This window comes from Neoarius graeffei, chromosome 11 (genome assembly GCF_027579695.1).
Source record: "Neoarius graeffei isolate fNeoGra1 chromosome 11, fNeoGra1.pri, whole genome shotgun sequence".
Classification (NCBI taxonomy): Eukaryota; Metazoa; Chordata; class Actinopteri; order Siluriformes; family Ariidae; genus Neoarius; species Neoarius graeffei.
The window spans coordinates 79,293,527-79,365,615 of NC_083579.1; the positions used below are offsets into that span (position 1 = coordinate 79,293,527).

At 42.7% G+C, this 72,089-nt stretch overlaps 1 protein-coding gene across 1 annotated transcript; it reads right to left on the minus strand.

Moving 5' to 3' along the window:
• Nucleotides 1-17,539: 17,539 nt before the first annotated feature.
• vgll2b (vestigial-like family member 2b) lies at nucleotides 17,540-53,930 on the minus strand. The gene is made up of 5 exons (XM_060932837.1): nucleotides 53,892-53,930; nucleotides 30,206-30,604; nucleotides 29,577-29,877; nucleotides 26,805-27,221; nucleotides 17,540-19,582 (listed from the first exon to the last, which is right to left on the minus strand). The coding sequence occupies exons 1-5, from the start codon at nucleotides 53,928-53,930 to the stop codon at nucleotides 19,539-19,541; spliced, it is 1,200 nt and encodes a 399-aa protein (XP_060788820.1). The 3' UTR covers nucleotides 17,540-19,538.
• Nucleotides 53,931-72,089: the final 18,159 nt, after the last annotated feature.

The window sequence follows — 72,089 nt, forward strand, 5'->3', positions numbered from 1 at the left end:
CGGGCCTGGCTCCAGGGTGGGGCCCCGGCTGCGTCCTACCGGGCGACATCACGGTCCTGGATTTTTTCTCCATAGGGGGTTTTTGGTGAACTGCTCTTGGTCTGGCCTGTCACCTAGGACCTGTCTGCCTTGGGAAACCCTACCAGGGGCATAATGCCCCCGACAACATAGCTCCTAGGATCATTCAAGCACACAAACCCCTCCACCACAATAAGGTGGCAGTTCTAGGAGGGGATAGTATGAAGTATGCTTTTGTAAACTAAAGAGTGGACTACAAGTACAGAACTAGTAAACTATTAGTATATAAGTTTACTTGTGGTGTACTTGCAGTACAAAATAAAAATACTAATTGTATACTCATAGTTTACTTCTCTTAGACTTAAAGTATACTTTTTATAAACTAAAAGTGGGCCGATTTAGTCCCAAGAAGTATTAGATTAGTTTACTTACAAGTATACTGTAAGCACATTGATATCAGTATACTTGGTACACAAAAGTATACTTAACTAAATATACTTTAACTTTACTACTTAATAAAATGAACTTGAAGTATACTTCTTTTTGATAAGGGTGAAATGTCTTTTGGAGCTTTTCAGAAAATTTTAATTATTAATTTTATTTTAAAAAGGATATATTTTTTAAATTTGCGCATCAATTCAAGAAATAGTTCAATAGTGTGTAGATTTGTGAGGGGTTTTTTCATGACATTATAGTGGTGATCAAAGTTTTTCGTATATATTTAATTACTTTAGTGATAAGCAGAGGTGGTTGTTTTGTGAATTAAACTGGTGTGATCTAAAGGTCAGTTTTGACCTTGTGTAGCTGTTTTGGATTATCAGGGTGGAAAGTTAAATATGATGGTGCATATTTTCCTAATGTTCCACTGAAAAAGTGAAATAAATGGTTTGGGGTTCTTTGTTTGTTTGTTTTATTGAAATGGATTCCTGGCTGCTGACACTCATTTCAAAATTCTTAAATTTAACTACTAAAACATACCAAATCATTTACTGATGAGGGGGAAAAAGCATGCATGTGCATACATTGTCACATTGCTTGTTTTGATGGTTTCAGTGGGCTGTTTAAATTCAGTACCCATAAGACACCCATGTCTTTTCTTTCAGTTTCATGGAAATGTTTTTTTTTACCTCCCTCAAACATCCTGTTTGTTTCCCCATAAGTCACACTTACGCCTTTCTTTCTGTCTCTCTCTGAGAGTCAAAGGGACGATCTGTTTTACATGCAGAATATCTCTGCTATTCAGAGGTTGTAAAAGTATCCAAACTGTTACTGCTCTACAACTTCTAATTCTTCATTCAAGTTAAAGTCAGAACATTATAGACTCCTAAATTTACATGAAGTACGAAAGTAAAAGTATTAGAAAGGTTCACCAAAGGAAAAACATCTGCCTCAAAAAACACACAGGTTTTAGATACTGATAGTCATGTCACTTTCATCAACAAACCAATGAACATGAGAAAACCTTTGCTAAAGTTAACTATAAAAAGCCTCATTACTCAAAAAAAAAAATCTCAAATGTTATGGAGCAGGAAAATAACTCTGATGATACAAACTAATGACATGCTACTAACTAGCTAGCTAACATTTCAGAAATTAGGAATTTGCTAAGGTTCACAAACATCAGCTTTATTCTTAGTCTCATAAATGTTAGCTAGCCTGATAATAACTATGATGATATAAACTAATTGAATGCTAATAGCTAGCTAACATTTAAGAGATTGGAATTAATTAAGGCTTACAAACATCAGCTTTAATCTTAGTCTCATAAATATTAGCTTGCCTGATGATAACTATGATGATACAAACTAACCGAATGCTAATATGTCTTAATCTCTTAAATGTTAGCTAGCTAACATTTAAGAGATTAAGGCTAACTAACAACAGCAAATGTTTCACAAATTTTTAGCTAGCCTGATGCTAACTCTGATAATTCAAACAAACCGAATGCTAATAACTAGCTAACATTTGAGAGATTCGGAATTAATTACAGCTAACTAACAACAGCAAATGTCTCAGAAATGTTAGCTAGCCTGATAATAACTCCTAATGATACAATCTAACCAAACGCTAATAGCTAGCTAACATTTGAGAGATTGGGAAATAATTACAGCTAACTAACAACAGCAAATATCTCACAAATGTTAACTAGCCTGATAATAACTCTAATGATACAATCTATCCAAATGCTAATAGCTAGCTAATATTTAAGAGATTAAGGCTATCTAACAACAGCAAATGTCTCACAAATGTTAGCTAGCCTGATGCTAACTCTGACGATTCAAATGAACCGAATGTTAATAACTAGCTAACTTTTGAGGGATTAGGGAATAATTACAGCTACCTGACAACAGCAAATGTCTCATAAATGTTAGATAGCCTGATAATAACTCTGATGATACAAACTAACCGAATGCTAATAGCTAGCTAACATTTGAGAGATTAGGAATTAATTACAGCTCACAACAGCAAATGTCTCATAAATGTTAGCTAGCCTGATAATAACTCTAATAATGCAATCTAACCGAATGCTAATAGCTAGCTAACATTTAAGAGATTAAGGCTAACAAACAACAGCTTTATTCTTAATCTCACAAATGTTAGCTAGCATAATATCTCTTCAGAACTTTCATAAGAATTTCCATTTTTTAAGACACTAATGTTTAGGATAATGCTTGGACTTCACAAAAACATATCAAGTCTGAGAGCATGTGACTGAAACTAATCTGAGATTCTTCAAGGTGGGAGAGACCACCACAATATCTCACAGGAAAACCACATTTTCACATCTGGGTTCATCCTGTGACTGTAGCGCAATGAGGAACAGGAGTTGTGACCTCGAGTCTTACTCATACACATGATGGTTTTTATGGCAGTAAATAAAAAATGGACACTTTTTGGATTTCAACGTTTTACAGTCTGTGGTGTTCTGTTATATCAGGTGATGGAGAGCATGTGCTTTTTATTTGTTCAATTAAAGCCCAGAGAAATGCAGACAGATAGATTTCTTGCTGTCCTCTTGCTGTTTTTGTGTACTCTCACGCATGGCTGTGGGTGTGGGAAACACTGGGTCAGCAGTCATATGTATAGCAGAAGTTTATGGGAAATGAGCTGAATTATGGGGAAATAGTACAGTATGATTTGTAATATCTTGATTATTATACCAAACCCATGGTCTTTGGTTATTTTTAAACACATGACTGTTATTTCAGGCATTATGCTTGTGTTGCAATGTTTCTATTGGGATTACTGAAGTAAAGCTATCGCAAAACTATTACAAATAATAATAATAATAATAATAATATAGGTTTCGTGATATTTTAAAGACTTCTGAAATCAAGTGAAATAGTATGAAGAAATATGAGAAACTTTTGTTTCTTTAGTAGTAAATTGCTGTGAATAAGAATTAATACTTCCTGTATTAGTTACTTATTACTTAACAGTACTAATGCACATTTGGTCTTGTCAGTGTTCTGGTTTCATTCATTCATTCATTCATTCATTCATTTATCTACATTTATCTTATTTTTCCTGCTAACACTGAGCACCGGGGACATCACTGGACATTTATGATTGGGGGGGTTCAACCATTGCTGGGGGGGCGCTAAGGGCATGCTTTCCCCTTATGGACAAAAATTAACCTCAGAATCTCCCTTTGTCATTATTTTTAGAGTAAAGAGCATAAGCTCCAAAAGTAGACCTCATCATAAGTTCTACTGAACACAGATCTATTGATATACACTCACTGGCCACTTTATTAGGAACACCTATCGTTATCTAATCAGCCGATCCCTTGACAGCAGCGCAAGGCATCAAATCATGCAGATACAATTTTCACACACACTAGTCTCTAGAGTTTACATAGAAAGGTGTGAAAAACAAAAAACATCATCGAGTGAATGAGTGAGCGACAGTTCTGTGGGTGGAAACAAACGCCTTGTTGATAAGAGAGGTCAGAGATCAGAAAATGGCCAGATTGGTCTGAGCTTTTTTGCCAGGAAGGATACAGTAACTCATATAATCACTCTGTACAACTGTGGTGAGCAGAAAAGCATCTCAGCATGAAACAGCAGAAGAACACATTGGGTTCTACTCCTGCAACCAAGAACAGGGATCTTAGAATCAACAAGTTCCTATTAAAGTGGCTGGTGTGTATAAATGTGATCTATCAGCTCACAACAATCACCAAGCAAAGGTTTTGTGACTAAAAATATCTCGTTTCTTATGCAAATTACTGGTTATGAGAATGTTAATGTTAATGGTTCAATCTGAAAGCGCATAACTTAAAAGAGTAACAAAACTGACATTTTCAAGGTAACATGCGTAAGCACAAACCTGCAAAATCCTTTAAATTATTTATAAAATATTCATTAAATGACAAAAAAAAGTTTAAATTGAAAGCTAGAAACCATTTACATGCTGTTTTTTAACCACTAACCTCCGTCAAACCTGCTTGCTGGTATTAAAATAAAATAAGACCATCAGTGACAGCGTAGCTCACTCCAGCCCTGTCTAGTCCAGAAGGAACGATCTAAAGTGGGCCACCTTGCGCAGTTCTACAGTACTCTCAACCAGTCCAGCTCAAATATTTGCCAGAAAGAATCCAAAACGGTAAGGAATTAACCGAGAAGAAATGATTTCTCTTGAACTGCTCATTAAGGCTTAATTAGTCCATAACTTCATTAATAATTGTAATTTAGCAAATCTGGGTAGAAGTTCTATGCACCCTAGGTACCCCTACCTTCATGCCAGAAAGAATCAAAATCGGTGAAGAATTGAGGGAGAAGAAACGATTTGTGTAGAAACTGCTCATTAGGGATTGATTGATTGATTGATTGATTGATTGATTGATTGATTGATTGATTGATTGATTGATTGATTGATTGATTACTCCATATCTTCATTATTAATTGCAATTATGCAAATTTGGGTAGAAGCTACTGTATATGCACCCCAGGTAGACCTACCTTACTGCCAGAAAGAATAAAAATTGGTGAAAAACTGAGAGAGAAGAAGTGATTTTGAACACATGATGGGATAAACTCATAACCTGTCAGCTGGATGAGCTAATAATAATTCAACTCAAATAATCCAAAACTCCATGCATTAGTAACAAATGATGAGTTCTATATATTCCATTGAACTGGCAACATTTTCCTCACAAGACCAGAGCTGTTGGCGCTGAAGAATTTTCATATATACATGTAATAATCAAGAAAATCAAGGATTTGCAGCTTCATAAGAGAGGGAACTTGTGAAAACATCTGTTACCAAACAAGACTTATGTTAAAAACTTCTCTTGTTATCGAGCAAGGTAACTTTTCTTTAGAAGTAGGCTAATAAATAACCACAAATGGGAGTTGGTTTTCAATATTTGCCCTATTAAGCTTGATCTTGCCATAAAACAATATGGTAGGCATTTCAACTAAAGTATTTACTATTGCAGATTGTCCAGATCCCACATGAATAAAAAGTAAGCGTCCCGATTTTTACAGAGCGTGTGGCACAGAAATGAAAACGGTAGCCTTCCAATTCACTCAGTGCACTGAATGCCAAGTCTATGTGTTCACACTTCTGGTCACGAAGACAGAAAATCAATCTTTTGCAGGCTTAATGGAACAATTGAGATTTAATTTTTGAAAAACACATTATACCAAATATTTGAAAGTTTACACTAATGATGTACATTTGTTTGGGGGGCTAAAGCATGTTTTGGGTGGGCTAAGGCCACCACCCACAAAATATGCTTGGTGACGCCCATACTGGGCACAAAGGGAGTTGCAATGTAATCCACTTCACCAATTTGCTGTCCCTTATGATTGTAAATTAATTTGAATTCTTTTTTCTTTTTTTCAAACTTTGTGTTTATACTTTCAGCTTATATCTTAAATGAGCAAATAATTTTGAGGTCCTTAAAAACATGTTAACAGTTGTGCTAAACTTTCATAAGACTAAAAGACAGGATACTTTGTGATATGCTACTAAAACTAAAACTTGAACTGTCATATGTATAACCAAAAATAAAAGTTACTAATTTTAACTTATGGTGTAGGGGAAGTGGTTTGTCTTTGAATGGAAAGTGCAATCTTTTTTTTTTTTTCCCTTGTTGGATTATAGAACATGAGAGACACCAACGGGTCACTGTGGTAACACAGGCCGAGCTTTAAAATTGAGTTTAGGCGAATGCTTACACCTAGTTATAAAAATGGTTAAAATCACACCTCAACAACAGCGACTAGCTGACACCACCTAATAACATCTCCTGTACAGCTGAGAAATAAAAATACAAATCCACCAACTATAAAGAAACTCAGTCTGTGTAGGAGCTGGGTGATGCTGCTGTCTACAATGGGAAAGCAATAGATGTTATTACCAATAGGGGGCAGTGTCCTCTTATAAACTCTGTTCTGTGCAGCTTAAAAGAAAACATGATGAGGCTTTAAAAGCAAATTTCCTTTCTAATTGTTGTACCTTAGTGCTGTCAAGATAAATATCAGCGAAGTAAGTGTGTGTGTGTGTGTGTGTGTGAGAGAGAGAGAGAGAGAGAGAGAGCTCTCCAACCTGTTTCCCTCCCATGTTTACTTTTTGTCCCATGTTTCATTTTTGACAACACTCATCTCCAGTTCCCATTTTTCTTTTATATCCAGAGAATTCCCTGACATAGACAATTAGGCAGTTACTGTTAAGGTCAATTGAGATGTTTAATATTTTACATATATGCATTAAGATATTTATCTCTCGTGAGCAAGCCAGAGGTCACGATGGCAAGGAAAAACTCCCTGAGATGAAATGAGGAAGAAATCTTGATAGCAACCAGACTCAAAAGGGAACCCATCCTCATCTGGGTGACACCAGATACATGCACTCATCATGGACATGGATGACACGACAATGTTGGGCTTTCAATGATTTCTCTGAACTGTTCTTTTTGTGTGACAGAACGATTGTACAATATACCAAGAATTTGGTGCACAAGTTTTAATTTACTTTGGGTTTTCTGAAATCACTGAAAGCCCAATATTCCCATAACATCCATATCCATGATGAGCTTCATATCATGTATCTAAATTTCTGACTGCAAATGTATATATTTGTGACATGGTTTTTGTACCACTTTGTTCTTCCATAATCCTTATAAAATGATTCGAAGGGGGTGTCTGTGAGAGATGTTGGGTTTTTGTTCATTTGTTTTTCAATAATAATTGTGGCATGTCACCACAAAATCAGTTCAGCTGGTAAAAAAGAAAATTGTTTTATTAGATATTCTAAATCTACAGTTAATTATCTTTAAAATGAGGGATCATTTGTAAAATTTGGGGCAGCCAATCCAGAGAATTTAACTAAAATATTTAAAGTATCATCATCTTAACAGAAACTCAAGTTGGAACAAAATCAGCTGTAAACTTTAACCGTTGTTGGAACCTTCATTAATAAACAGTATAAATTGAAATTAATGCATAGCACAAATTTATCTGGCCTGGAAAGTTGCTTTGCAGTATAATAATTTAGTGACTGATACATTATAGATTAAGACATTTATCTAAAATTAGGCAAACGAAGTGTCATTTTGGGAGCACAGTGGTGTAGTGGTTAGCACTCTCGCCTCACAGCAAGACGATCCTGGGTTCAAACCCAGTAGCTGACGAGGGCCTTTCTGTATGGAGTTTGCATGTTCTCCCTGTGTCTGTGTGGGTTTCCTCCGGGTGCTCTGTTTTCCCCCAACAACATGAAGGCTAGGATAATTGGTGGCTCTAAATTGACCATAGGTGTGAATGGTTGTGTGTCTGTGTGTGTCAGTCCTGCGATGACCTGGCGACTTGTCCAGGGTGAACCCTGCCTCTCACCTATAGTCAGCTGGGATAGGATCCTGTGACCCTGTAGAACAGGATAAGCAGCTACAGATAATGGATGGATGGAAATGTCATTTTTGACGCACGCTCGTTTCAGAGTGTGTGTGTGTGAGATCAGGCTCTGGCATCTTCTGGTGGTTTTTCCACGGCCTCAGCTGCAGATCTTCCTGACAAAAGTCACACAATTAAAATTTGATATAATGTTTAGATTCCTTACTTAAGATGAACTGAGCTCATATCAGCAGTACTTTAGTTACATTACTGACATCAGGACATGATATTAATATTCATACCTGCTTTGCTGGCCTGGAACTGTTTGTAATTTATCTTTCTTCCTTTGCCTCATGTCCTTCTCCTCCTGGTCCTTTTCTTTTTCTCCCCTCCATTCCTGGTGTTTTCAACAGGCTTCTCTTCTTCAACTTCAGTCTCAGCCTCAATTTCAGCTTCAGCCTCAACATCCACCTCAGCATCAGTTTCCACCCCACCCTCCACTTCAGCCTCAACTTCAGCTTCAGTTTCTGCCTCTGTCTAAACTTCCACCTTAGCTTCAGCATCAAACTCAGCTTTCACCTCAGCCTCAACTTCATCCTCAGGTTCAGCATCAGTTTCTACCTCACCCTCAGCTTCAGCGTCATCTTCTGCATCAGCATCAGCCTCAACTTCAGGTTTCACCTCAGCCTCAACTTCCACCTCAGCTTCAGTCTTAACTTCTGCCTCAATTTCAGCTTCAACTTCAGCTTCAACTTTAACAGCAGCTTCAGCCTCAGCTTTGACAACAGTTTCAGCTGTTTCTGACAAAAGTCACACGATTCATAATTAGTGTGATATAATGTTTAGATTGTATTATTTGAGGCGGATAAAAAGGGTTTGATTTCAATTCCTTCAGTAATTTAATACAAGCAGTACTCCAGTTGCAGGACTGACATCAGGACATGATATTAATCTTCATACCTGTTTTGTTGGCCTGGAACTTTCTGTAATTGATCTTCCTTCCTTCCTTTGCCTCATGTCCTTCTCCTGTTCCTTGTCTTTTTCTCCTTTCCTTTGATGGTGTTTTCAACAGGCTTCTCTGGATTATTTATTTATTATAAGAAAATAATATATAATAATTTACTCTAAGAAAATAATGTATCATCTCATCTCATTCTCATCTCATTATCTCTAGCCGCTTTATCCTGTTCTACAGGGTCGCAGGCGAGCTGGATCCTATCCCAGCTGACTACGGGCGAAAGGCGGGGTACACCCTGGACAAGTCGCCAGGTCATCACAGGGCTGACACATAGACACAGACAACCATTCACACTCACATTCACACCTACGCTCAATTTAGAGTCACCAGTTAACCTAACCTGCATGTCTTTGGACTGTGGGGGAAACCGGAGCACCCGGAGGAAACCCACGCGGACACAGGGAGAACATGCAAACTCCACACAGAAAGGCCCTCGCCGGCCCCGGGGCTCGAACCCAGGACCTTCTTGCTGTGAGGCGACAGCGCTAACCACTACACCACCGTGCCGCCCATAATGTATCATGTCACAATAATATATAAATATGTTATTTACCAGCTGGGAGGTCCGTATGGTGAAATACCGTGACTTCGGTCTAATATATTAATTTTTTTCTTTACCAAATTCTAACAGAAAACGAGAGCGCCCGAAAGGGAAAACCGAGCCGAGCCGCCATTTTGAATCCTCATTCACGGCTGTAATGCAAATGGCTTCCTCCTCGGTATACAAGTGCACTTCCATGGCAGGAAATAAACTACATTTTGCCGCCTATGAAGTCCCCTATTTATACAAATAGGAGTCATTCAGCCATGTTTTTGCTCGGCATTAGCAAGTTACAGGTTTTTAGCTTTCTTCTGAAATGTTTTCTTTTATTTTGTCTTCCTCAGGATAGTAAAACTCGCTTTCACTGTGAACACTGTCGTTATCGCTATCCATGCTGTAAAATTAATGCTATTCTCCTGAGAAATGCGAAAATAAATGTTGACAAAAATTGCTACTATGTTTGTTGTTGTTGTGAATGAGCAAGTCGCCAGAGGTTCGTAACTGGGGTCCGTACCATAGGATACGGACCCACTCGCCAGCCAAGCAGAGCGCAGGATTTGATGGAAACCGGACTGCGAAAAAAATAAATAGTATTATTTTTGCCAGTTTCATTGAACTTACATTTTCATACAGTGGTGTTTGAAAGTTTGTGAACCCTTTAGAATTTTCTATATTTCTGCATAAATATGACCTAAAACATCATCAGATTTTCACACAAGTCCTAAAAGTAGATAAAGAGAACCCAGTTAAACAAATGAGACAAAAATATAATACTTGGTCATTTATTTATTGAGGAAAATGATCCAATATTACATATTTGTGAGTGGCAAAAGTATGTGAACCTTTGCTTTCAGTATCTGGTGTGACCCCCTTGTGCAGCAATAACTGCAACTAAACTTTTCCGGTAACTGTTGATCAGTCCTGCACACCAGCCTGGAGGAATTTTAGCCCATTCCTCCATACAGAACAGCTTCAACTCTGGGATGTTGGTGGGTTTCCTCACATGAACTGCTCGCTTCAGGTCCTTCCACAACATTTCGATTGGATTAAGGTCAGGACTTTGACTTGGCCATTCCAAAACATTAACTTTATTCTTCTTTAACCATTCTTTGGTAGAACGACTTGTATGCTTAGGGTCGTTGTCTTGCTGCATGACCCACCTTCTCTTGAGATTCAGTTCATGGACAGATGTCCTGACATTTTCCTTTAGAATTCGCTGCTATAATTCAGAATTCATTGTTCCATCAATGATGGCAAGCTGTCCTGGCCCAGATGCAGCAAAACAGGCCCAAGCCATGATACTACCACCACCATGTTTCACAGATGGGATAAGGTTCTTATGCTGGAATGCAGTGTTTTCCTTTCTCCAAACATAATGCTTCTCATTTAAACCAAAAAGTTCTATTTTGGTCTCATCCGTCCACAAAACATTTTTCCAATAGCCTTCTGGCTTGTCCATGTGATCTTTAGCAAACTGCAGATGAGCAGCAATGTTCTTTTTGGAGAGCAGTGGCTTTCTCCTTGCAACCCTGCCATACACACCATTGTTGTTCAGTGTTCTCCTAATGGTGGACTCATGAACATTAGCCAATGTGAGAGAGGCCTTCAGTTGCTTTGAAGTTACCCTGGAGTCCTTTGTGACCTCGCCGACTATTACACGCCTTGCTCTTGGAGTGATCTTTGTTGGTCAACCACTCCAGGGGAGGGTAACAATGGTCTTGAATTTCCTCCATTTGTACACAATCTGTTGGACTGTGGATTGGTGGAGTCCAAACTCTTTTGAGATGGTTTTGTAACCTTTTCCAGCCGGAAGAGCATCAACAATGCTTTTTCTGAGGTCCTCAGAAATCTCCGGTGCTCCTACGGCCGGTCTATGTGCAAAAAATGCAAGAAATGCATGGAGGGCACGCATGAAATGCACGGAGGGCGCGCGTGTGACATGCTGATTTTCAAGCCGTAGACTGGCCGCAGAGGTTCTTTGTCATGTCAAACAAACTCTATGGGCACTTACATTTTTTTCAGGTTGCAAGACAAACTTACGGCCAATGTGCATCTTTCTCCATGAACAAAAAAAACGCAGCGATTTGGGAAATGCCAAAAACCGCACGGCCAAAAAATCATATGTCCGGTTGTGACCTAGGCTTTAGTGATGCTCTGGGATGTCCCTGTCAAGAACCTTGCCAGCCTGTCATCTCCATATGAGAATCCACCTTGTGTCTTGGCCAAACTTTCGCGTGTTGACACAAAACTTGTCGTGTGGGCGTATGGTCGCCTCTCTTGCCGGGTCACCATGGCGGCGCACCTGAGCAAGCACACTTTCGCATTTTCTCCAGAAATGCATTCTAGTTATTATTATTACCTCTGCCAAGGAGGTTATGTTTTCGGTAGCGTTGGTTTGTTTGTTTGTTGGTTGGTTTGTCTGTTCGCAACATTACGGAAAAAGTAATGAACGGATTGCTCTGAAATTTTTTCCAGAGGTGTGACTGGGCACAAGTAACAATACATTAAATTTTGGCGGTGGTCCGGATCACCTTCTGGGTCCCAGATTTTTTTAAAGGATTCTTGGCGGAGGTCTGCGCTCTCCGAGTGCTTTTCTAGTTTGTCTCTGTGTCATGAAGGAAAATTCCTACACTGTAAAAGGTAACACCACTACTTTCTTCAATAACATTATAGCAATTATCAACAGTCCATAATTATTGACACCTTTTCAGATTTACCGATAAACAATTTTACAAAGCTTTCAATTACAACAGTTATTATTGGTTAGTTCATCAGCTGGAAGACCCAAACCCCACCCTTTGATCTTGTCGTCTGATGACAGCTCGTTACCTGAGATGGAATTTTTTTAGCATGATCAGCAATTTTTCTGAAAACCCGGACGTTATCATCGCAGGTAAACATGGTGGGAAGATCATGGACATGTTTTTACTGATCAAATTCACTGATATTTCGTGATCTCCTTGGCGAAACCTACTTTGTTTCTTATTCTTTCATTTGACAGTCGCCATTTTGTATCTAAACGCGCGTTTGAGAATCACATGAGGTGTCGATAATAGTGATCACTTTCACCGGTGTCCACCATTATCGACACCCTGTGGAATTAAGGGACATTTACAACTGTTATGGATCGATCTTTGTGTAACATTGTTGAAGTAGATGAAGTACTTTAAAAAAATAAAAGTGCTGTGATTTATAATCATTTTTTCTGATTCATAACAGAATGGAATGTTTATAGAGTATTTGGAATCTGATTGCAATAAATAAAATTAGACCAGAATTAAATTCCAAGCATATAAAAAATTACATGCATGAAATATTCAGATTTTTCTATTCCGTTCAGATTTTTTTTTTTTGCAGTTTGTTATAAATATCTACCACATATTACAATATCAGGAGACATTTTATATTTTTGTTCGAGGAATGACACGCAACTTTTGACCTGGATTTCCATGTGGTTACAAGGTCGATTCCCTGTAGACATTTATTGGTAAATGACAAAACTGGAAATTAATACAAACAACAATGAATGATTAACAAAATGTGATCTACGAAAATACTTAGAAAGTGGGTAGAAAGTGGAACAAAAAGATTTTCTGATGCAGGTTAAACATTATCAGTTCATTTTTTTACAAACATTAGAATTACTTCCTTATTTACGTAAAACACTGACGTCCATCCATCCATTATCTGTAGCTGCTTATCCTGTCCTACAGGGTCGCAGGCGAGCTGGAGCCTATCCCAGCTGACTACGGGCGAAAGGCGGGGTACACCCTGGACAAGTCGCCAGGTCATCACAGGGCTGACACATAGACACAGACAACCATTCACACTCACATTCACACCTACGCTCAATTTAGAGTCACCAGTTAACCCTAACCTGCATGTCTTTGGACTGTGGGGGAAACCGGAGCACCCGGAGGAAACCCACGCGGACACGGGGAGAACATGCAAACTCCACACAGAAAGGCCCTCGTCAGCCGCTGGGCTCGAACCCAGGACCTTCTTGCTGTGAGGCGACAGTGCAAACCACTACGCCACCGTGCCACCCCTAAAACACCGACATCCATATATTTATATAAAAGATATTTTGTACTAAATATAAGTCTATAGAAAACAAATTTTCAATAAAAACTATGTTTTGTTCACTTAATACCACATACTGATTTTTTTTTAAATAAATAATCATCTGGATGTCGATAATTGTGGAACGGTGTCGATAATTGTGGACAAAGGTGTCGATAATTGTGGAATGGTGGCACTTGATCTGATACGCTAAAGTAATCAGGAATCAACTCTTTTTTTCCCAGTGGAAGTTTGAGTAATTATTCATGCACAATTTACGTATTGAAAGTCTTTTCTACTTTTGCAATGGCCAAAAGATTGTTAAGGTGTCGATAATTGTAGCCGCCGCTCTGTATATTTATACAGATATAATTAATGTAACATACTACTAAATATTAAATAGATTCAATATTCTTCAGTTTATAGCCCACATTCCTTGTATTTAATGTTCTGTGTGTGTGTTGTTTTGTTCTGTGTATTCTTTGTCCTACAATCATCTCACACTGTTGTGTCGTCTTATGTACTGCTGCGCTGCTCCACAGTCCTGGAGAAACATTTTGCACCAACGTGTACAATCTATATTGAGGAATGCCAATAAAAATCCACTGAACATGGAAGGTTATTTATCAGTTTCTCAGCATCCGAGAAAATGGTGGCACTGGCAACCAATTTCAATATTAACCTCATTAATTCAGTTCAGTTCAGTTTTGTAGATAGAGTGCTTTTAACAATGGACATTGTCACAGAGCAGCTTTACAGAAATCCAGAAAAATATAAATTGGAATGTATCCCTACTAAACAAGTCTGAGATGACAGTGTAAAGGAAAAACTCCCCGTGGCAACAAGAGAAACAAACCTGGAATGGGACCAGACTCAAAAGGGAACCCATACTCTTCTGGGTGACACTGAATAGTGTGATTATAAAACCTTTCTCATCTATAAATGTATACCATATACTAAACATATAAATAATAGAAATAAAATGATAAGATTAAGGTGCTCTACATGTGACTCAATTAAATAAGTGCATGAAATGTACAAGAGAGCAGGGAGACTTTTGGAGATTGTGTGAAATTCTTTGCATCACATTCATATTGCATTAGAGAGTATTTACTACCACAACAGGCGGCACGGTGGTGTAGTGGTTAGCGCTGTCGCCTCACAGCAAGAAGGTCTGGGTTCGAGCCCCGTGGCCGGCGAGGGCCTTTCTGTGTGGAGTTTGCATGTTCTCCCCGTGTCCGCGTGGGTTTCCTCCGGGTGCTCCAGTTTCCCCCACAGTCCAAAGACATGCAGGTTAGGTTAACTGGTGACTCTAAATTGAGCGTAGGTGTGAATGTGAGTGTGAATGGTTGTCTGTGTCTATGTGTCAGCCCTGTGATGACCTGGCGACTTGTCCAGGGTGAACCCCGCCTTTCGCCCGTAGTCAGCTGGGATAGGATCCAGCTTGCCTGTGACCCTGTAGAAAGATAAAGCGGCTAGAGATAATGAGATGAGATGAGACTACCACAACATGAGTTTATCAGCTGGGCACATATACTGGCCTTCAGGATTCACTTTTTCTGTCATTATTTTTTGCAGGGAGACATGAAACACTGAGGGAGATATTATGGGATATTATGCTGGGAAACTTGGGACACAGTGGGGAGACATGGAACAAAAAATATTTTGGCCTACATGTTTAATTTTTATTTATCAAAACTTGTCCCATATGAACTGTATGAACACACAATGATGGTACAGTGAAAGAAAAATGTCAGTTTACCCAGAATCTGAAGAGACAAAACAGTTCCATTCTCAAAAAGGAATGAAATAAGATTAATCCTCATGCAGGGACACGCCCACATTTTTAACAAACATTTTTAAACAATTTTATATGTGTAATCTACAAGAAAAAACCTGTAACATGATGAACTGTCCCAATTCTCTCCATCTGGACATTTTAAAAAAATTAAAATTAAAATTAATTAAAAAAAAAAAACTTTTAAACCCCCCCATTTAAATTTAATAAATAATACTAAATCTGGTAACTCCAGGCTACATACTTTAATTCCTAACAAATCCCAAACTCTCCGGCGTACATTACACCAGGGGTTCTTAACCTTTTCTACTTCAAGCCCCACCTATTCATGCTTGTAACGAGTCGGGGCCCATTAAAAAAGATCCCCAATTATTTTGGCTCATCTATTCTATTAGAATCTAATAATCTATTGCAACGTGTACGAATGGGATGCGACATCACTCCCTGTTACAGATGGGAGCTCAGGAATTAAATAAACGCAGTAAAAACAAACTGTTTGTATTTAAAACTGTATGGATGTGCCAGAAGCCAAACCCGTGCATGCAGGTAATTCTCAGTCAAAAGGGATTAATGATCCAAAAGTGGAGTCTGGTCCATTAACACAAGAACTTATTGCCATGTTTGTGTTCAGCAAACAAGCAAGTTATTAACACCAAGAAGTTCACTCAAAAGAAGTGGATCTAGAAACCACTCAATGGGATTAGATCCTTACACTAACAAAGAAGGATGAAAGAAAAATGTACTCACTAAATTTGACATTAGTAGAATAAATTTTGATCCTATTGTAGCCAGAACTAAATACAAAGACAATAGTTATGCATAATATTAATTAACTTAATGTGAAGATAATTAACAGATAATCAACAGATTTAAGTTTTTTTTAAAGATTGTGTATATTTTTAGTCATTTGTATTTGTAATTATTTGTATCTGTACATGCACGACCCCACCAACTCTGCTGATCAACTTATCGTCTTTAAATAAAGTTATTCATTTATTCATTATGAGCTGGAAAATTATCCATCCGTTGAGTTCCCCAACATCTCAAACTCCCTGGTGCTGCAGACATCGTTCTACACGGACACACAGATGAAAACCTGGAAGAGCATGGAGGAGAACAACTTTTTATATGTGGCTGGGTTAAAGATCTGGGGATCAGGACACTACAAGATAAATCCTGGAGAGAGAGAGAGAGAGAGAGAGAGAGAGAGAGAGAGAGAGAGCGCAGCCCGGATAAGTAGGAGTTTCTGGGGTTTTTGGACGTGTCTTTGCAATGGTTGCTAGGACGCTACATGTTTTAATATCGGGTGTAAACAAACCACAGCTGCTCGATTCTCAATCCTCCCTGCTCTTCTCTTCCAACAGGCATCACAGATCTGTATAATTTACCCACAAACGTATTTATTTATTCAGCCCGCTGTGTTCTCTCTCTCGCCTGCACGCATGGGTTAAATGTGACAAAATAAAGGCTTGTTCTTCTTAATTTACCAACAAATGTATTTATTCCACTTGAAAAGTGTACGGCAAACCAGCTACCGGATTTGGGACGTTACAACATCTTGAACTATTTAGTATTTGGCTTCAGACTTGAAAAAATTTCACGGCCCACTAGATGTCACTTTGGCCCAGTGGTTGAGAAAGACTGCATTACACCGTAGAATGGAGGTGCAGATGAAGGAGAAAATACAAGTTTTGGTGACAAAAATATTGAGGTGCACAAACCTTACTGCAGCGTCCAGCTTCGTGGCTCCAAAAGAAGTCGGTTACTCTCAGGGGCAACATCTAACCTCTGATGTAATCTAAACCCTGATTGGTTGAAATTAATTTATGGGAATACAAACTGTCCCAAGTCTCCCTGTCCACAGTCTCCCCGCTGTCCCCTATAGCTTTCTGATCCTCCCTCATACAGGTCAACCCCATGGCATGTCCCTGTGGAGCCAATAAAAAACACACACACATACCATGTTGCTCAACAGCAGTAACAGCTTCTCACTACATGCCAGTGCTTCACTGGAATTCACACATTTTAAAATCTGGCAACCCAATGCATTCAGTTATGTCTGATTTACAGCATGTCAAAGCACGTGTTAAGTTAATTCCAGTTTATCTGAGAAAATGATAATTTATACTATTACAGCAGGCTGAAAAACACTTTATTTATGTGAATTTAATAAATAGAAGCAAAATACAACACAAATATTTGTCTTCCAACTTCAGCAAAGTTCAAAGAACAAAGATCATATTTTAATCATAGTAGCCCTAAAAACTTTTATGGATTCACATATTTTTTCACAACAAGTTAATTTTATTTGTTTTCTTGTGGTGTTAATTTATCTTCTCATATAACACATTCTTTCCTGAGATCACAGGACAATAAAATAGTGATTAATAACCCTTAATTTCCCCCTCTAATCTAATAATATAATTAACTTAATGGCTTGAAATATGATAAGAAGCATGTCAGCCTTAAACAAAGTTGTTGCTTGAAACAGGTCTATGTTGCATTCAGGATAAACTGAGAATAAAAATAATATAAAAAGGCATTACAAATATAGAAATTGGCTTGTGATCTGTATGTGAAGTGAGATACAGTATTAAGTATGATTAACTATCATTATTCTATCCACATTCACTGGATATGAGCAATCATGTGCTCTGATTGGCTACTCTACTACTAGGCTATCAGCTCATATACCATGAGTAAAGGAAAAACAAAATGGCGGAGCACATCAAGTCAGACATATCAATTTGTTGTAAAGAATTTAAAAGAAACCGAAATAGCTAAATAATATAGGGTTTTTTTCTTCAGTATCGCCTGTTCTACACTCCAGCCCAGTCAGTGGCAGTAATGCAACTTTAAGTTGGCTTGCCAACCGCCAGAAAACCCAAAAGGAAAAAAAGAAAATGGCGGAGCGTGTTGTTGAACCAACCGAGGACGAAATAAAAACTCTACTCGAAAACAAACCCCCCCCCAAAAAAATGGAATAAAAGTATTTGATGGAAAGAACATATCTTTTTTATTTTTCAAGAATTATTATTATCGTATTTTTCACAAATTGCTCCTGTCATTTTGCCGGTTTGTTTACATTCTAAGTGGAAATGATTTTGTCGGACATTTTGTATAAAGTTTTTATTTATCGAATTTGCAAAAAATAAAAATGCTCTGTTTCTCAAAATCCAGTGAATGTGGATAGAATAAAACAGTTATTCCACTCAATCCCATCATATATGGATTATAGACAACTCAGTGCTACGTGCCTCGTCACCCATCAGGTCATGTACGACTCGATTTCGTGGAATAACTGTTAAATATTCCTCTGCTCATATTTTTTTTTCCATTCATTTAATCATGTTATCTGGTAAAAACAAAATTTCATTATTCCAAGACTGAGAAAAAATGATAGTGTTTTTTTGTGACAAATTAAAAACAATAACTTGCTATCACATGAAAACAAATAGAATTAAATATGTGAATTCATGAACATGTTTTTTGTTGGTAATATACATGGAAAAATGCCACCTATAAACATACATGAATACATACAAATATTAATATACATAATTTCCCAACTGAAGCTACTTTAGTGTAGAAGGTTTCTGAATAGTACACTTCCACAAATCACTGGCCTTCAAATGTAATCAAATTCAGTCAGTACACTTTAATATTTAACACAAAATAGTACAGTTATTGAATAAGAAAAAAAAAAAAAACAACCATAAACATCCTTTGGGCATCTTGTATTTTCTCCATATCCCACATAATACAAATTTTGATAAATATGAAAATACCATCACAGAGCTGTAGGACATATCATGAATAACTTGCCATTACCTTTATTTGTTTCATGCTTGTTAATTCTTTGCCATTGTTTGTCATTTCTTTCTTTCCATCCTGGATCTCCATTATTTACCCAAGTCTCTCAAGTGACTGTCCTGGCAGCAGGATGGGCTTTTTGTTATACCACACACACAAAAAAAAAAAACAGGAGAGATTTGAAAGAGAGAGAGAGAGAGAGAGAGAGAGAGAGAGAGAGAGAGAGAGAGAGAGAGAGAGAATGGAAGGATTAGAGGGAAAGACAAATGCACAGAGCTGGACCCCGCTCATTTTTCTACTGTTCTCTCTCTCCATCCTCTTTTTATCTCCATGGTGCACAGATAAATCTGGCAAGGCCGAAGGGGTCTGATAGAGAGGAGCTTGGTTACAATGGGTCGGTCTCCAGCTCTCCAGAGCATTAATTGGACGAGTTGATGATCAAGATGGTCGTTAAAACCAGTAGAGCTCCTTTCCTTTCTTATGTGGCTGCAGCCCTGGAGTGCAAAGCAGACATGGGGACAAAAGACAAGACAATAAGGATACAGGAAGACACGGGTCTCCATGGATGCTCGACGACAAGAAGCACAAACGCTTCCTTGCAAACGATACACTGGTTTGTACCTGTTCTCTGTTATGTACTCTCTGCATGTCATGGTGGTTAAGAGCGAACAGAACGACATCTCTGTGTTTATAGCAGAGCAAAACACTGAGTCAGGCAATCAGAACAAACAGTCAGGTGTTACTGATAACTCTTACACCTCACATCAGGTGAAGTTATTTTTGTTCAAAGACTAATTTCTGAATTAATCATGGAAGAAATAAAAAACTTTGGGGGCATGTTGTGACAGGAAAATTATCAACAAGAGGGTGGTATGATGTGAAACAGAGTTACTTTTTACCACCATAAAGCTGAATGGTTTCCCATAAAAGCAGGTCTTGAAGTGTTTTATTCCCCTTTTAGCATGACAATTTTTCAACGCTAAGAATTTTTGAATTCATTAACCCTTTCACGTACATGCTAATTGGTTGAGAAGTCGGATTCCCTGGGATTTCCTATGATGTAATTTAGATCAGCACAACAATATTTTATGTTATTCTATCCACATTCACTGGATATGCGCAATCGCGTGCTCTGATTGGTTACTCTACTACTAGGATATCAGTTCATATACCGTGAGTAGAGAAAAACAAAGTGGCAGAATGTGTTGCTGAACCAACCGAGGACGAAATACAAACTCTACTCAAAAACAAAACCCCCCAAAATACAAAAAAAAAAAAGCAACAAAATATGGAATAAAAGTATTTGATGGTCAGTCTATCCCAGCTGACTACGGGCGAAAGGCGGGGTACACCCTGGACAAGTCACCAGGTCATCACAGTGCTGACACATAGACACAGACAACCATTCACACTCACATTCACACCTACGCTCAATTTAGAGTCACCAGTTAACCTAACCTGCATGTCTTTGGACTGTGGGGGAAACCGGAGCACCCGGAGGAAACCCACGCGGACACGGGGAGAACATGCAAACTCCGCACAGAAAGGCCCTCGCCGGCCACGGGGCTCAAACCCGGACCTTCTTGCTGTGAGGCGACAGCGCTAACCACTACACCACCGTGCCGCCCCTTTATTGAATCTGCAAAAATTAAAAATAACTAGACAGGGACACTCTAACGAGTGCAAACCCCGCCTTTTCCCTATTAAAATACATTGGGCGAAAATTTCGAAGTTCTGCCATGACCTTGACCTTTGACCTCCAAAATTTAATGGTTTCCTTCCTGGGTGATTGGCAACACATGTACAAAATTTGGTCCAAATCGATCCATTGGTTCTTGAGATATCTTGCAGACACACAGACAGACAAACAGACAGACAGATACACACACACACAAACTGACGCAGGTGAAAATAATAACCCCTCCGACTACTGTTGGCAGGGTTAAAAATGATCCGTTTTTCAAAATTCAGTGAATGTGGATAAAATAAAACAGTTATTCCACTCAATCTCATCGTATATGGATTATAGACAACTCGGTGCGATGCGCCTCATTGTCTATCAGCTCATGTACGACTTGATTTCATGGAATAACTTAATTCAGGTTATGCATCTTTCTTTCAGTAAATATTAGTGGACAAAACACAAATGTACCCGTGTTCAGTTTATTGTCATAAGTGTTACATATTCTCAAAGCAAAATTCTTCTAGTTTCCAACGATACCAAATATGTCACTATGGCACACACTAGTTCACTATACAGTATTTTCTTTTAAAATTGTGTACTGGTTTATACTGACTTTATCATAAAGTTACTTCATGTTAATGATATTTCTTATATAAAGTTATATGGTGTATCTACACTGTAAAACATTTCAGCCTTGTTTAGTTATGTCCACTTACTTTTTCTCTTTAACTCAATGGGCTCTGAAAAGTGTTTTAATTTGAACTAATCTGTGCAAGTTTTCAAAGGTTAGACTTGAATGATTTAGTTGTCTTGACTAACTGAGACTTTCTGAGTTGAAACAAAGCTAATCGTCAAATTGAGTTAACTTGCATTTTCAAGGCAGCAGGTGAACTTGCATTTCCAAGTTAAACCAATTTGAAATGTTTTACAGTGCAGCAGTCTCTATATGAAGTTCCACAGTGGTGAAAGGGTTAATTAATGACACATCATACTTTTGTCTGTTTATTGGTTCAGCGTAATGCTGTGGACTGTCCATGAAGCCAGTTAGTTCCTGTCCTATCGTTTACATAATCAACAGTCATTTCTCTCACCAGCCTCTATTTTCATCACTGAGTTTAATTTGTTAGAAAACAGACAACTTGTCATGTTACAAAGAAACCGTAAAGTGCAATGTCCTCTGTCCTGAAGATTTTACTGCTGCAGAAAATGTACAGAATGTTACAAAGTGCTGACACTCACAACTTATTACAGAAATGCTAAATAAATGTGTTCTGACAGAAACCTTTACTAGAGCAGAGGCTACAATTATCGACACCTTAACGATCTTTCATGATGTAAATTATGCATGAATAATTCCTTAAACTTCCACTGGAAAAAAAATTAGTTGATTCCCGATTACTTAGCGTATTAGATCACATGACACCGTTCCACAATTATCGACATCCAGATGATTATTTATTAAAAATAATAATAATCAGTATGTGGTATTAAGTTAACAAAACATAGTTTTTATTTAAAATGTGTCTTCCATAGACTTATATTTAGTCCAAAATATCTTCTATGGAAAACACATTTTAAATAAAATCTCAATATTTCAAGCATGTAATTTTTTATATGCTCGGAATTTAATTCTGGTCTAATTCTATTTATTGCAATCGGATTCCAAATACTCTATAAACATTCCATTCTGTTATAAAAAATTATTATAAATCACAGCACTTTTTTATTTTTTTAAAGTACTTCATCTCCTTCAACAATGTTACACAAAGATCGATCCATAACAGTTGTAAATGTCACTTAATTCCACAGGGTGTCGATAATGGTGGACACTGGTGAAAGTGATCACTATTATCGACACCTCACGTGATTCTCAAACGCGCGTTTAGATACAAAATGGCGACTGTCAAATGAAAGAGTCAGAAACAAAGTAGGTTTCGACGAGGAGATCATGAAATATCGGTGAATTTGATCAGTAAAAACATGTCCATGATCTTCCCATCATGCTCACCTGCGATGATAACGTCCGGGTTTTCTGAAAAATTGCTGATCATGCTGAAAAAATTCCATCTCAGGTAACGAGCTGTGTCATTAGATGACGAGATCAAAGGGGGGGGTCTTCCAGTTGATTAATTAACCAATAATAACTGCTGGAACTGAAACTCACCTTTGCAAAATTGTTTTTTATTGGTAAATCTGAAAAGGTGTCGATAATTGTAGAACTGTCGCTCTATATGAACTATTATACATTTTTCTTTGTTAAATAACAACACATTTGTAATGCATTTATTATTTAGATAAGTTTAGGAGTCCACCATCCCAGTCCCTGTAAATTAGTACTCCAGAACAAGCATATACTAGAACAATTACATTAATATAAACCTACAAACCTGCTGTTAGAAAATTAATGAAAACAGTATTAGCAGTTAAAGATTCTTATATTTTCTTGTTTCTGAGTTGCAGCTAAATGTTGCTGTCTGTCAATATGGTGGAGCCCATTAAAGCTCAGTTTGAAGCAACGGAAGTAATTAAAGTGTAATTTTAGTCTTTTCTTAGTAATTTATGAGCACATCTGAGGAAAATGTAGATATTCCTGACAGTTTTTTTTCTCATTTACACTGTCATTCTGCCTTTACATTATTTCCATAAAAAGAAAAAAACCCGTAAGGTCTCTGTTCTATTGATCACAATCATTAGCCTCAATCCTAAGTTATTGCTTCATACCGTAGTTGCTTAGTAACTATGTTATCATGACAGCAGCTCAACTTCATGAGCTCCATTTTAATGCCCTGTTAGATCTGAATTTGGAAATATTACTAGATCATTCCTACCTTTCTTTTTGAACAAGACCTCATGCTACATCCAAATGAGGCTGGAGTTCCCAGGGTTATGAAAAGATTCCCTGTGTACGACCCAATAGTGCTAACTACTTTAGTTGGTTTGTACAGAGGCTTTTCAGAGTAATAATCTTAGTAAAGATTTTGTCTTGCTTTCAAAGTCACTAATAGGGATGTAACTGAATAAGAAAACATTTACTCAAATTGAACAGATGCATTCTAAATGGATCTCAAATATATACGGCCCGGTCTATAATCGCGGGTACATTTCAAGTGTTGACTATCGCCACCGTCAACTCTGTTGTCGTTAAACTGGGCATTGGCAATAACAGAGTTGACATTTCCTACCATTTTGTGTCTTAATTATTCCACATGCTAACCTCAACTTAGCTACCACACGGCATGTGTAAAAACAGAATTTTATGGACTTTAATCATATTGTTTTTAAAAAATGAGTGAGACATTCACTCCAATATCACAGTAACAGATTTGATGAATAATTAATCTACTGTTGGTATATCCTCAACATTTTGTTCAAATTAATGAGAGAAGAAACATAACATACCTCACTGCCTTTCTGAAGTTTCCTACCAGAGGAAGTGATATCACTCGGTGCAGGTATCATGTGTATTATTAAAAGACTTTGTGGATTTTATGCGGTTTTATAACAGAGTTAACAGAGTTGACGAGAACATCTGGGGTGGATAAAAAATATATTTTCATAACTGAAATTTCACATAATACAGAAAGTAGACTTTCTGTGCAATTGATTTTATAACAGTTAATAGAATAAACCCCCCAAAAAACAGATTGTTCGACTGAATCACTTCCTGTTTATTGGAGTTGAATGGATGAATCAGGAGTCGAAGACAGCCAGTAATGTGGGGGGAGGGGTGGGAGTCATTTAGTTCATGTTTTATGGATAAATTGGGTCTAAAATGTACATGAAGCATCGCTACTGATCAAAATTTGTCATAATTTGCATTATTGTTCAAAACTGATTCAATAGAGATTTATTTTGTGGAAAATAACAAAAGGTTTATCTCAGAGACATGAAATGTACCCCGAATTCTAGAATGACCCAGATATGAATAGGATGCGCCCTATCCTTTTTTTTTTCACCAGGAAGATGGAACTAGGAACCTGATTGAGACTAGAGGTGTTCATGAAAACTGGACCTCTTGGGATGCAACACAAAAGTTTCACGAGCAGTCAGAGATTAAACTCACAGGACAAAGTAGGTCTCACTGTGCGATTACTGCAGCCTTAGTACCTGCCTGGTCACGGTCAGACTGATTTAAATTAAGATACTATCAGGCTACTTGTTCATTTGTATTTTGGAATCAAATAAATTCATTAGAAAATTTCACAGGCAAACACACTCACTGGACACTTTATTAGGAACACCCATACACCTCCTGTTTGATGCGGTTCTCTAATCAGCCGATCCCTCGACAGCAGCACGATGCACCAAATCACACAGATACAAATCAAAAGCTTCAGTTAATGTTCACAATGTTCAAACATCAGAAAAGGAAAAACTGTGATCTCACAGTGAAGTGTGACTTTCTTTCACTGTGGCATGGATGTTGGTTTGAGTATTTCAGAAACTGCCAGGCCTAGAAATTCATATATTTTTTCGCCAGCCAGCCGGACTAGTTCCCTTCCAAAGTAACTCACCAAACAGAAAATCAACTCACCAAAATCTGTTCATGTATGAATTTTACTTCTGTCAAAAATAACACAAAAGAGAGTAGTTACCATTGTTCATGACTAATGTGCATTTATTTCAAGACCCGAGTATTTTGATACTGTTGTTAAATACATAAATGAGAACAACACAGAGCACCATAATATAATATCAACAAATAATAATATATTGGAAAACTTGGCAACTTGGTGTATGAGTATTGAAAACAAATATACTTACTATCATGACTATAGCACCCAAAATATGTCCAACATGCTTTCTGTATTTAACCATTTGAGAGAGAAAGCATTAGGAGCTCCATATTGACTAGGAATCCACTTGAAAAAAATTAATTATTCCATAAAAATCGTATCGCAGCCAAGGCCTACCCTGCTCCCACGCTTGCTTATAAGTCCTTTGTCGTTCCTCCTTCTCATACGCTTTATCCGCGGCCTTTTTCTCCTCTTCAGACCGAGGTCGCTTTGTCCCCGTCTCTGGCGGTTTCTGTACACCTTTCAGAAAATTCCACATCGCAACGTAGCTTTGGCAGACGTAGATGTAAACAACAACAAAAACACGTGTTTAAATGGGCGATAATGTGGCCACATCTATTGAATTTGATAACGTGATTACCGCGATATTCAACGAGATGCGTTATATGCATGCGCAGTAGTGAAAAACCGACAGCCTGACTCGTACACAATATGATTCCGAATTCTTCTGTATTTTCCGTCCTGCCAATAAACACATCGATTAACACAGACACGGCACACGCTGAATATGTGGCGGCTTTAGTTGACGGTGTGTCTGAATCTTCGCTTCATATATATTTTTTATTTTCAACTAGCCAGCCGGGCTGCCTAGTGACAGGAATTACCCGCCAAATGACAAATTAAGTCGCCTCAGGCGACCGGACCACCGCGAATTTCGAGCTGTGACTGCTGATCTCCTGGGGTTTTCACACACAGTAGTCTCTAGAGTTTACACAGAACGGTGCGAAAAACAAAAAACACTGAGTGAGTGAGCGACAGTTCTGTGGGTGGAAACAAACGCCTTGTTGATAAGAGAGGATCAGAGGGGAATGGACAGATTGGTTTGAGCTGCCAGGAAGGATATAGTAACTCATATAATCACTCTTTACAACCGTGGTGAGCAGAAAAGCATCTCAGCATGCAACAGCAGAACAACACATTGGGTTCCACTCCTGCAGCCAAGAACAGGAACCTCAGAATCAAGAACAAGTTCCTATTAAAGTGGCTGGTGAGTGTAAAATAATAACTGCTTGACCAGGATTATAAAAAAGCAATCCCAAGCACGCCTCTATTTGAAGCTAGTTATAAACTTGAGTGATGTGATATAGCTGAGGTTGAGGAACTTTCAGAGCCAGAACTCACAGACCGTTCCAGAACTTAATCTTTAAAACATTCAACACCTTGGTGTTTTTGTACTTGGTGTTGGCTAAGTATTACTGATCTAGGATTTACAAGCTCACAGTGAATTGCTCATACCTGGGTCCATGTTTAGGGCGAGTGCCATGTCTCCTGGTGGAAGCAGTCCAGGCCATGTGGGTGTAGGTTCCAGTTTCGCTACATCGTAATGGCCTGGCAGGGTAGGGGGCAGGTGGGGTGGCCTGACAGCAGGCATGAGCAGGGGACTATAGTGCGCCTCCAGCCCCGGTGCAGAGTAGAGTTCATGAAGGGACCGTGGGGGACCATACACCTGACTTTGGGTGTAGCCCCAGGAGTCAGAGGGGTGAGCATGAGGATGGGCATGAGGTAAACCTGCATGTAGAGCTTGGGTGTAGGGGTCCACGGAGTAGGCTGGGGTCCCTGTTGGGTCACAATGAGGTCGACTGGGTGGTGACGGATAATGACTGTCCCAGAAGGATGGAGGGAAATTTCTCCGACTGTTTGGAGATGTTGGTTCTAGAGAGAGAGAGAGAAAGTTAGACTTCAAAAAGGAAAGGAAGAGACTTTGATATAAGCCAAACTATAAGCTGCTTCATTTTAATGCAGGTGCTTATTCATAGCAGGATTCAAATGACCAAAGACATTGGATTTTATCTAGTCGACTCTTTTCATGCTGGTGTAAGTGTAATTTGCTGTTACAAGTGTGAGTCAAATTTTTAAAAATGCATTGCTTATTGCAATTAAAGAGGTATAGAAAAGAATATTTTTACACAATCTCTATTTTGCTCAATGGAAGTGTTCCAATGTTTCACGAGTGTCCAAATTCTTTTAGAAATTCAACTTAATTCCAATTCATGTCACACTTGTCAGGTTTTTATTTGATTCACCATCATATACTGCCAGCATATTGATAATTTGCTTCGGTATAAAACAAAATTTCTAGTTTGCTCTTTGTGGTAGTGGGGGCGTGGCCAAGAGTCAGTTTGTGAATGGAAGGTGGGGCCGGGGAAGGTGAGTGGCAAAGTCAGTACACCTGTTGTCAATTAATAATGTGTGTGTTTGTTGCAGTGACAGTGGAGGATAGAAAATGAGAGGGAGAGCAAAGAGAAAAGAGCTCTCCCGACCAGAACACGTGTGTGTGTGAGCAGCGAGTGAGTGAATGAATCTGAAAAGCAACGAAATTAGTAAAAATAAAGTGTTTGCGAACATCAGCTCCCGCCTGCCGTGCTTCAGTATTCCACCCACATCAGGGGCGTACTACACTCTTAATTTCTGTTTTTGTGTTAAAATAAAATGCACCTGCACCGACCTGGGTGGTGTATGACAACAGGAGGTATAACATTTTAAATTGTTGGAACATTGCGACCTTTTTCCTGACTTAAATCAAAGCCTAAAAATGTCATTTCTCATTTCTTCGAGCCTCGTTTTGTGAATGTACTGACTTCTCTATCAACAAGACACTTCTCTCAACTCGCAACTAAATAAATCACTTGATCAGTATGGTATGGCATGCAAATATAGGATTTCATTAGGGAAACAACAGGCGGGGTCAGAAAGCAGCTGACTGTCAGTAGCAAAGTGTGTCCACATTAGGACCCCTGCTTGTCAGTGAAGTCATGCATGTCACATGATTGCACCTCATTTCTTTCAGGTTGGATCATATGGTGTTGCATGTAACCTCATATGTTCTTATAATAGGACACATAAATAAACAGACAGAGACGGCAGTGAGAGAGGGAACCTGACAACGACAGACGAATGACTTGATAAATAAGAGACAGAAGGGAGTACACAGAGTTAAGGACACAGAGGGGCTTGTCCTTTCTTTGCATAGAGCCTAAGCTGAAACTATATAAGGTAGCAGTTTCATGCTGCTTGCAACACAGCACAAGGACTTTGCCACTTTAAATCACCTCCTGTGATGACATCTCTCACTCTTAAGCTGAGAGTAGAACGTCCTACTCCCCTATTACCACACAGCACCTCTCCTCTTCTTCTGCTACCCTCCCCTATTCACGTCTCCCGCCTTCCCACCCCACCAGTTGTTTTCACTAGCCTCCTGTCAACCCTTGTAGAATGTCAGGGGGCATTTTATGTTTTTAGCCATTACATTTATATTTAGAATTCTTCCGAAAAAAGACACCGGTGATGTAGTTTGAATCAGAGGAGGGGGCGTCAGTCATAAATCTTGGTGTGGGATAGCAAGGCCGCCTGAGCTGTTTGAAGCCGATACAGCCTCGAGCCTTGGAGCTTACCACCATATTTAAACATAGTATCTGTTGGGAGGCAGGAAGCCACATTGAAAGAGTAGAATGTAGATGGCAAAAAGAGCAACATAATCAGAGAGGACAGTGGTACTGTCACTAAGGCCAATACCTTGGCTCTTAGGGGTCAAAACGATTAGTGATTGTCCTCCACCCATGAGCATGCAAATATATTTCAGTGATCCTCTCAGCTGCCGGTTACAGTTACTGAAATGACAAATAAACTCAAATGACAGATTGAATGTAAACTGCAGCACTGGTGAAAGCCTCCATAATTTATGGTTGTTGGTTTTTTTAAACATTTTTTAATACAAACCAAATGTACATACCTGAACTCACTTGCATTTAGCAAGGCACCTCGGTGTCTTAAAAAACAGGCTACATTTTAAGTTGCACCAGGTGTTTATTGACATAATGATTCAATCAAATCAAATGCCTAATACTAAAATTATTTAAGGCCGATTCAATGCTCTTAGAGCCTAATAAATACTATTTGATGTTTGTCGGAAATGTTTGGAAGACTTTGTTCATGTGTATAAATACGAGAGACTTTCTTAAGCAAATGCACTAAACTACGAGTGTGTGTGTGTGTCTACTCAGGGCTCACCTGCATTGACCTGACTGGCTCTCCTCTTGCCTTCCATCCCTGTGCAGGAGCTGAGAGCTCTGGAGAAGTGCTCATCCACCACACTACTGATGTCCCCTTGGTAATAGGTAAAAAGAACACATCGAGAACTCAGGTACTCAGCTTCTCCGACCTGCTTCTCCTTCTGTCCGCCCGAGGAGTACGCAGATGAGGACAGGCTCCCTGGCACTGGGTTCCCTCCTAAAGCTGGGACCTCCTCTGATCCAGAGGCGTCCATTAGGTTCCTGTTTCGAGACGATGGACTGCTGACACGAGTGGGAGTCTGGGAGAGGGTTGAATGGGAGAGAGCCTTTGCCAAACAATGTCGTAATAGCCAAATCCATCAATGTGCATGTCTGCATGACTGACAACTAAGCCGCGTTCAGAAGTGCTTTTAATATATAATGCTCTGCACAACAGAAAATATGTATGATCCACATATCAAAACAAATATATATATATATATTAGTAAATGCGTAAAGGTGCAAATAATGCGTCGTTTTGTTGGAGGTTTCTGTGGTGCGCACTTGGCCAAGCAAACCCGGGTTAAGACATTTTAAAAAACAAACTATACAGCAATCATTGGAGTAATAAAGTAAGGAAAAACTCACCGGAAAATTGCCGGCGAACGCGGCGTCTCCAGGCGCGTGAGGTGCGTAATGGCTGTAAAGCGGGCGCATCACGTCCGGGCAACTCATGATAAACGCCGCCGCGCGCTGCTCCCGCTGCGTCCAGAGCGAAAGCGCGCACTGCTCTCCAGTCCTCGCGCTTAAAGCTCCGGTTAAAGAGGAAAGCAGAACCAGCACAGGAAGCCGGGTAACCAGGTCCAGCGCCGGGTTCGGGTCTCTCTGTGCCGCGCTTTGGCGATACAGTTCGGCTTGGAGACGCAGATTCGGAACCAGTCTTCCTTCTTGAGGAACGTCGATCATTTGCTTCTGGCCAATCACAGCCACATAGGGGTGGGCTCGAAATCGAAAAAGAGCTGGGGATTCAAATACAGGTTCGTGCGCCTGGTGTTGGAAGTGAAAGGTGGAACATCAGGGGCATCACAACCAACCAGGCACCAACCTTTAATTCTAAACTAAACTGTCCAGAAGTGGACTTGTGGTAGCTGCAAGGTTGAAGGGTCACTAGATCATTACCCAGCTCCTAAACTAAAGCTGGAGGAACCCTCCCCCCCATCCCAGAGCAAAACTGTCCAAAAAGCCTAAATAAATTCACCATCATCTCAAGCCGCTTTATCCTGTTCTACAGGGTCACAGGCAAGCTGGAGCCTATCCCAGCTGACTACGGGCGAAGGGCAGGGTACACCCTGGACAAGTCGCCAGGTCATCACAGGGCTGATACATAGACACCCATAGTCAATTTAGAGTCACCAGTTAACCTAACGTGCATGTCTTTGGGGGAAACCAGAGCACCCGGAGGAAACCCACACGGAGAACATACAAACTCCACACAGAAAAGCCCTCGCCGGCCACAGGGCTCAAACCCGGACCTTCTTGCTGTGAGGCGACAGCGCTAACCACTACACCACCGTGCCACCCCTAATTCACCGTCATAACAAATTGTATTTTAAAACAAACTTTTTTTTGTAATAATTTAAAACATTCACTCTTTGAGTCAAACCTTTTACTGGATTTTGAATTTACATAACAAAGCATGCACCATAACATTAACTCATTTCAGTTATCCAGTGTTATGGTAGTTAATTATTTGGATTGTATTTCAGTTAAGCCAGTTGCAGGTGAAAGTTGCATGACACTCATCCCATAACCTCACCTGATTGCAGTTTTGGGTCTAGACTTAAATGTGGCCCTACTGTAGAACTTAACTGTAACCTACCCCCGATTAACACACACACAACCATTGCCACTACCAAATGTGTAACCTTCATCCTGAGATTTGAACTCCAGCCTTAAAATTCCAAACGCAGAGTTCTAAACACTAAGCCTCAACTGTCCCTGTGAGTGCTAAGTGGATATTAGAGGATATCTTTTTTTTTCTTCCAACAATCAAACTCAAAGAAATAATAAAGCAATGCCATCCATCCATCAGCTATCCCGTTTATCAATCAGGGTATTGGAGGAAGCTGGAGCCAATCCCAGCTGACATTGGATGAGAGGCAGGGTTCACGCTAAACAGGTCACCAAACTATCACAAAGCAAACACAGAGATGAAAAACCATTCATGCTCACTCCTATGGGTAATTTATAGCAGATGACCTAATCTGTATGTCTGTGGACTGTGAGAGGAAACCCATGCAGGCACAAGCAGGACACGCAAACTCTGCACGGAGAGGCCCAAGTCAGCCACAGGGTTCAAACCTAGAATCTTTTGCTGTGAGGTGATACTGCTAACCATTGCACCATCATGCCAGGGGGAAGTCATGGCCTAATGGTTAGAGGAAGCAGCTTTGGGACTAAAAGGTCACCGGTTTGAGTCCCTGGATCAGCATGAATGGCTGAAGTGCCCTTGAGCAAGGCACCTAACCACCAACTGCTCCCTGGGCTACTCTGGGTGTGTTATCTGCCTCTCTGGATAAGAGTGTCTGCTAAATACCTGTAATGTAATCATGCTGCTAAACAAATACTAGTGATTAAAGTATGAGTAATATTTTTGCAGTATACTGGCAGTGGAAGCAGAATGTCTCACAGTATTTAAAACCTGGAAGATAGCGTAAGAGCTTGGAATTATAATGATGTACATGATAATTTAATGATATTAAAGTTTTGGACCTCAGAAAGTGAATACAGCATTTTCTCTTGATAGTTATATATCATTTTATGTTCTGTAGATTCTGTGATATGTAAATAATACTGTATATGTACAGTGTCTTGCAAAAGTATTCATCCCCCTTGGTCTTTGTCCTGTTTTGTTGCATTACAAGCTGGAATTAAAATGGATTTTTGGAGGGTTAGCACCATCTGATTTACACAACATGCCGACCATTTTAAAGGTGAAAATTGTTGTTTTATTGTGACACAAACAATAACTGAAATGAAAAAACAGAAATCTGGAGTGTGCATAAGTATTCACCCCCTTTCGTATGAAACCCCTAAATAAAAGCTGGTCCAACCAATTCACTTCATTATCTCATTATCTCTAGCCGCTTTATCCTTCTACAGGGTCGCAGGCAAGCTGGAGCCTATCCCAGCTGACTACGGGCGAAAGGCGGGGTACACCCTGGACAAGTCGCCAGGTCATCGCAGGGCTGACACAGAGACACAGACAACCATTCACACTCACATTCACACCTACGGTCAATTTAGAGTCACCGGTTGACCTAACCTGCATGTCTTTGGGCTGTGGGGGAAACCGGAGCACCCGGAGGAAACCCACGCGGACACGGGGAGAACATGCAAACTCCACACAGAAAGGCCCTCGCCGGCCCCGGGGCTCGAACCCAGGACCTTCTTGCTGTGAGGCGACAGCGCTAACCACTACACCACCGTGCCGCCCCAATTCACTTCATAAGTTACATAATTAGTTGATAAAGATCCACCTGTGTGCAATCAAAGTGTCACATGATCTGTCACATGATGTCTGTAGAAATCAACCTGTTCTGGAAGGACCCTGACTCTGCTACACTACTAAGCAAGCAACATGAAAACCAAGGAGCCTCCAAACAGGTCAGAGACAAAGTTGTGGAGAAGTATGGATCAGGGTTGGGTTATAAAAAAATATCCCAAACTTTGAATATCCCACAGAGCTCCATTAATTCCATTCTAGCAAAATGGAAAGAAGACGGCACCACTACGAACCTGACAAGAGAAGGCCCTGCCCACCAAAACTCACAGACCAGGCAAGGAGGGCATTAATCAGAGATGCAACAAAGACACCAAAGATAACACTGAAGGAGCTGCAAAGATCCACAGTGGAGATGGGAGTATCTGTCCATAGGACCACTTTAAGCCGTACACTCCACAGAGTGGGGCTTTATGGAAGAGTGGCCAGAAAAAAGCCATTGCTTAAGAAAACATGTTTGGAGTTTTCCCAACAGCATGTGGCAGACTCCCCAAACACATGGAAGAAGATTCTCTGGTCAAATGAGACTAAAACTGAACTTTTTGGCCATCATGAGAAATGCCATGTGTGGCACAAACCCATCACCCTGAGAACACCATTCCTATAGTGAAGCATGGTGGTAGCAGCATCATGCTGTGGGGATGTTTTTCATCTGCAGGGACAGGAAAGCTGGTCAGGACTGAAGGAAAGATGGATGGCACTAAATACAGGGCAATTCTGGAGGAAAACCTGTTTGAGTTGGCCAGAAGTTTGAGACTGGGATGAAGGTTCATGTTCCAGCAGGACAATGACCCTAAACATATTGCTAAAGCTACACTGGAGTGGTTTAAAGGGAAACATTTAAATGTCTTGGAATGGCCTAATCAAAGCCCAGACCTCAATCCAATTGAGAATCTGTGGCATAACTTGAAGATTGCTGTACACCAACACAACCCATCTAACTTGAAGGAGTTGGAGCAGTTTTGCCTTGAGGACTGGGCAAAAATCCCAGTGGCTAGATGTGCTAAGCTAATAGAGACATACTCCAAGAGACTTGCAGCTGGAATTGCAGCAAAAGGTGGCTCTGCAAAGTATTGACATGGGGGGTGAATACCTATGCACACTCCAGATTTCTGTTTTTTTCCATCTTAAAACCTCCTAGGGCTTAGCGGTCACATGCGTGGACAGCACTTTATGGAAATTCGGAACAAGAATCCACATATGTGGACATACTTTTTCTCTAAAAGTACATCTTATCAAAAGATGATGCTTAGTTTTTATTCTAATCAGGTTCTAATAAGCCCAAATAGCAAAGAGAAATAAAAAATGCATGTAAAAAAACAGCTTGGGCCTTAGGAGGTTAATTATTGTTTGTGTCACAATAAAACAACAATTTTCACTTTTAAAGTGGTAGGCATGTTGTGTAAATCAAATGGTGCTAACCCTCCAAAAATCCATTTTAATTCCAGCTTATGTGACAAAACAGGACAAACATGAAGGAGGATGAATACTTTTGCTACTGTAGATACTGTATTGCATTTGCCCATTTCTATGGAAAAAAAAGTCAGAACTTTATCATTCCAAGGTCTTGAGTTGCGTCATTCTCAGAAAATCACGTGGGTGTGAAGAGAATGTCACCAACCCTGAACATACCAAGAGCAGAGCAAAGCAATCTCTGTATCCAAACTCACGAACTGCACTTTCACGAGCAAGAAGTCAGACATCAGTTTGAGGAAACTTGTGGTGATTTTTTACTTTAAGACTGTAATCTTGTTCACAGTATGACACCAGGATTATTTCGCATAAAATTATATCAGTACAATCAATAAGAGGTAATGATCTGATCTGAGGGCGGCACGGTGGTGTAGTGGTTAGCGCTGTCACCTCACAGCAAGAAGGTCCGGGTTCGAGCCCCGTGGTCCTTTCTGTGCGGAGTTTGCGTGTTCTCCCCGTGTCCGCGTGGGTTTCCTCCGGGTGCTCCGGTTTCCCCCACAGTCCAAAGACATGCAGGTTAGGTTAACTGGTGACTCTAAATTGACCGTGAGTGTGAATGGTTGTCTGTGTCAGGGGCGATTTCTCAGAGACAACAAGGGAAGCCGAGCTTCCCCTGAAATTCTCTCCCCAAACTGCGGCATCTATGACGGTGAATTCTCATTAAAACAATAACTTGCATAACATAATATATGCCCAAGATTGTATTTACGTTCATAACTATCCTGTAACTTATTTGAGTGATGTCTGACGAACTTGCAGTTCGCTACGAGAATCACCTTTGCTACCAGGCTGTAACCAGCGTTGCCAGATACTGCTGACGTTTTCCAGCCAAAATATGTTCAAAACCCGCCAAAATGCACTTAAAACCTCCCAATCTGGCAACACTGGCTGTAACCTTTCTTATTTCAATGGGCTCTATGGCTGGCAGCCGGGTATCCGTTGCAGTCTATGAGAGGGCTCTGAACAGCCAATTTTGGCTAGTTGTTATTGGTTAAATTCGACAAAATCGTCACTTCCAGGGAAGCCGGGCTTCTCTGGGACTAAACGAGACAGTGGGAGGGACAAGAAGCCGGGCTGATGAAGGATTACTGGAGGTAGTGTTTGAAAGACATGAGGAGGACGGGCTCTGTCGGCGAGGAACACGGAAGTATGATCAGTCCCTAGCGGATGTCGAGAAAGTGTAGTCGTGTACCAAAGTGCTGTCCGAATTTCTTTTCATATAAACGTTTCTTCTCATTGATGTCTCTGTACATTACTCTGTAAATAAATGTAAATATTACTCGTTGTGCTCCGTTAACTTTCATCCATTCTATCAGTTTGATCATTCGTGAATTCACTCGTTTATTTCATTTGTAGTTCAATCTGGTTGTAGGCTAGCTTGAGCCTTATTGGGATCTGCAGTGCTAGCTGCTAACAGAAATTGGTGAAGTCTCTGGAAAGCACAACCAGCTGGTATGACAGGGTCACAGACCATTTTCTGGAAAAGGAGCGGAGGGCAGAATTTGTGTATAAATAGTGTGCATCATATAATGTTCATGAATGTGAAGTGTGTATATTGTTCAGTAATGTTAAGAGAATGGTGGGCTCTGTGTTATAGGTTATACCTGGGTATAATATTCAAGGTTCTGTGTGTTGCATAGCCTACCTGGTTATGAATTTCCAGACTGTGTTGCAGAAGATGTTCAAGGATGTGTTGCACAGCTGGGTGTTGTGTTAAAGACTCTGTGTTGCATATCAGGGTATGATGTTCAAGGCTCTTCGTTGAATAGCCAGTGATTTTTGGATGTTTGATATTTTTGATTAAGGATATGAGGCACTAGCCTGGCAAGCCAGACTATAACATGAAATGTACAAGCAAAAATACTTTCTGCCACTAGGTAGGGTTGTCTAGTTCACTATGCTAATGGGGCACACCTTTCTATGCTTTGATATCCGGCCTACAGGTTTTACGATGAATGCGTAAAATGGGCTTCCCCTGTTTTAAAAACCAGCAGCCGCCACTGGTCTGTGTCTATGTGTCAGCCCTGTGATGACCTGGCGACTTGTTCAGGGTGTACCCCGCCTTTCGCCCGTAGTCAGCTGGGATAGGCTCCAGCTTGCCTGCGACCCTATAGAACAGGATAAAGCGGCTACAGATAATGAGATGAGATCTGATCCGAAATAAAATCCCAGTAAAAGATATAGTAAATGCTGGTAGTCTGACAATTTTCCTTTTTCCCCTCTGATTTCCGTTAAAGTCTATGTCCATTGCTTTAAAGACTTTCTTGTAGTTGAGATGTATAGTTCGATGTGAACAAGTTGTCTGACAAGTTTTACAGAACGTTAAGACAACAGTGCAGAATGTTTGCAGAATTTCAGCCCTTGTTGTTAGGTGAGATGGAATGTCTATGATGTGTGGGTTTTTTGGAGGGACATTCCGATTGGATGAAGAAATATGATTTGAACTCTAAGTGACCCTTACATCATCTTTTTATTTCAGCTATACAACAATCCCCTTCATTTTTAGTTAGCTAAAAAGTGTTCTCCTTGCTTAAGGCAAGCTGTCTAGTCCACAAAATAGGTATCTTCAAAATCTACTGTTACTTGTGTACATCAGTTTGAATTTATTTTAATATATACAGTGCCATCTGTGATTATCGTCCCCTTTGTAAAGATTATGAAAAGGGGTTCTAAAAAAATCCACCTTTTGGGGAAGTCACTTCATCTCACACTGAAAAAAATGAGAAAATCTTTAATTGAAATACATTTATTCATAGGAAAACAAATCCCTCATCAAGAAATAATTACTTTCAGCATAAACACATGTGGCACTATTATTGGTACCCCTGCATTTAATACTTTGTACACCCTCCCTTTGGTGGTAAAACAGCCCTGAGTCTCTCCTATAACATTTTATAAGGTTAGAGATACAGAGCAGGGCATCTAACTGAGTTCATTCCTCTTTACACAATCTCTCCAGATCATCCAGGGTCCTCGACCCTCTCTTGTGCTCTCTCCTCTTCAGCGCCACCCACAGGTTTTCACTGGGGTTCAGCTCAGGGGACTGAGATGGCCAGGGCAGAAGATTGAGTCTGTGATTCTCAGTGAACCATTTTTGTGTTGATTTGGACATACGCTTCAGATCATTGTCCTGCTGGAAGATCTAATAACAACCTGGTTTTAGTTTCCTGGCAGAGGAGCCAGATTCTGATTTAAAATGTCCTGGTACTTCATGGAGTCCATGATGACATGTAGCCTAACAAGGTTTCAGGGTCTTTGGAGGAAAAACAGCCCCAAAACATCACAGAACTTCCACCATATTTTACAGTTGGGCTCAGGTTCTTTTCATTATAGTCATCCTTCTTTTTACACCATACCCACTGCGAGTGTTTATTGACCAGAGGCTCATTTTTTGTTCCATCAGACCAGAGAACATGGTTCCAGTCAAAGTTGTAGTCGTGTTTCACAAATTTTAGGCGTTTATGTTTGTGGTTAACTGACAGAAAAGGCTTTTTTCTGGAACCCTCCAAATAATCTGTTGGCATGGAGGTGGAGTCTGATGGTGGGTTTGGAGACTTGGAATCACCAAGATTTTACTTTTTCTTGTAATTCACCAACCGTGATCCTTGGGGGATTTTTTTTTGTCTCTCTTACCCTCCTCCTCACTGTACGTGGGGGGAAAATAAACTTGGGTCCTCTTCAGGGCAAGTTTGTAACAGTTCCAGTTGGTGTCCAATTTTCTGATTGCCCTAACAGTAGAAATGGACATATTCAGTTGAGTAGCTTTTTTTCTAACCATTCCCTGACTTATGAAGGTCTATAATAATTAAGATATGAACACTATGAAATAGCACATAGCGAATTTTGCAATGACCAAGAAAAGTAATTAAAAACTATTTATATTTTAAATTCTTAACAATATTCATGTTGAATCTTTTCACAGTCTCAGCATCTTCTCAACCAGCTCATGAGGTGCTTCACAAAGAAGTTCACTCTGGGTGAACTCTAGTCCAAGGTACTCACTGCTTCCCCTAAATTCTTCTTGAAATCTATTTGTTTGGGTTGTGCATGTGTAAAGTTTTGACTGATAGTGTAATGTAAGTTCAGTGAGTTTAGAATGATTGCTAAGTAAACCTTCATCACAAATGTATTCCATAATGTGTATAGAAAGTCTATTATGAAAAAATATCTATCATGTAGATTTGATCCATTAAAGTCATTAAAAAGCCATTGAATTTAGAACACCAACATGATGCTCCATGAGTGTAGTTTGTAGCTTCTTGAAGCAGTTTTATATTGGGTCTATTTGACCTGTCAGTACATCCCAGTGGGATGTGAGTTTCCTGAGTAGGCAGCCTTATGATGGGTTGGTGTTGAATGAGTTGGCCTCCCTGTCTGGCTTTTTTTGGACATGGTGGGGTGATGCAACACCACAGATACAGCATGACAAACAGCTACTTCTGGTGGAACATGCAGAGCTGTGAGCACACCACTTCTCTTACTAATGACACTAATGATTGTAACCCACTCACTTTTGCATTGTAATAAAATAAGTAATGGCAGCATGACATGTAACGATCTCGCATTCAAATTAACTGAACTGGGGAAAAGAGAAAATAGTAGATCTCTTTATTCCTCAGCCCACCACACTGATCTCTTTTAGTGACTCATTTTTTTCTCTAAGGTTGTGCATCCAGTCTATGTGTATTTGTTTGTGTCTGTGTGTACACAAGCTGGAAGAAAAACTCGGGTCATGTCGCTGACTGGTCATTAAACTTTGCTTTCCTTTTTTTATAATCTGCCATAAGGCATAGAACACACTGCCAGTAGGCTCCTTTTATACTCCTTGTCCAAACACATAATAACAATGGTTTGACACCCTAAACAGCTAATAAAATGTGGTTGAGCTTCAAAAAAAATAAGCACGTAATAAAACAACAGGCAACAGGTACAGTAACTCATGCTATGAGTTGTTCAGTTCCACATCATTCTGCTTGTCTGTGTTCGCTACATAACATTCCACTTCCTCATTCAAAACAGTTACTACTGCAGAGTTAGTGATGTCATCAGCAAACTTGGCAAATGATATTTTCAGGAATATAACTTATGGCTTAAAATATGAAAGTTTGTCAGATAAAGATGAAAAGGAAAAGGGATGCCAGTTTCACAGGAAGTACCTTGAACAAGAATGTACAAATCAGTGTGAGCTAGCTAGCCATGTGTCTTCTCCGGGATCTATTTCCGCTAACAGAGCAAAAATAAACAGGTCAATTGTCCACATTGTGTCCGAAATGTCAGTTAATCTATATTAATTTCTTGTTTATAGAAATGTTGTGTAAAAGTAACATTGCACTCATGGTCATACTGAACATCTGCACTCTTCAAGTCAAGTCAAAGTCCCTCCTGCACCAGGATCTGGTCTTCCCAGGCAACCTCCTGTCCCAGTACCAACAGCTCTTGAGACACATGGGTGCGGCACCAATCCTCGTTTCTATAGCCCTCGGCGTCCTGCCTATGATACAGCAAGGGTTACAATGGGGGGCGGGTCCTCTGGTAATCACGAGAGTTTGACTCCCTACTCGTATGTATTGCAGTGTGCCTCACCAGATGGTACCATTTTTATGATGGTCTTTGGTATGACCTGACTGCGAGTAGAACCCGGACATCCTAACCACTAGGCCAGCTCGCAGTCCATCAGCACTCTTGCAAATGTAATATTGTCTCAACAGACATCGCTGTATTATTCCTAGAGTAAGCCTTAGGGTAAAATTGGAGCATTTATGAAAATTTAACTTGCACTAAATGGTTGTATTTATTTCATACACCTTCTCTGTGGGGCGGCACGGTGGTGTAGTGGTTAGCGCTGTCGCCTCACAGCAAGAAGGTCCGGGTTCGAGCCCCGTGGCCGGCGAGGGCCTTTCTGTGCGGAGTTTGCATGTTCTCCCCGTGTCCGCGTGGGTTTCCTCCGGGTGCTCCGGTTTCCCCCACAGTCCAAAGACATGCAGGTTAGGTTAACTGGTGACTCTAAATTGACCGTAGGTGTGAATGTGAGTGTGAATGGTTGTCTATGTGTCAGCCCTGTGATAACCTGGCGACTTGTCCAGGGTGTACCCCGCCTTTCACCCGTAGTCAGCTGGGATAGGCTCCAGCTTGCCTGCGACCCTGTAGAACAGGATAAAGCGGCTAGAGATAATGAGATGAGATGAGATGAGATGAGACCTTCTCTATGTTGGCTTTGCTAATCTACAGACCACTGTCTTCTCCATATCATATCCTCATCCTCGTCACTCACACTTTCCAAACAGTTTGTTGCAATACTTTGTCAAGCATCTTGCTTCTCTTACAACTTTCTGAGCTGTGTGATAGCTCTGTATTCTGTTCTGTATTTCTTGTATTTTGACCGCTGTGTGTTCATATTGACTGTGAGCATTGTCTGTTCTGTGCTATCCTTGCTGCTGTTGTTTAACTTTGGACAGTTTTGAGATATTTGTACTTACTTATAATAAAATGTTATCCTACCTTCTGGAATCAATAGTTACAGAAGACTTTGCCAAACGCAGAGGCAAGAGATTCCTGGAAGGGAAACGCAATAAACTTTATAACACCATGACATGTCTGCTCATTCACTCGCTCCAGTCCTGGCAAATACTGCCTTGGCAGAATGCAACTGGAATTAAAAAGATGCATAGTTAGGCCTTTCCCTGCTACTAGCAATGACAGAACTCTAGGAGTCCTTCATATCCAACTTATGAGAGATTTCTTCCCTCCAGTTTTGAGACTTGGTACAAACCACTGTAATGAAGCTTCTCCTGACTTGTTGCACTATTTGCTTCCAATACTGCAGAGAAATTAGGAATGAGCTTCAAGTTCCCTCCAAATACACATCCAGTTACTCCAATCAATAGTTTCCATTCTTACTTTATATCAACTAATGAGGGCAGGCATGGTTATACAAAGCATTCCTTTCCAAATTATCCATCTGTCCCATGCTTGGTCTCTAGAAATTATCTCCTGGTCCCCACAGTGCCACAGAAATTATCATATTAGCTTGTGCATCCACCCTCATTAGTATCAACCAGCTCAAAGCACTTATTGCTGCCCTCAAATTGCATTGCCCCAGGGACTGGTATATTGTTATTCTTGCCAGAGTTACTCTTCTGTGCAAGTAATCAAGACAAATTAATAATTTTTTAATTTAATTAATTTATTTAGCTTTTGCCATAGGAAGATATATATATATATATATATATATATATATATATATATATATATATATATATATATATATGTACATACATCATGGCATGGGAAACCACAACAGCTGGCGCCAATTACAGTGGCCCCATTGTACCGAATCTGCATGTCTTTAAACTGTGGGGGAAACCGGAGCACCCAGAGGAAACCCACACAGACACAGGGAGAACATGCAAACTCCACACAGAAAGGCCCCTGACGGCCGTGAGGGTCGAACCCGGAACCTTCTTGCTGTGAGGCGACAGTGCTAACCACTACACCACCTTGCCGTCCAATAAGAGAATATGTCGTGCACTCGCTGGGCCACTCAGCATTCTGAGATGTGAGATTGAATTGTTTCCAGGGAACATAAGCTAGACCAAAGTTCTGAATGTGTCTGGGAGGCTGCTAGTGATCTGCTGCCAATGGCTACAGATCAACCACTGCTACATTAAGATCCTCAGATCATGACTTGTTGGGACCCATCCAGTCCCAATAGAGTCAATGGGTACACATAACCTCTTCCTTTCTTGCAGTTTCTTTATCTGATTATTAAGTCTCCCTTCTTAGTTTATGAGTCCTGGTCACAGGGTGAAACCATCAAGTGTTCTGGAATATGCTGCCCACAGTCTTTGGACATTTTGACCGTACTCAGAACCTGAGGTTACCTAATTGGAACACAGAGAAACTATGCCTCGATGGTGAATTCATGTCCCTTACATGTAGTTAGGTTAACGTGGGGCGGCCTTGGGCTGAAGTGCCCTTGAGGAAGGTACTTAACCCCTGACTGCTCCCCGGGCGCTGTAGTATGGCTGTCCACTGCTCTGGGTGTGTGTGCATGTGTTCACTGCTTCAGATGGGTTGAATGCAGTGGATGAATCTCACTGTGCTTGAAGTGTGCATGTGACAAATAAAGGTTTCTTCTTCTTGTACCTGGAATTGGTCCGTGGGTTGGTGTAGTCATTAACTGAAAGAAGCAGTGCCTCAATGGAGGGAAGAGGAATGGGAAAATCATCATCATCTTTGTAATGTTAAGGACTGATTATGGATTCACACAGCCACCGTGACCCATATATAAAGGTGAATATTGCTTATGCTTAGTAAGGTTTTTAATAGAATTTTTAACCCTAATCATTTATAGTGATTGACTGTGAGCTGGCCTAGTGGTTGGCATGTTCACCTCTTGACCAGGAGATCACGAGTTCTACTCACGGTTGGGTCATACCAAAGACCATCATAAAAATGGTACCTACTGCCATCTGGCAATGCACGCTGCAATACAGATGCAAGTGGGGAAGTCAAATTCTCACGGTTACCAGAGGACTAGCCCCTCCACTGTAACCCTAGCTATATATAATAGATAAGAGGCCAAGGGCTACCGAAATGGAGATTGGCGCCGCACCCATGTGCCTCAAGGAGTTGGGTAGTACTGGGACAGGAGACTGTCTGGGAAGACCAGATCCTGGCACGGAAGGAACTTTGACTTTTGATTTATAGTGATTACCAACTGGCAGGTATGATCCAAGAGCAAGTCTGTTTAAAACCAGACAATACAAATCACCTAAGGCAGGAGGCTGAACATACAATCACATTTATATACTTCCTACTTTTATAATGAGTGGAAAAGGTTTGAAGAATGACCTTATGTGACCTATTGGACTCAGTTTGACCATGGAGCACTAAGACTAAGGTTGTGGATTGTCAATGACAGCTGAATGCAGTGTGTGAGTGTATGTAGCAGGACAATAAATCACCTATACAGCACACATTGACTGCCCCAATCCTGTGTGTCTTTAGCCAAATACAGTAACTTTTACCAATGCGTTTCCTGGCCCATTCTATGAAGCAGATAGATACTGGCCTAAATTAGGGTCAGAATACACCCAGCATGTGCAGGGCACCATTTAGCATAGCAAAGTCTCCTACTGGCATGTTTTTGGACAGTCTGTTGAAATGAGAGAAACAAGAGAACACCCAAGCAGGCACTAGCAGAACACGCAACATTCCACACAGTCAGTAACCTGAACGTGGGATCAAATCAGGAACGTTAGCGCAGTGAGACTATCATGCTGTGCTAACATGCTGCCCAGGTCTCAATTTTGGTCAAAAAATAATAATTTTAATTACTGAACTCCTAATCTGTATTTTTCACAATGCAACATCAATTATTTTTCAATTAAAACCCAAAATTGTGTTCAGTGGAGTAATGTATTTAGTGAGCTGCTGTGAGTGATGTGAAATAAAAGTAGAAAAAAATGTTGCTTATTCTGGCTAAACCGTAACTGGAAAGGAAAAAAGTATTTGCAAACAGGCAAAAAAAAAAAAACCAGCGCAATTCTATCCTATTCTAGATCTAGCTTGAGTCTGTGAGATCCACTGAATTTCAAATACTCTAAAATGTAGAGCTCCAACAAAGGAGTAGGTGAATGAAGAAATGTTTCTTATTAACTGTAGTTTAAAAAATGAGAAATGTTTAAAAAAGCTTTGTTTTTAGATCAATCTAGATCAAATCAAATCTAATCACTTATTGCTCTAATTAGTCACTTCAGGTGCTAACTAATTTTGTGAAGATATTTAACATCTAACAAACTGCAGCATCTATAATATCCTTGTTTAACAGCTCAGACTGTAATAAAGCCAAACATAGCTTTTACAGGACCCATCCTCTGACAGTTCCCTGTTCACTAGGCATCGGAGCTGAGCAAACAGATCTACCTTCTTCTGTTACCCATTTATTAAAAGCTAACCCTCTCAAATTGACAGCATGCAAAGAGACAACATGACAGAAGTGGCCAATGGGTGCTACATTCCCCTTTTGGCCTTTGGCAGGCAGGAATATCCTAGCAATGCGGACTAGCGACTGATGTCATTGTCAGAGAGAGAGAGAGAGAGAGAGTTTATATACTACTGAGAACTAAATGTCTCCAGAAGGATTGTAAAATTTGACCCTTTTGACCTTGTGGGGGACATTTGGATGGTCCCCACAAGGAATGTCTTGTTGTTGTTGTCATCTTTTTTTTATTAAAAGTTCCCTTTTTATTACTGAGATTACAGTTAGGTATATACATGCATAGCATTAATTATCTGCATTCATAATTATATCTCTGAAATGTGGGGCGGCACGGTGGTGTAGTGGTTAGTGCTGTCGCCTCACAGAAAGAAGGTCCGGGTTCGAGCCCCGTGGCCGGCGAGGACCTTTCTGTGTGGAGTTTGCATGTTCTCCCCGTGTCCGCGTGGGTTTCCTCCGGGTGCTCCGGTTTCCCCCACAGTCCAAAGACATGCAGGTTAGGTTAACTGCTGACTCTAAATTGACCGTAGGTGTGAATGTGAGTGTGAATGGTTGTCTGTGTGTCGGCCCTGTAATGACCTGGCGACTTGTCCAGGGTGTACCCCGCCTTTCGCCCGTAGTCAGCTGGGATAGGCTCCAGCTTGCCTGCGACCCTGTAGAACAGGATAAAGCGGCTACAGATAATGAGATGAGATCTCTGAAATGTCCTCAGTCAGCAGCGGTAGCTGTCCATGTCAGTCCCTCCCACTGACATCCTCCCTCTGCTGCTGGGTCCTGGACTTTTTCACAAACAGACCCCAGACTGTCAGAGTCGCTACCAGAATATCCAGCACCAAGACAGTGAGCACAGGGACCCCCCAAGGCTGTTTGCTCAGTCCACTCCTGTACACCCTCTTCACCTACGACTGCACCCCCACCCAGAGCAACACTTCCATCATCAAGTTCGCTGACGACACCACTGTCATTGGGCTGATCACCGGCGGAGATGAGAGCTCCTACAGGGAGGAGGTGGCTCAGCTGGTCTCTTGGTGCCAGGAAAATAACCTCTCCTTGAATGCTGAGAAGACCAAGGAGATGATTATTGACCCGAGGAAGAGGAAGTGAGACCAGCATGCCTCGCTGCACATCAACGGGACACAGGTGGAGAGGGTGAAAACATTTAAATTCCTCGGAACTCACATTTGTGAGGATCTCACCTGGACACACAACACACAGCAGACCATCAAGAAGGCTCAACAGAGACTCTTCTTCCTGAGGAAGCTGAGGAAATTTGGACTGTCCACCAAACTCCTCAGCAACTTCTACAGGTGCACAGTGGAGAGCGTCCTGACAAATTCCATCACTGTGTGGTACGGGAACTGCACAACTCAGGACAGAAAGGCTCTCCAGCGTGTCATTAAAATGGCACAGTTCATCTGTGGAGCTGTCCTCCCCCCACTACAGGACATTTACAACACCCGGGTCACAAAAAGGGCACAGAGCATCATCAGGGACCAAACACACCCACAACACAGACTATTCACGCTCCTACCATCTGGCAGACGCTACAGGAGTGTGAAAGCAAGGACTACTAGACTGACAAACAGTTTTTACCCTCAGGCCATCAGGCTTTTGAACCACGGATTATAATCACCATCTACCTCTATATTTCCATCAGGCTTTGAACCACGGATTATAATCACCATCTACCTCTATATTTCCATCAGGCTTTGAACCACAGATTATATTAGCAATTTTGCACAAGACATTGCACAGTATATCTACCTCTATGTTTGCACATTGTTTGTTTGCCTCTCCCTTTTTTTAAAGACATTGCACAGTATATCTACCTCTATATTTGCACACTGTTTTGTTTGCCTCTTTTTTTAAATGTTATCTTCATTTTTCACTCAACCTTTATATTTTGCATTCCATATGCACTTTATATTTTATATTTCATATTTATATATATATATATATTTCTTTTTAAATTGGTAAGCATAGTTTGGTCGGGCAGTTGCAAAATAAGAATTTCATTACCCAATAATAAACCGCTGTGTTTGTTATTGTGTATATGACAAATAAAAATCTTGAATCTTGAATCTTGAATGATGACTGTTTCATTAGGATGTAAAGAAATGCAGATGGATCATGAGGCCTACACCAGAGCAGCACAAATGGCCTGGCTGAGCCGCCATGAAACATCTGGCCTCGTGAGCTCTCACATACTATTCTCCTCTCCTAACGAAGCACCTTGCACAGTAAAGTAAGACAAACGATGTCACGTCCCCATCGTGTTGTCTCTCTGGACCTCCAGACCTGATGCCAAGTGATGCACAAAAGTGCCACGAACCTGACGGGTATGGAAGTTGCCCCACAGTGACAACTAACTTGCCGAGTGATGCCATCCATTGGCCATTTGAGTGGCTCTTCCCCATGCCATCGGGTGATGTGCCATTGACCCTGTTGGGTTCATCTGCCACATTGTACCGAAAAGCACCCTGCTGCCAGCACCTTATTGGTGATATACTATTTAACCCATAGCTGGAACCCAGGCAGGTGCTACCACTCTGGGTCAGAGTGGACCTGGGCGCAATGGTGATTAAGGGGTAACTCCACTTTCCCCAATACTCAAGTCCTCCTGGACCTGAGACTCACCACCGGTTGCAGTTTAAAGCCACACCCAGGACTAATAGAATAGAACAGAATATGACAAGATAGTGTACAATAAGATAGAGCACAGAGAAGAGAATGGTCACAGAACAGAACATGACAAAATAATGGAGAATAGGATATACAATTAGGAAAATATAATAGAATACATTATAAGAGAAAAGGAGGGAAATATGGCAGAAAAGAATAGAAAGCATTTTGAAGATGTAGAAAAGAATATGACAAAATACTATACATACTCTATTTAGTTTGTAGAATAGAATAGACAGTCATGACAATACAACAGAATAAATTAAAAGAAAAAAGAAGGGAATAGACAGAATAGAATAGAATGCATTATGAAGATACAGAATAGAATACGACAAAATACTATATATTGAAATACATATTCTATATCGTGTCACATCCTCAGAAGGAAAGTAGGACGTGTGTGTGTGTGTGTGTGTGTGTGTGTGTGTGTGTGTGTGTGTGTGTGTGTGTGTATGATGACCAACAAGATTTTCACCACACTGCTGAACATTCCTTTTGTACATGGGGGTCCTGCTGATAGATAGAGAGAGAAAGAGGGGAGAGATGGAGAGTATGGAGTAATGGAGTAGCCATGTTGCATGGTTAAACCGAGATGATTTACAGGTTATACTGTAGCGTGAGAGAGAAAGAGTGACAGTGGGAGAAAGAGAGAGAACACTTTTAGAGTGAGATAGCAGACCAATCCAACAAACCCAGTTGAAAATAATTAATAAATAACTGGGCATGCATCCAGCATCCAAAATCAAGAAGTACTTTAATATTTAACAGTACAATATAATGAATGTTTCTTTGGCACAAATGGTGGTGATATCCCAAATCCCAACAAGTTTAGTGGGTATTATCTAAGATAAGATAAGATAAGATAAGATAAGATAAGATAAGATAAGATAAGATAAGATAAGATAAGATAAGATAAGATAAGATAAGACTTTATTGATCCCAAGTGGAAATTAGAGTGTTCCAGCAGCATGCGTAAGAGACAAGGCAAAATTATGATGTACTATATATGTATCATATATAGTACATCTATAGCTATGCTAAAATTCAAGAAGGACAGAAATACTGCAATGATTGATGATGTAAGCAAGAGATAATGTAGTAATTTTCTTTAATTGCAGGTCTATCATTAATAGTTCTTTATCATGTAATCTGACATGAAGAACATATTAACTCAGTCTGTTTCGACTTCTGGCTAGACTTTATTGCAGTTACCGTATGTCCTACGGTGTGACAAGTAATAATCTTAAAAGACTGTTGTAATTATTCAGTCTAAAACTGGTTTTATGCGAAGGCAATTTAGTTGAATGTGATGTGGATGAAGTTTGAAGAAGAGAGAGAGAGCAGGGGGGATGGAGTAAGAGAGTTGTCATCTCACATGGTCAAACAGCGATGATTTACAAGCAATACTGTAGTGAGAGAGAAAGAGTGACAGTGGGAGAAAGAGAGACCGTAAGAAGAAGGATTATCCGATTTCACATGAGTGAGATAGTGAGAGTGCTTCAGAATGTCAGCTATGAGAGTCAGTTCTCTCACTACATCAAACTGACACCTGGCTTTAAAGGGAACATACACTGAACACTTCAACATCACTGTAAATTTTTACTTGCATTCAGAAGCCTTCATTTTGATTTCACACGTGATCTATAGAACTATGTGTGAGACGTTACATGATTTCAGAATACATTACAACAGAAGCTGTATGTGCTGTAGATCTTCCAAAATTTGCAAATACATGCATGGAAATTCTGTACCATATAACCAATATAAATACAGCTATATCCAGGTAGTACTGTCTTCATGCATGCTTATGCAAATTCACAGATCTTTGAATATTTTTTTTCACAGAAATGCTGTGTATCACAAGATCTGCATAGTCCATGTTGCTAAAATTCTCCCACTCATGACCTCCTTGGATGCAGCCCATCTCTCTACACACAGCCAATGATTTATACAGCAAAGGCATCATGGAGACCGCACCTGTTTTTATTTGCCAGTAAACTGGCAGATCTGCTCACTTACAGCAACAGGCCGATCTAACTGAGACAAGAAAACTGATGAAAATAATCTCAGCATGGTTCCATAATCAAAACCTTCAGATAACACCATATTGAATACAGAATTTGGGGGGTGGGGGTTCAAATCATGGCAACAATTTCAACAATTGAGATGGACACAATCTCACTGAATGGCTGCCTAATTTTGAAAAAGTTTAAATCTTAAAACAGTTAAGATTTATTCACCTCCACCATTTACAGTTAATCTAGTCTAAAGCTAGCCATGCAGAAAACTGCCTATAATATCACATTTTTAGAATTGATTTATTTGATTTGTGGTTTTGCTGGCTGCATATCAATCTTTAAACCATTAAGTGCATCATTCATTTGATCTGAAGATACATCCTAGAATGCGCTGGGACACATCATCAGTAATGTTTCCAGAGCCATACAGGCCTACCTAGTGACAAAGACTGTGACCAGCACCACTGGCACTGTTAATGCATGCTCAGTGCCACTGGTTCCTTATGGATTTGTCACACAACTAGGATGTGTTGGGACACATTATCAGTGATCTCATCTCATTCTCATCTCATTATCTCTAGCCGCTTTATCCTGTTCTGCAGGGTCGCAGGCAAGCTGGAGCCTATCCCAGCTGACTACGGGCGAAAGGCGGGGTACACCCTGGACAAGTCGCCAGGTCATCACAGGGCTGACACATAGACACAGACAACCATTCACACTCACATTCACACCTACGGTCAATTTAGAGTCACCAGTTAACCTAACCTGCATGTCTTTTGGACTGTGGGGGAAACCGGAGCACCCGAAGGAAACCCACGCGGACACGGGGAGAACATGCAAACTCCACACAGAAAGGCCCTCGCCGGCCCCGGGGCTCGAACCCGGACCTTCTTGCTGTGAGGTGACAGCGCTAACCACTACACCACCGTGCCGCCCCATTATCAGTGATGTGTCCTGAAATTATTGGGTGTTTTGGGTCTTTCAACATCATACACCTTTATCACCTTGATAAGACCCTAGCTTGAGTCCCAGCAGAATTGGCCCAGAGAGCATTCCTCCTGATCCAAAACCATCTGGAGACTCACTCTGCAGCCTCCATGGTAGATTTGATGGCTTTCCTTTTTGCAGCCCCCATGATGCCAAGTAGAGAGTAGACCTTTCACAATAAGTGGCCAGCAAAGGCTCTACACCCCATTTCAATGGGTTCACAGTTCGCATTCCAGCCTCTACTCTGATACTGATCCACCAACTCCTGGTACTTGAACCACTTCCACTCACCTGCATCTTCTATACAGTCCTTTCAGAAAACTGTCAGCTCTATAACAAGCACCTGCACTGATGGGGCTGGTGATAGCATCACATGTGGACTCAACAAAGTTGTCATAATGTGGTCCAGGAACTTGGGTCAACTCACAGCTACCAGTCCAATGCAGAGGTGAGCAGACTGGCTGCTCATCAGAGCTGTGACTGAAGCTGTTTGCCAGCCCTGACAAAGGCAATGTTCTTCTGGCCACAGACATGCTTGTTTTTGGCCATGGCTTAAGAGATGCCCTCTGCGACTGTATTCAGCACCTGGTCATGTCACCAATGGTAACAGCACTCACTCAGGGCTGTTGGGCAGATGATAAGGATATGCTTGAGTGAATATTTACCAGGGTACAGAGGACATGCTGGAGAATCAGTCTTGCCCCAGACATGGAGATTTGCTGGGCTAGGTAGGAAATCATAAATGGTTTGGATGATGAACTTGGATGATGGAGTTTTGCCTGCCAGATGTCAGTCCAGGAGATCTTCATCTCTAGCACACCCTCCCACCTTCTCCATGTTCCCTGCTGCCACATATCTACCACCCTGATAATCTGTTCCTCCTTGACACCTGTTCCACTTACTCCTGGACTAAATGGCATCTGTCATTGCCATGGGCCTTATTGTCGCAAAGTTGTGGGATGACTCCCAACTCTGCCTATCCAGTTGCCCACCAAAGCCCTATGTCTCAGCCAAGACTCTGATATCTCCAGGACTTCCTGGGCTCTCCATTTCCTGCCTGTCTGCACGACAATGCCTGTTGAAGCCACTCTAGCATCCCTGTAGTCCCAACAGAGCATTGCTTCTCTTGTGCAAAAGACCCTGAACTCCTCATCAAAGCTGCTAATGGAGAGCGAGAGTTTGTTGCTCCTCCCATACAGTGCTTGTTGCACTACTTAGGCTGTTCAGCAGACCCAGCCATCTGCTGAGGTACAACCCCGATTCCAAAAAAGTTGGGACAAAGTACAAATTGTAAATAAAAACAGAATGCAATGATGTGGAATTTTCAAAATTCCATATTTTATTCAGAATAGAACATAGATGACATATCAAATGTTTAAACTGAGAAAATGTATCATTTAAAGAGAAAAATTAGGTGATTTTAAATTTCATGACAACAACACATCTCAAAAAAGTTGGGACAAGGCCATGTTTACCACTGTGAGCCATCCCCTTTTCTCTTTACAACAGTCTGTAAACGTCTGGGGACTGAGGAGACAAGTCGCTCAAGTTTAGGGATAGGAATGTTAACCCATTCTTGTCTAATGTAGGATTCTAGTTGCTCAACTGTCTTAGGTTTTTTTGTCATATCTTCCGTTTTATGATGCGCCAAATGTTTTCTATGGGTGAAAGATCTGGACTGCAGGCTGGCCAGTTCAGTACCCGGACCCTTCTTCTACACAGCCATGATGCTGTAATTGATGCAGTATGTGGTTTGGCATTGTCATGTTGGAAAATGCAAGGTCTTCCCTGAAAGAGACGTCATCTGGATGGGAGCATATGTTGCTCTAGAACCTGGATATACCTTTCAGCATTGATGGTGTCTTTCCAGATGTGTAAGCTGCCCATGCCACACACATTAATGCAACCCCATACCATCAGAGATGCAGGGTTCTGAACTGAGCACTGATAACAACTTGGGTTGTCCTTCTCCTCTTTAGTCCGAATGACACGGCGTCCCTGATTTCCATAAAGAACTTCAAATTTTGATTCGTCTGACCACAGAACAGTTTTCCACTTTGCCACAGTCCATTTTAAGTGAGCCTTGGCCCAGAGAAGATGTCTGCACTTCTGGATCATGTTTAGATATGGCTTCTTCTTTGAACTATAGAGTTTTATCTGGCAACGGCGGATGGCACGGTGAATTGTGTTCACAGATAATGTTCTCTGGAAATATTCCTGAGCCCATTTTGTGATTTCCAATACAGAAGTATGCCTGTATGTGATGCAGTGCCATCTAAGGGCCCAAAGATCATGGGCACCCAGTATGGTTTTCCGGCCTTGACCCTTACGCACAGAGATCCTTCCAGATTCTCTGAATCTTTTGATGATATTATGCACTGGAGATGATGATATGTTCCAACTCTTTGCAATTTTACACTGTCGAACTCCTTTCTGATATTGCTCCACTATTTGTCGGCGCAGAATTAGGGGGATTGGTGATCCTCTTCCCATCTTTACTTCTGAGAGCCGCTGCCACTCCAAGATGCTCTTTTTATACCCAGTCATGTTAATGACCTATTGCCAATTGACCTAATGAGTTGCAATTTGGTCCTCCAGCTGTTCCTTTTTTGTACCTTTAACTTTTCCAGCCTCTTATTGCCCCTGTCCCAACTTTTTTGAGATGTGTTGCTGTCATGAAATTTCAAATGAGCCAATATTTGGCATGAAATTTCAAAATATCTCACTTTTGACATTTGATATGTTGTCTATGTTCTATTGTGAATACAATATCAGTTTTTGATATTTGTAAATTATTGCATTCCGTTTTTATTTACAATTTGTACTTTGTCCCAACTTTTTTGGAATCGGGGTTGTACATACTTATGTTCCTTTCCAAGGTCTTCACTGTCAACAGGGCTACTTCATACACCAGAGGCCAGAGGACTCAAGGTGAAATGCCATGTTGGTAAATCAAAGCCTTGTACCTGCCAGGTAGGCCAGATATGTCTACTGTGGTGAGCCAAGTCTCAAGCTCCTTGATGGTTGCTGGGATTGCCGCTGCATCCCTGAGGCGAGGCTAGGATCTTGACTGGTTTCTCAGTGATGGATGGGATTGCAATTCCATCTAAATAGAAACAAAACTTGTCCATGCCTTTTCCCTTCTTCGGCACCATGGCATTGGATTTGGCAGGTCTGAAACTCATCCTTGCCCAGGAAATGAGCTTTTCTAGGCCCTGGAGAATCCACCTACCACCAGGTACCATTTATGTGGTGATAGTGAGATCATCTCTAAAGGCTCTGATGGGGCTGCTGAGTGCCAGACTTGGACAGAAGCCTTCTGCACTCAGTTTCAATTGCCTTGACCATCATATTCATGGTAATGGTGAGGAGAATAACTGAGATGGTGTACCCAGTCATAATCCCCTTATTGAGCTGGTGGCAAACTGATGTTGTATTCCCAGAAGTGACTCTAAGCCTGAAGTTCCCATAGTGGTTCAGGATAAAGTCCTTGATCTTATTGGCTACATGGTGTCTGTCCAGGGTAGTTTTGACCAGCTTGTGGGGTATTGAGCAATATACATTGGTGAAGCCAAGCCAAAGCTCAACTAAGTCTTTATTCCCTTTGTTTACCTGATCAGCTGGGTGATAACTCTGGTGTGTTCTAGGCATGTTGGAACTCCAGGAGTGACACCTTTTTTTTATGGTATCAATGTAGGCATTCTTTAGAAGGAAGTCTGTAAACCTTCTCAATAAGACACTGATAGAAATATACTCTATGTTTGGCATGCTTGAAATAGGAACAGGCTGTTTTGATTGCTACTTCTTTCGGTTAGGTAACTCCTTGAGATTTATCTTCACTTGCACATTCTGCTTTCTGCTTAATGAAGGTTATGTTGACCAGTAATATCTTTCTTCTTTTTATAAGATTATGATCCTAATGGGTGATGTCATGGTACCATACATAATGTATCTCTTCTTTCATAAAGTAGTGTAGTCTAAACCAGTGATGTAATGCTTCATCATCCATTTGCGTTACTCTGTCATACACAGACAACTTAGCTTTTTTATTGTTTATTGTTTTATTGTTTATTGTACATATAAGAAAAAAATTGGCTTAACAAAATATAACAAATACAAGACATGCAGGGAGAAACCTGATGGTTTTTCGAGGGTCTCCCTTTGTTCAAATAAAAATGAAAATATTAGGGTCAACTTATATAAAGCATAAAGTTAAAACAAAAAAAAACATTTATTAATAATTAAAGTAATCGGTCAATAGATAGCCAGGAAAAACAAACATACAATTTGCTACAAGCAAATATATGAATACATAGTACAATAACAATGACATCGATTTGCTGAATAAAATGATAGGGCTTAGCTAAAGATCGACTTACTGAACAAATCTAATATTAAACATGAAAACATTGTCAATTATGAACAATTTATTGATAACAAGGATTTGGAAAGATAGATCAGTGTAATTTTGTAGTTGGATTATTCAAGATTTCCTTTATCAGTTGCTTCTTGAAAAGGGGCAGAGACGTCCTGTTTTGTAATTGTTTTTTTAGACTGTTCCATACAAAGGGTCCTCTATACATTAAAGTAAACTGTTGCTGATTAGATTTGGTTAGAATTGGTCTTAAGTTATTGCACTGTCTTGTGTTGTGTTTGTGGATATCTGAGTTAAATGTGATGCTATCTCTGTAATGTGCTGGTAAACATGAATTTCCATAGATGATTTTGTGAACAAAAAGGCTAATCTGTAATTTGTTAATGTCGTATATTGTTAATACTTTTAAATCATGAAACAAATTTGCTGAAGGAAATGTATATGACACGTTTGAAGCAATCCTAATAAAGTGTTTCTGTAGTAAGAGCAGTGGCTTTAGCGTTGTTGGATAAGTGCTTTCCCATATAATATTACAGTATGTTCGGTACGGGTAAATCAAAGTGTAGTATAGAATCATGAGTGTTTTTTGTGATAGTAAATATTCAACCTTTCGTATTATTCCTATATTCTTATATATCTTTTTGCTAATGAGCTCAACATGATTTTTCCATGTAAGCTTTTTATCTATTAAAACACCTAAGAAGCGTGTATGTGTAACTTGATTGATTGGTGTGTTGTCAATATATAGTTTGGCGTTTTTCTTACAGTGTTTTTTACTTTTTCCTGCAAAGATGATTGTGGCCAATTCAATCAATAGTCGAACCTCGGATCCAGGAGGAACAATGCGGTTTTTGTCCTGGTCGCGGAACACTGGACCAGCTCTATACCCTTCATAGGGTGCTCAAGGGTTCATGGGAGTTTGCCCAACCAGTCCACATGTGCTTTGTGGATCTGGAGAAGGCATTTGACTGTGTCCCCCATGGTATTCTGTGGGGGGTGCTTCGGGAGTATGGGGTTCGGGGCTCTTTGCTAAGGGCTGTCCGGTCCCTGTACGAATGGAGCAGGAGTCTGGTTCGCATTGCCGGCAGTAAGTCAGACCTGTTCCCAGTGCATGTTGGACTCCGGCAGGGCTGCCCTTTGTCACCGGTTCTGTTCATAATTTTTATGGACAGAATTTCTAGGCGCAGCCAGGGGCCGGAAGGAATCCTGTTTGGGAACCACAGGATTTCATCTCTGCTTTTTGCGGATGATGTTGTCCTGTTGGCTTCTTCAAACCAGGACCTCCAGCATGCACTGGGGCAGTTTGCAGTCGAGTGTGAAGTGGCTGGGATGAGAATCAGCACCTCTAAGTCCGAGGCCATGGTTCTCGACCAGAAAAGGGTGGCTTGCCCTCTCCAGGTTGGTGGAGAAGTCCTGCCTCAAGTGGAAGAGTTTAAGTATCTCGGGATCTTGTTCACGAGTGAGGGAAGGATGGAGCATGAGATCGACAGGCGGATTGGTGCAGCCTCCACAGTGATGCGGTCGCTTTACCGGTCCGTCGTGGTGAAGAAGGAGCTGAGCCAAAAGGTGAAGCTCTCAATTTACCGGTCGATCTATGTTCCAACTCTCACCTATGGTCATGAGCTTTGGGTAATGACCGAAAGAACAAGATCGCGGATACAAGCGGCCGAAATGAGTTTCCTTCGCAGGGTGGCTGGGCGCTCCCTTAGAGATAGGGTGAGAAGCACAGTCACTCGGGAGGAGCTTGGAGTAGAGCCGCTGCTCCTCCACATCGAGAGGAACCAGCTGAGGTGGATCGGGCATCTTTTTCGGATGCCTCCTGGACGCCTCCCTGGGGAAACCCAGGACACGCTGGAGGGACTGTGTCTCTCGGCTGGCCTGGGAACGCCTCGGTGTTCTTTCCGAGGAGCTGACCGAGGTGTCTGGGGAGAGGGAAGTTTGGGCTTCCATGCTTAGACTGCTGCCTCCGTGACCTGGTCCCGGATAAAGCGGAAGAAGACGAGACGAGATGAGATGAGACGAGACGAGATGATTGTGGCAGCAGGGGCGTGGCCGAGCATCAGTCTGTGAATGGAGGGTGGAGTCAGGGAAGGTGAGTGGTCATGTCACTACACCTGTTATCAATTAATGTGCGTTTGTGTGTCTCCTTCAGTAACTGCGTCTGATAAAAGGAGGGTAATAAGGGGAGGACAGCGCCGAGGGCTTGCTACTAGCCTGTGTGTGTATATGTGTGTGTCTGTGAGAGACAGAGTGTCTAAGTTGTGTGCTGTAAAGCAGCAATAAAGTAGAGGACAAATTGCAAACAACCGCCTGCCATGCTTCTGTGCTCCACCCACACCAGAGTCTTCCTACAGTGGTGCCGAAACCCGGGAGAGTGCAGAAAGAAACAGCCCCATGGAGTCCTCGCCGTTTAAGGAGCTAATCCATGCCCTCGCCACAGCCCAGCAGAACCAGCACCAATCGCTGGTCGCCCTCCGGAAGGAGCAGGAGCAACGATTCGAAGCCTTGGTGCTGGCCCAACAGGAGGACCGCCAGGCATTCCGGCACCTGCTCGTATCGGCAGGGCCCACGACCACCACCGGAGTGGACCATTCCCACCTCACCTTAACGAAGATGGGTCCGCACGATGACCCAGAAACCTTCCTCGCGCTCTTTGAGCAGGCAGCAGAGGCGTGGGGTTGGCCGGTGGACCAGCGCACTGCGTGCCTCCTTCCCCTGCTGATGGGCGAGCCGCAACTGGCCGAGCTGCAGCTCCCAGCCAACAGCCGGCTCGTCTACGTGGACCTTCACAGAGCCATCCTCCAGCGTGTCGGCCGCTCCCCAGAGCAACAACGGCAGTGCTTCCACTCGCTGCATGTGGAGGAAGTCGGCCGGCCGTTCGCGTTCGGGCAGCAACTCCAGGACGCCTGCCGGCGGTGACTGAGGGCAGACGACCACGACGCTGAGGGAGTGATCGACCTGGTGACACTGGAACAATTCATCGCGCGACTTCCGGAAGGAACTGCAGAGTGGGTCCAGTGTCATCGCCCAGCGTCGCTGGACCAGGCAATCGAGCTGGCAGAGGACCACATGGCGGCAGTTCCGACGGCAGGACGGCGTGTCTCCTCTTCTCCTCTCTCTTCACCCTCTCCCTCTGTTTCCCATCCTTGCCCCATTCCCCCACCATGGAGGCTGGGGCCGGCTCCCCCCCATCTGGCCTGGCGCACCTGTGGTGTCCTCCCATTTCCCCCTTCCTTGTCTGTGTCTCCTCCACCTCAGGTGAGTGATGCCCGTAACACCGGTGCAGAGGGAGAGCCTGGGCCGGTGTACTGGCACTGCGGGGAGCTGGGACATCTCCAACATCAGTGCTCCATGATGGAGGTGGGCGCGGTGGTCCGGGTCCCCGACGCGCCAGAAACTGCCCTCAATCAGGCCGGAGCATATCGAATACCGGTAAGTGTCCAAGGGGATATGTATCAGGCTTTGGTGGATTCCGGCTGTAACCAGATCTCAATCCACCAAAGTCTGGTGCAAGGTGAGGCATTGGGGAGAGCATGAATGGTGAAGGTGTTGTGTGTGCACAGGGATGTTCACAACTACCCTTTGGTGTCCATTCACATTCTATTTCGAGGGAAAAAATATAGTGTAAAGGCGGCGGTTAACCCTCGTCTCACCCACTCGCTAATTTTGGGGACTAATTGGCCGGGCTTTAAGGAATTAATGATGCACATAGTGAAGAGTGGGTCCTGCCGTAATTTAGCTAGGGAAAGCCCCGGAGTAGCATTGGTAGGAGAAGCTGTCACAGAGCCGTCTATGTCAGCACCGCGTCAGGGCAGCACGAGGAGTAAGGAGCGCCCCACCCCTCCTCCCAATCTCAGGGATTCCCTTGGGGATTTCCCGTTAGAGCAGTCACGAGACGAGACTCTGCGGCATGCATTTGACCAAGTGAGAGTAATCGATGGTCAAATTCTCCAGCCAAATGTGATGCCGGCCTTCCCCTACTTTGCTGTTATTAAGGATAGGCTATACCGAGTGACGCAGGACACTCAAACTGGCAAAGAGACAACACAGTTATTAATTCCAAATAGCCGCCGGGAATTCATATTCCAAGTGGCTCACTTTAATTCCATGGCTGGACACTTGGGGCAGGATAAGACACTAGCCCGAATAATAGCCCGGTTCTATTGGCCAGGGATTCGCGGGGATGTCTGTCAGTGGTGTGCGGCATGCCGTGAATGCCAATTAGTAAATCCCGCGGCCACTCCAAAAGCACCTTTGTGCCCTCTCCCTTTAATTGAGACCCCATTTGAAAGAATTGGGATGGATCTCATCAGGCTATTAGATTGGTCAGCACAGGGATATTGCTTTATTTTAGTTCTGGTAGACTATGCAATGCGATATCTGGAAGCAGTGCCTCTCTGCAATATCTCAGCACACAGTATTGCGGAAGCGCTCTTCCACTTTATCTCCCGGGTTGGGATTCCAAAAGAAATCCTGACAGACCAAGGCACTACATTCATGTCACGCACACTGCACAAGCTGTATGGGCTACTGGGGATTAAGTCTATCCGCACCAGCATCTATCACCCACAAACAGATGGCTTAGAAGAACGGTTCAATTGAACTCTCAAAAATATAATTCGGAAGTTCATAAACGAAGATGCACGTAATTGAGATAAGTGGCTCAAGCCCCTGTTATTTGCAATACAAGAGGTCCCGCAAGCCTCCACAGGGTTTTCACCGTTTGAATTGTTATATGGGCGTAAGCCGCGTGGCATTTTGGACATGCTACATGAAAATTGGGAGGAGGGACCGTCACCTAGTAAAAATGAAATTCAATATGCTCTCGATCTGCAAGCCAAACTCCACACACTCATGCACTTAACCCAGGAGAATTTGTGGCAGGCACAAGAACGTCAAGACTGACTGTACGACAGGGGCACATGCCTTAGGGAGTTCACACCAGGAGACAAAGTACTCATATTACTGCCTACGTCGAGCTCCAAATTGGTCGCCAAGTGGCAAGGGCCCTTCAAGGTCACACGGCGAGTCGGGGCCATCGACTATGAGGTGATGCAAATGGACAGGGGTGGGGCATTGCAAGTTTACCACCTCAATCTATTAAAATGTTGGAATGAGGAGGTCCCCGTGGCGTTAGTGTCGGTAATTCTAGAGAAGGCGGAGCTGGGGCTGGAGGTTCAAAGAAGAAAATTGACATCTCCCACTGTTCCAGTCCCCTGTGGAGACCACCTCTCCCTGACCCAGCTCACAGAGGTAGCCCAGTTGCAGAAAGAATTTTCCGACGTGTTTTTGCCCCTGCCCGGCCGCACCCACCTCATAGAACACCACATTGAGACGCCCCCAGGGGTGGTAGTGTGTGGCTGCCCTTACCGTCTGCCTGAACACAAAAAGAAGGTGGTCCAGGATGAACTTGAAGCCATGCTTGAAATGGGCATAATCGAGGAGTCCCACAGTGACTGGAGCAGCCCAGTGGTCCTGGTCCCCAAGACCGATGGGTCAGTCCAGTTCTGTGTGGACTATAGGAAAGTCAATGCGGTGTCTAAATTTGATGCATACCCAATGCCTTGCATTAACAAGTTGCTCGATCGATTAGGCGCTGCTTGTTTTTATTCGACACTGGATTTAACGAAGGGATATTGGCAGATCCCCTTGACTCCTCTATCCTGAGAGAAAATGGCCTTTTCCACGGCATTTGGCTTACACCAGTTCGTCACACTTCCTTTTGGGCTGTTTGGGGTGCCTGTGACGTTCCAGCAGCTTATGGACAGGGTCCTCCGCCCCCACACCACCTACGCAGCCGTGTATCTGAATGACATTATCATCTATAGTAATGACTGGCACCTTGAACACCTTAGGGCCATCCTAAAGTCACTGAGGCGGGCAGGTCTCACAACCAACCCAAAGAAATGTGCAATTGGGCAGGTGGAAGTACAGTATCTGGGTTTCCACTTGGGCCATGGGCAGGTGCGTCCCCAAATTAATAAGATGGCAGCGATTGCAGCCTGCCCAAGGCCCAAGACCAAAAATGGGGTGAGACGGTTCCTGGGGCTGGCTGGCTACTATCGGAGGTTCATACCTAATTATTCGGACGTCACCAGCCCGCTGACTGATCTCACTAAAAAGGGGGCACCAGATCCGGTCCAGTGGACGGAGCAATGCCAACAGGCTTTCTCTAAGATAAAGGCTGCACTGTGTGGGGGCCACTGTTACACCCTCCTGACTTTTCTCTCCCTTTTATTTTGCAGACAGATTCATCAGACGGAGGGCTGGGGGCCATTCTGTCCCTGAAAGTGGAGGGGGAGGAGCGTCCCATGCTGTACATTAGCCGGAAGCTGCTGATGCAGGAAGGCAGGTACAGCACAATTGAAAAAGAGTCCCTAGCCATCAAGTGGGTGGTCCTCGCTCTCCGGTACTATCTGCTGGGGCGCCCTTTCACCGTCTGTTCGGACCACACACCCCTCCAGTGGCTCCACCACATGAAGAAAGCCAACGCGCTGATCACCCATTGGTATCTTGCACTCTAGCCATTTAAATTCAAGGTGGTCCACAGGCCGGGGGCACAGATGACGGTGGCGGACTTCCTCTCCCATCGGGGGGGGAGTCAGCTTCAGGCCGGATGGCTCCCTGGCCTGAGTCGGGCGGTGGGGGTATGTGGCAGGGGGGGCGTGGCCGAGCGTCAGTCTGTGAATGGAGGGTGGAGTCAGGGAAGGTGAGTGGTCATGTTACTACACCTGTTATCAATTAATGTGTGTTTGTGTGTCTCCTTCAGTGACTGTGCCTGATAAAAGGAGGGTGAGAAGGGGTGGACAGTGCCGAGGGCTTGCTACTAGCCTGTGTGTGTATATGTGTGTGTCTGTGAGAGAGAGTGTGTCTAAGTTGTGTGCTGTAAAGCAGCAATAAAGTAGAGAATGAATTGCAAACAACTGCCTGCCGTGCTTCTGTGCTCCACCCACACCAGAGTTCCTACAATGATAAAATTTGTTTTTTTGATGTTTAAGGACAGCTTGTTTGCTTGAAACCACTTATTTACCCTGCACCTTTCATAATTCATGGAGCTAACTAGGACATCAAAGTTTCGGTGGGACATAAACAGGTTCGTGTCGTCTATTAATAGTAAAGTAGACAATTTTTTGGATACAAATGCTGTCATTTATATAGATTAGAAATAATAGTGGGTCAAGGATGCATCCTTGTGGAACACTACATGAGATGGTTTTCACAGGAGCGTGGTAGTTGTGGGTGGTAACATATTGTTTTCTGTTTGATAAATAGTCATTTAGCCACTTACAAACAGAACCCTGAAAGCCATAAAAGCTCAGTTTATCTATTAGGATGCAGTGGTCTACAGTTTCAAAAGCTTTAGACAGATCCAGGAATATCCCTATAGTATATTCATTGTTTTCTAGAGCTGTTGTAATTCTTTCAACAAGTTGTAAAAGGACCATATATCATGAATAATTTTTCTGAAATCCATATTGGTGGTTATATCGAACATTATTTGTTCCTAGGTGCCATACCATCCTTTTGTATACTTGTTTTTCTAAGATTTTAGAAAATGCTGGAAAGATAGTGTGGCAGCGGGGGCGTAGTCAAGCGCCGGTCTGTGACAGGAGGGTGGAGTCAGGGAAGGTAAGTGGCAGAATCACTACACCTGAGAGCAATTAACCTGTGTTTGTGTGTCTTCCCAGTGACCGCGCCCTACTTAAGGAGGGAGAGCGAGAGCAGAGGGGCTCTTCTGGAACCAGACGCAGAGTGTGTGTGTGTGTGTGTGTGTGTGTCTGTCTGCAAAAGTGCATAGTTGTCAGTGCTGAAAAGTGTGGCAATAAAACGCCCTGTCAAACCTAATCTCTGTCCTGCCGTCCTCTGTGCTCCACCCACTCACACTGAACCGCTACAGTGGTGCCAAAACCCGGGATTATTGTGGAGTACAGCAGCCGATCAGCCCCATGGAGTCCTCCCCATTCGCCGACCTGGTCCACGCCCTCGCCACAGCCCAGCAAAGCCAGCACCAGGCACTCGTCAACCTCCGCAAGGAACAAGAACAGCGCTTCGAGGCCCTGGTGCTGGCCCAGCAAGAAGATCAGGAGGCGTTCCGGCACCTCCTCACGTCAGCGGGGTCCACCAGCGCTCCCACCGCGGGCCCATCCCCCCTCACCGTAACCAAGATGGGTCCACAGGATGACCCCGAGGCTTTCATCACGCTCTTCGAGCAAGTCGCAGAGGCCTCGGGGTGGCCAATGGAGCAGCGCGCAGCACGCCTCCTCCCTCTGCTAACGGGAGAGGCGCAGCTGGCCGCGCTACAGCTCCCCGCCGACCGCCAGCTGGCCTACACAGACCTCCGCCGGGCCGTCCTCCAGCGCTTGGGGCGCACCCCGGAACAGCAGCGCCAGCGCTTCCGCGCCTTGCGCTTGGAGGAAGTCAGCCGGCCGTTCACGTTTGGCCAGCAACTCCGGGATGCCTGCTGGCGGTGGCTGAGGGCCAACAACCGCGACGCCGAGGAGATCGTCGATCAGGTGGTGCTGGAGCAGTTCGTCGCGCGTTTGCCAGCAGGAACCGCGGAGTGGGTCCAGTGCCACCGCCCGGCATCGCTGGATCAGGCCATCGAGCTGGCGGAGGACCAGTTGGCGGCTGTTCCGGCGGCAGGACAGCAGATGGCATCTTCTCTTCTCTCCTCTTCTCTCTCTCTCTCTCTCTCTCTCTCTCTTTCTCCCCCTCCTCCTGTGTCCCGTCCTCGCCCCATTCCCCCACCGCGGAGGCGGGGGCTGGCACCACCCCAGCCGGCCCGCCACACCCGCGGTGCCCTCCCGTTTCTCCCTTCTGTGTCTGTCTCTCCCCCCCCCTCAGGTGAGTGAGCCCCAAAACACCAGTGCAGAGAGGAAGCCCGGGCCGGTTTGCTGGCGCTGCGGGGAACCGGGCCACCTCCAACAGCAGTGCACGGCAAGGGAGGTGGGGGCGGTGGTTCGGATCCCCGACATGCCAGAGGCCGCCCTCGATCAGGCCGGAGTGTATCGCATACCGGTGAGTATTCAAGGGGATACATATCAGGCATTGGTGGATTCCGGTTGTAATCAGACCTCAATTCGCCAAAGCCTGGTTCAAAACGAGGCATTGGGGGGAGCACAGGGGGTGAAGGTGTTGTGTGTGCATGGGGATGTTCACAGCTACCCTTTGGTGTCAGTCCACATTTTTTTCAGAGGGGAAAAAGTTATAGTGAAGGCGGCGGTTAATCCTCGCCTTACCCACTCTTTAATTTTGGGGACTGATTGGCCGGGATTTCGGGATTTAATGACACATTTATTGAAGAGTGGGTCCTGTCATTTAACAGGGGGAGGTCCCGGTGTCGCTTTGGCGGGAGCAGCTGTCACAGAGCCGTCATCTCTGCATCAGAGTGAGGAGCCACCGGCTCCTCCTCCCTCTCTCGGGGAATCCCTCGCGGATTTCCCGTTAGAGCAGTCGCGAGACGAGACTCTGCGGCATGCATTTGACCAAGTGAGAGTAATCGATGGTCAAACGCTCCAGCCAAATGCCACCCCGTCCTTCCCCTACTTCGCAATTATGAAGGATAGGTTATACCGAGTGACGCAGGACACTCAAACTAAAGAGCGAGTCACGCAGCTTTTAATTCCGAAGAGCCGCCGGGAATTGGTATTCCAGGTGGCTCACTTTAATCCCATGGCTGGACACTTAGGGCAGGATAAAACACTAGCCCGAATAATGGCCCGATTCTATTGGCCGGGGATTCGCGGCGACGTTCGTAGGTGGTGTACGGCGTGCCGCGAATGCCAATTAGTAAATCCAGCAGCCATTCCAAAAGCGCCTTTGCGCCCCCTACCTTTAATCGAGACCCCGTTCGAAAGAATTGGGATGGATCTCGTCGGGCCATTAGATCGGTCAGCAAGAGGGTACCGCTTTATATTAGTTCTGGTGGACTATGCAACGCGGTACCCGGAAGCAGTGCCTCTGCGCAATATCTCCGCACGCAGTATTGCAGAGGCACTCTTCCGCGTCATCTCCCGAGTCGGAATCCCGAAAGAGATTCTGACTGATCAAGGCACTACATTTATGTCACGGACACTGCGCGAACTGTATGAGTTATTGGGGATTAAGCCTATCCGCACCAGTGTGTATCACCCACAAATGGACGGTTTAGTGGAACGGTTCAATCGCACCCTCAAAAATATCATTAAAAAATTCATAACTGAGGACGCATGTAATTGGGATAAGTGGCTCGAGCCCTTGTTGTTCTCAGTGCGAGAGGTTCCCCAAGCCTCCACAGGGTTCTCCCCGTTCGAATTATTATATGGGCGTAAGCCGCGCGGCATCCTAGACGTGCTGCGGGAAAATTGGGAGGAGGGACCTTCACAAAGCAAGAACGAAATTCAATACGTTATGGACCTGCGCGCAAAACTCCACACGCTAACCCAGGAGAATTTGCGGCAGGCCCAGGAACGGCAAGCCCGCCTGTACAACAAGGGTACGTGCCTTAGGGAGTTCACACCGGGAGATAAAGTACTCGTACTGTTGCCCACATCGAGCTCCAAATTGATCGCCAAGTGGCAAGGGCCCTTTGAGGTCACACGGCGAGTCGGGGACGTCGACTGTGAGGTAAGGCGAACAGACAGGGGTGGGGCGCTACAGATTTACCACCTCAATCTGCTTAAACTCTGGAATGAGGAGGTCCCCGTGGCATTGGTGTCGGTGGTTCCAGAGAAGGCGGAGCTGGGGCCGGAGGTTCAAAAAGGGGCATTGGCGTCACATACCTCTCCAGTCCCCTGTGGAGACTACCTCTCCCCGACCCAACTCACGGAGGTCACCCAGTTGCAGACCGAGTTTTCGGATGTGTTCTAGCCCCTGCCTGGTTGCACTAACCTCATAGAGCACCACATAGAGACGCCCCTGGGGGTGGTAGTGCGTAGCTGCCCTTACAGGCTACCCGAACACAAAAAAAAGGTGGTTCGGGAAGAACTTGAGACCATGCTCGAAATGGGTATCATCGAGGAGTCCCACAGTGACTGGAGCAGCCTGGTGGTCTTGGTACCCAAGGCCGACGGGTCGGTCCGGTTCTGTGTGGACTATAGAAAAGTCAACATGGTGTCTAAATTTGACGCGTACCCAATGCCTCGTATTGATGAGTTGCTCGATCGACTCGGCACGGCTCGCTTTTATTCGACACTGGATTTGACGAAGGGATATTGGCAGATCCCCTTGACTCCACTATCCCGAGAAAAAACGGCCTTTTCCACACCGTTTGGTTTACACCAATTCGTCACACTTCCGTTTGGGCTGTTTGGGGCACCCGCTACGTTTCAGCGGCTAATGGACAGGGTCCTCCGCCCCCACGCCACCTATGCGGCCGCCTATCTCGACGACATCATCATATATAGTAATGACTGGCCGAGGCACCTTGAACACCTAAGGGCCGTCCTTAGGTCGCTGAGGCGAGCGGGACTCACAGCCAACCCAAAGAAGTATGCGATTGGGCAGGTGGAAGTACGGTATCTGGGCTTCCACTTGGGCAACGGGCAGGTGCGTCCCCAAATTAATAAGACCGCAGCAATTGCGGCCTGCCCGAGGCCCAAGACCAAAAAGGGGGTGAGACAGTTCCTGGGGCTGGCTAGCTATTATAGTAGGTTTATACCTAATTATTCGGACGTCACCAGCCCGCTGACTGATCTCACTAAAAAGGGGGCACCAGATCCGGTCCAGTGGATGGAGCAATGCCAGCAGGCTTTTTCTGAGGTAAAGGCTGCACTGTGTGGGGGGCCACTTTTACACTCCCCTGACTTTTCTCTCCCCTTTATGTTGCAGACCGATGCCTCGGACAGAGGGCTGGGGGCAGTTTTGTCCCAGGAGGTGGAGGGGGAGGACCGCCCTGTCCTGTATATCAGCAGGAAGCTGTCAGTGCGTGAGGGGCGCTACAGCACCATAGAGAAAGAGTGTCTGGCCATCAAGTGGGCAGTCCTCGCCCTCTGGTACTACCTGCTGGGGCACCCGTTCACCCTCTGTTCAGACCACGCGCCCCTCCAGTGGCTCCACCGCATGAAGGATGCCAACACGTGGATCACCCGTTGGTATCTGGCACTCCAACCCTTTAACTTCAAGGTGGTCCACAGGCCAGGGGCGCAGATGGTCGTGGCGGACTTCCTCTCCCGTCAAGGGGGGGGTCAGCTGCAGGCCAGACGGCCGCCCGGCCTGAGTCAGGCGATGGGAGTATGTGGCAGCGGGGGCGTGGTCAAGCGCCAGTCTGTGACAGGAGGGCGGAGTCAGGGAAGGTAAGTGGCAGAATCACTACACCTGAGAGCAATTAACCTGTGTTTGTGTGTCTTCCCAGTGACCGCACCCTACTTAAGGAGGGAGAGCGAGAGCAGAGGGGCTCTTCTGGAACCAGACACAGAGTGTGTGTGTGTGTCTGTCTGCAAAAGTGCATAGTTGTCAGTGCTGAAAAGTGTGGCAATAAAACGCCCTGTCAAACCTAATCTCTGTCCTGCCATCCTCTGTGCTCCACCCACCCACACTGAACCACTACAGATAGATATTAATCGATAGTTCGTGAATACACAAGGGTCCCCAGCTTTATATAGTGGTATGACTTTGGCTATTTTCAGGTCTGATGGCACTATTCCAGTTTCCAGTGAAATTTTAAAGACGTGTAATTGGTTCCAAAATTTTTGGAAAGATTTGTTTTAATAAAGAGGTACTTATTTCATCATGTCCAGGAGCTGAACATTTTAGCTCAATAAGTGTGTCATGAATTTCACTTGTACTTGGTGCCCTGAAGGATGTAATTAGTGGATAAGAGCCGCTAAGGTATGTTGGGGGGAACAAACAGTTTTATCAATTTTCTTAGCCAGTGAAGGACCTATATTAATGAAAAAATCATTGAATTTGTTGACAATATCTTGTGGGTCAGATAAGTCAGATACTCCTTCATGAAATGTGGTAGAAAGAGCATTGTTTGACCGTTTCCTGTTGAGAAGTTCATTAATTAGCTTCCAGATATTGCGTATGTTTGTTGATGCAGCTGTAGATCTATCATGGTAGTATTTTCTTTTTGACATGCGAACCAGACAATTAAATTTATTTCTATATGTCTTATATAGGCGGCACGGTGGTGTAGTGGTTAGCGCTGTCGCCTCACAGCAAGAAGGTCCTGGGTTCGAGCCCCGGGGCCGGCGAGGGCCTTTCTGTGTGGAGTTTGCATGTTCTCCCCATGTCCGCGTGCGTTTCCTCCAGGTGCTCCGGTTTCCCCCACAGTCCAAAGACATGCAGGTTAGGTTGACTGGTGACTCTAAATTGACCGTAGGTGTGAATGTGAGTGTGAATGGTTGTCTGTGTCTATGTGTCAGCCCTGTGATGACCTGGCAACTTGTCCAGGGTGTACCCGCCTTTCGCCCGTAGTCAGCTGGGATAGGATCCAGCTTGCCTGCGACCCTGTAGAAGGATAAAGCGGCTAGAGATAATGAGATGAGATGTCTTATATACATGTATGTGGTGGGTTGTTGGAGTAGGGCTCTTTAGATATGCCTTAAAAAATCTGTTCTTGATGGAAGACTTACGTAGGCTGGGTGTAAACCATGGTTTATCCGTGTCATAGTTTTGGTTTGCTAGAGAGGTTCTTCGAGGGAAGCATTTGTTTAAATGTAACTTGAGCGTCAGCAAAAAATGATGGTAAGCAGCATCTGCGTCATTGTTTTGATATATTTCATTCCAAGGCTCTACTGCTAACAAGTTTTTAAAGTTTTGAATATTCTCACTGTTTACTTTGTGATATTTGTGTATTCAATAATTCATTTTTTTACCTCTGCTGTAAGGTTTTATGATATAAAAGATTGGGAAGTGGTCAGATATGTCTGTGACAAGCAAGCCTGATGTGTGTGAGTTGATCAGAGAGTTGGTTATTATATTATCTATTAAAGTGGACGATCTATTAGTTATTCTGGTTGGTTTTGAGATAGTAGGGTAGAAACTATATAAGAATAATGTGTTTAAAAAGTCTGAAGTTAATGGATGGTTTTCACTTTTTAGAAGATCAATATTGAAGTCACCAAGTACAAAACATGTCTTCCCTTCCTTGTTAATAGTATCTAATGTTGTTACCAGATGACTGTTAAAAGTTTTGATTTCTGTATCTGGGGGCCGGGATACACATCCTATAATTACACTTTTGTCCAAGAAAAGGGAGGATGATGGAAGTTCTCTAAAGAGAGATTCAATTCCATCATTTTCCGAATGTACCTCAAGATCATGTCTCTCGATAAACTTTAGACTGTTATGTATTAAAAGAGATACCCCACCTCCTACTTTATTCATTCTGCAATGGTGTGCTGAAATATAATTTTGTATGTCATAAAGTTGTGCTGTTGTATCAGTGAGCCATGTTTCTATGAGGGCACGGATTGAGAAATGTTGGTGGAAGGTGGATAGATAGTGAGTAAAATTGTTGTAGTTGTGTGGAAGGCTCCTGATGTTAAGATGTAGGAGTGATAGAGATTTGATGTTATGAGATGTTTTTTCACACATGGAATTAAATTACATTTCTGAATTGTATATACATGCACTATCTTTGTTTAAAATCGAGGTATTGTTGAAAAAATTAATATCAGAATCCCAATTATCTTGATATTTCATTTCCTTTTCGGTTTCGGTGTCAAGTATGAAGGGATTAAACGTAAGATTATGGTCTTCAAATTTAAAATTCTTATTAGTAAAGTCAAGTATGTTAGTGCGAAGTTTATCTTCTAGGCACCTAAAGGGAAAAAGAAAACTGCAATCATCACAAATCCATGATGACCAGTAATGCTTATTTGATTTGGTAATCGGGGTACATTTGCGATGAAAAATATTTTTACAACAAGAACAAGAAGGTTGATTTATATCGCAGTGCACTGATTTTTTACATTGAGGACATGATTTTTGGTTTCCTTGTTTTTCTGTATAAGCAAAAATGGTTGACATAATCACGCATATATTTAAACAAAAACACTTATAGTAATAGGTATATAGTCTCTATAGCAATTCTTGCTTCTTTCTGATGACAAGTCTTCTCCTTCTTCTTCTTCTTCTTTTGGCTGCTCCCGATTAGGGGTCGCCACAGCGGATCTTTCATCTCCATTGCTCCCTGTCTTCCGCATCCTTCTCTACCACACCTGCCACTTTCATGTCCTCTCTCACCACATCCATGTATCTCCTCTTTGGCCTTCCTCATTTTCGTGTGCCTGGCAGCTCCATCCTCAACATTCTCCTTCCAACATGCTCTGCATCTCTTCTCAGGATGTGCCCATACCATCTCAGTCTCATCTCTCTTAGCTTAATTCCCAAGCTCTCCACACGTGCTGTCCCTCTGATGACAAGTCGATCGTAGTTAATCACTGCGTAGTCACCACATTTTTTTTTTTTGCGGCTCTCATCTCTAGTAGGAGTTCTACGCGTTTCTTCCTGACTGACTCTGAGAAGTCTTCATTGATGAAAATTGACGTTTTTGAGATGCGATCTTGCTCTAGTGAATATCAAATCAAATCAAATCAAGTTTATTTGTACAGCGCTTTTAACAATAAACATTGTCGCAAAGCAGCTTTACAGAATTTGAACGACTTAAAACATGAGCTAATTTTATCCCTAATCTATCCCCAATGAGCAAGCCTGTGGCGACGGTGGCAAGGAAAAACTCCCTCAGACGACATGAGGAAGAAACCTCGAGAGGAACCAGACTCAAAAGGGAACCCATCCTCATTTGGGCAACAACAGACAGCCTGACTATAATATTAACAGTTTTAACAGGTATAACCCTCAACTGTCCTCATGGGGCCGTCCTTCACAGGAGTGGGGCGATAAAACTCCGACCAGACACAGGGCACCAGGATGGATCAAGCAGGTCCGAGGGGCAGAAGAGGCCAGCATCTCAATCCCAGGATCAACATGTAACTCAGAGGGATAGATGGGGGGGAGAGAGAGAAAGAAAACATGTTGTTAGGTATGCCCTAAAAATGACAAGTATTAAATCTGTGTGGTAGGAGAGTCTTTACATCAGGCATGACACACAATGGCATGTTAATATGGTAAAAAAATATATCATGACCTGCTCTGGCTGGATGCTTGATTGGGTGATGGGAGCACACTCCTCAGCAATGATGAGATGCAGATGGGACCCTTAGGCCTGGCCAAGACAATTCAGTTACATTTCACCGGGTCTGGGACATGCGACAGAATGTCTGACGGCCGATTCCCTGCAAGCTACGATAGCCAGTCGAGGTCCCCACCGTCTCCACCAAAAGATTTCCTGTTGACTCCATGTAACTCAGAGGGACAGATTTGGAGTGGGGGGGGGGGGAAGAAAGAAAACACAGGTGGTTAGGTATGCCCAATGTCACCTGAATAAGTAGGAACAGTATACATATTGCACTGAGTACAAGCAGGGACTCCGGCAACTAACTATGACAGCATAACTAAAAGGAGAGAGCCAGAAGGTAACACAGGCATGAGGGAGCCCCGGGACATAAAGCAGCCAGCCACTGCACCGTCAACAAACTCGAGTGAGCAAGCGAGTGGGGACTGACAGCATCCATACATCCCAGTTTACCAAAACACTCTATGTCTGAGGACCCTCCAGATCTACTCCTTTACCTCATAAACACCATTAACAAAAGGCTTGACTAAACAGATATGTTTTCAGCCTAGACTTAAATGCTGAGACTGTGTCTGATTCCCGAACATTACTTGGAAGGCTGTTCCATAACAGTGGGGCTTTGTAAGAAAAGGCTCTGCCCCCTGATGTAGCCTTCACTATACGAGGTACCAGCAGATAGCCTGCACCTTTTGATCTAAGTAGGCGTGGCGGGTCATAGAGGAGCAGAAGTTCACTCAGGTACTGTGGTGCGAGACCATTTAGTGCTTTAAAGGTCAATAGTAGTATTTTATAATCAATACGAAATTTGATTGGGAGCCAATGCAGTGTGGATAAGACAGGCGTGATGTGGTCATATTTTCTAGTTCTAGTAAGGACTCTTGCTGCGGCATTTTGAACTAACTGGAGCTTGTTTATGCACTTATTGGAACATCCAGACAGTAAGGCATTACAATAATCCAACCTGGAGGTAACGAAAGCATGGACTAGTTTTTCTGCATCATGCAATGACATTAAATTTCTTATCTTTGCAATATTTCTGAGATGAAAGAAAGCTATCCGGGTGATGTTATCAATGTGAGTTTCGAATGAAAGACTGGGGTCAATAATCATTCCGAGGTCTTTTACTGCTGCACGTGAAGAAACAGAAAGGCCATCCAGAGTTACTGTGTAATCAGAAAACTTACTTCTAGCTGTATGTGGTCCTAGCACAAGTACTTCAGTCTTGTCAGAGTTAAGCAGAAGGAAATTTATAAGCATCCAGTGTCTAATGTCCTTAACACATTCCTCAATTTTATTAAGCTGGTGTCTCTCA

Coding starts and splice junctions, on each gene's coding strand:
- vgll2b (XM_060932837.1), bottom strand. CDS start 53,930: ATGCCTAGAACACACCAGAGTTATCACCCAGCTGATCAG. Junction 29,878..30,205: donor CGTTCGCCGGCAATTTTCCG/GTGAGTTTTTCC, acceptor ACCCTCTCCCAG/ACTCCCACTCGTGTCAGCAG. Junction 19,583..26,804: donor CGCCCTAAACATGGACCCAG/GTATGAGCAATT, acceptor TTTGCACTCCAG/GGCTGCAGCCACATAAGAAA.